Genomic DNA, 60,948 nt, shown 5'->3' with positions numbered 1-60,948 from the left:
CGGTGTAGGTGTTGTGGGGCATAGATACTCCCCTGCACATATTTTAATCTCCTCTGCAGAGGGGTTTACGTTGTTGGTGGCTTTGATGGGCCCCACATGTGTTTTATTTTTATTTCCCTTACAGTCATCATTTCCCCATTCCCATGTCCAGGGCATCCCTTACTTGACATTCTTCTGGCACTGCAATACTCCCAGACTGTTACAGTAGAAATGCAGCTGGCCAGGGAGAAAGTTATTGTGGAGGGGGTGTGGCTGTTCAACCTAGCATGCCAGCTGGGCAGCAGTTATTGTGGAGAGGGTGTGGCTGTTCAACCTAGCATGCCAGCTGGGCGGGGTGCACATGGCAAGGCCACTCAGTCTGACGTCAATTTGGTTTATATATATATATATATATATATATATATATATATATATATATATATATATATATATATATATATATATATAAAGAGGTGCCTGTTTCTTTAAGAACACTGTTAATTCACTTAAATGACAGAAGTGGAAATACCTTTTTAAAAGCATGTATGTGCCTGTGTCTTATTCACAGCAGGTTATTTTTTTTTTAATCCCAATGTTTCAATTGCACATAACATACGCAACAAACAAATTAAAGTTCACTCTTCTGAAACTAAACTGACTGTCCCTTTAGCAGTGTGCATACATAGGAAGCCAACATTTCTGATTGTGTCTCTGCCACTATTAGGGCCATCTATTCAATAAAATTATATTTAACTCTCTCTTTAACTTGCTCCTCAGTTGCAATGTGCGGGTCGACTAAACTGCCAGCTCCCAGCCCAAACCCTACCTGACCCGGCAAGTCCCCTCTATTTATAGACTCACACCTGACCCACCCGATGATATCACAAAAGGGACGGGCATGCCTAGAAATCAGAGAGCTGGAAGCTGACAGTGTAAGGTTGGAAATGTTGTACCAAAGTGGGCCCAAACCAGCCCGACGTGCACATCACTACTCCTTAGCTATCTCTCACCTACCCATTTCCCCCTGGTCATGACTCATTAATTCCAGCACCTGTACTGGCTTCTTCAGTCTTAGTAAACACAACCTCCACATCTGTAGATTCTCACAGATCACTCAGGGAGAAATATACTGTACCTTCCCTAATATACCACTAATAAATAAATACAGGGTCAGACTGGCCCAGTGGGTTCTGGCAATGTGCTAAGCACATTGCACTTTTTGGGGTCCCAAGCTTCACTTTTGCCTTAGACCCCATATTTTGCTAAGACTGCCCTGATCATTGCATACACAGTGGAAGTGGGGGTTTGTGGCAGCAAGTACTAAAAATTAAGAAAAGATGAAAGTACAATAATATGTATACTTATAAAATGGTTTATTTTTTCCATGCAGCACAAAAACATGCAGTTTCTATTTACAACTCCTTATGGCAAACCAAATATTGTCATATATATTTCCTGAGTTTCTTAGCACCAATGGCAAACTGAATTGGGTCCCACAAATCAATAGGTACAGAGGCAGCGGCTGTGAGAGCAGTGAAAACAAAGTGATTTTTCCCCACAGGAGATGAATGGACCTCCCTTAGCTAACCTCTTATGTGCAATTCCCCATGTTAAAGGAACAGTAACACCAAAAAATGAAATTGTTTTAAAGTAATTATATCATAATGTATAGATGCCCTGCACTGTTAAAAGTTGTGTATTTGGTTCAGGAACACTACCATAGTTTATATAAATAAGTTGCTCTATAGCCATGGGGGCAGCCATTCAAGATGGAAAAAGGAGAAAAGGCACAGGTTACATAGCAGATAACAGATAAAACACCATTATAGTCTACAGAGCTTATCTGTTATCTGCTAAGTACACAACAGCTTTGTTTATATAAACCACAGTAGTATTTCAGGCAAACACACAATTTTTACCAGTAGAGGGCAACAGTACATTATATTGTAATTACTTTTATACATTTTCATTTTTTGGTGTTACTGTTCCTTTAAAGTAGGAACAGCAGTTCAGGTTTTAGCCATTGGTATCATATACCATCTCCACATAAAGCAAAACACTCCTTAGACCCAAACACATTTCTTTGGATTTATGAGGCAGAACTATCACAGATTACAAATGCATTAGTAGAAAGAAATGTACAGAGTCTTGCCAAAGGAGCTGTTACAATAAGGAATGAATTACATGGCACAACAAACAATGTCATTTCAGAAGAAATGGCTGTTACTCACATCTGCATGTTTCAATTTACAAAGCAAAGTCAGATTTCGGTCACAGAAAACAACGTTTGGCTCAAAATGCATCAGTCCAAGCTTGACACATTGCATCCTTACCTATCCACCAGTCAAGCAGTTTTTGGAATGTATGTGGGTTCAGATGAACTCTGTGTAAAACGGGACTGTCTATATAAAATAGCAGGGAGGAAAGGTTTGTTCTTGCCCTTTACAAAGCACTAATAAGGGCCCTTCTAGAATATATACGGCACAGCTTTGGTCTCCACTGCTCCGAAGGGACATTATTGAAATTGGGGGACCATATAAAAACCAGAGTAGCAAGTTGCAAGTCATATATTGCTGGTTGGAACTTACAAACAATAGACTAGTCTCATTAGAAAGATCCAGCCAACCCATTTCAGGAGCAACTGATGATGATGTATGGATCCATAAGGTAATTTAGGCACATTTTAGGCATGTAACTTTACAGAGAAGTGAGCATGACTTGTTTCCCAGTGACATTTTACAGTTACATTATAACCCCATTTTTTTCAACATTGGTATAAAGAACTGGGCCTGTGCTGAGTATACGTTTTTGCCTGATGCTTTAGTTAGGAAATATCTATATGGTGCACTCTGATACATCAACAGAAGGCAAAGCAAACTACAATATTCCTGGTCCTGCATTGTAGTGACAACAAAGGACAATTCTAATTATAGATAAAAGATAAAGCCTATAGAAAGTTGAGCTCATGGAGTTTCTTACAGTTTGGCTAATGGAACACTATAAAGGGTAACTGAGCTCCATCACAGAATAAGAGGAGAGCACCTTCACGCAGGTTAACTGCTTTAGCATTTATTCAAACCACGGAGCTCCATGTCAGACTCTAGTGATTCCCATGACACTTGTCAGCGTCTCTTGGTTGTCTCTGCTATAAAAAATGCATTTCCAAATAAACACAAAAAACAGTGAGCTGTAAAAAGGAAAGGGCCCTGTATAACCCAATCACCACAGCATTAAACTAAACCGCACAGAAAACAACTTTTGGCAGAGCAGAGTTCGAAACAGTCCTTAACATAGGAAATATTTATATTTTATTTGAAATAGCTACTGATTTTCAGTTCATACTGTTTAATTTAGGATCTACATATAAGCTGGCTATACATTGGCCAACATTAGCTGCCAACTCAGTCATGCATATTGTATGTTGGCAAAAACAAATGCTTGCCTAACCAATCCCCAGACAGGTATCTATTAAATAGGTTTACAAATCCTGCTGTTTAATGACCGCTTGAAGCTGCTTCTCCAAAAGGGGCTGCACTGGCCCCTATTATGGATCCAGTTGTTGGCCTGTAGGCCAAATAAACTCTTCCGCCATGAGGGCAGCTCTTTCTGTGTTTTGGAATAGAGGATCCTTACCTGTGCAATAAGTGACATGGCTTACAACCTCAGATTACATTATGTTTGACCCCAAATAAATACAGTTACTTCTTCCAAAACCCAGGTTTTTTGGCAAATGGAAGTAACAATCACAACTACTGTGTAACGGTTATGTACTTCCTATTTAACAGCAAGAAGTTGTAATTTTAGCCATGGGGCGACAACTGTGTAGGGTGGAACAAACTTATGTCTTGCTGGAAAGTCTGTGGCACTGGCTCAAGATGTGCAGAAACTCCATAGAGGTGGAGATTTTCAGTAGATAAAAAAATGATATATTACTCTATCACAGTGATGGGCAAGTGGAAATCCTCCAAATGTTTGTGAACTACAAATCTGAGCATGTCCCTACAGTTGCTGGAGGCTGTAGTTCAAACAATATCTGAAAGGTTGCTGAAAGCCCATGCCTGGTCTATCACATACCAACAGATCAAGTATTAACACACAGTCAAAAAAAGGAATGATTTTGTCCACTACCATCCATCCTGTTACATGAAAATCGCCAGTTGTGAATCCTTGCTAGTAGTTGTACACATGCAGAACATGTTGTGTTGTTTCTGGTGCAGGATATTCAGGCATAAGTTTAGTTCCATTAAAAAAAAAAGAGTTAATGGTATGAAACTGAGCCCAGTCTATTTTACGAACAGAGCTAAATAATAAAACAGGAGGCACTGACATCGAACAGGTAATGTTACCTGATATTTTTCAACTCATCTTCACCCTACCCCCCCTCCCTTCCAAGGCATGAGTGATGAAGTGACATAGCATATTTCATTTATGTAAGAGGTAGTGTTTCCATACAGGTTCTTCTTAAAATGTATTTTTTTTGCTCCTTTCATTTGTTGGCTTGGTATGGCAAGATCTTTCTTTTTACAAGAGCCAACTACAACTGGGCAAATGTTATGTGGTCCATTGAGTTGCTACGTGAACATGATAAGACTTGACTTATAAGCCCCCCCAGCTCACCATGTGATAGAAGAGATGTACAATTACATGCAAATGGTCAGCTAGCTTTGCAATGAGAAAAACACAAGGCAAGGCAGAGAAAGCCTAAAACATGATCTGTCACGTACAGAAAAAACACAAAGAAATATCTGAGAAAATAGCAGATTTCATTTTAAGACTTCTTCTCTATAGTTTAAATTCAATTTCTTTTAGCTAAATCTCTACATTTCATATATTTTGGTCACTATATATTTGCTAATTAATCTAGCACAGCCTGTTCCTGGTTTATTTTTTTTGCAGTGATCTTGCAGAGTCAGTTTAGGAGACATCCCATCTTAATTTGCCTTTATGCTTTCAAATCCTTACTCTCAAGCCTGACTCTGAAACTCCTATAAAATACAGTTTATAAATAGCTGGATATTGTCATTTCACTGTTAACTGTTCTACTATTCTCACAGAGAACATGGTCAAGAGGTATGCACCTGGAAACACATTTTACTTGCAGTGAGTGATATTAATGAGACATTAGCAGTGAGATTGCACATGACAGAAATGCTGGGGCCAGAGTGGAGCTGAGGCAAAGAATAGAGGCATGTCTGTGCAAAGCAGGGTTTTTTATATGCAATGAGAATGGGAGAAGGGGATTTCAACTGACAGGTATATCATAATTTTTTTTTAAAGAACCAAGTCTAGGGGAAGAACCTGTATTGATGTGATTCCTGATTGCATACATTGTTTGTAGGGGCTATTTTACTTTAGTGCTATGTGAGCTCTAACAGAGAATTATGTTAATGTAAAAGTGAAGCAGATGATAAACCACTGCACCAAAATATTTAAACAAATTATGTGAATCTGAAATGGCCACTTAATATAGGGTGGCTAACAACAATGGCAATATATGTGTGTCCATATGTGAAATATTAGCTGTTAAGGTTTTATGCAACATTTCTATTCCAAATGTGGGGCTTTAAGCTGTACTTCATACTGGAACAATATCGGCAAGAGAAATAGAAAGAGTACGACCCTAACCAAAATAAGCATTTTAGGCAGAATAAGCTCACATCTACCTAGTGCTAAGGTTTGTGGAAATATATATTGTGGTAGGCAAAGGCAGCACAGTCAGACCACTCATACAAAGGCAAAAGCAAAATTCTACACTTACACTGAATCTTCACAATGGAATTAAATCATGTCATTTTGAACACCATTTCTTCACAATAACAGCACATTATCTGCAGCAGTAAGAGAACATACTGGCAAATCAAACACCCCTACACGAAGGATATACAAAAAGGCACTAGATCCTTGTTGGGGGAGCAACACAAATGGTTCCTACGATATAGACCATACACTTTACATCCAATTTATAGTCCAGTTTTGAAAAGTTACGGCTCACATTTGCAGTTTTGCGACATGTTATACCGATGTTTCCTTTGAATCAGCCACCAATGGCTTATAGCTAGTAAGCTCCTTGTGTGTGAGACCTACAGAGAAAGAAAGAACACACATTAAAAGTCACATTAAGAAAAATGACCACTATGTCACGTAATTTTTGATGAGATGCTATACTTTCTCTAGTGCAGGCTTTGGAGGATAGGTGCACGCTCTTTAATCAGTCTGCAAAGCTCAAGTAAAAGTGGTGCTTAGGGCAATACAGTACTTTAGAGAAAAGAGAGAAAGTTGTCCAACAGGCCCTAATAATATTTTTCTGCAAATATGCCTATAACATATTATCTATTAACTCAATCTTTTCTCACGGCACTATATGTCTACATACTAAACCAGTAGTTCAATCTACCTATGACCAGGCCCGGACTGGCAATGTTAGATGCCATAGACAGTCACTATTTAGTGGGCTGGTGGGGGGCTGCTTGGGCCTCTGTGTACTTACAGTGGTGGATGGAGCAAGAAAGCTAGGCACATTTGATTACATTTATGCAAAGGAAAACCTATTGTATATACAGCTTTTCCCTTTTTGGTCTGTAAGAAAGTAAAAAGTAGCTGATAGTGTAGTACTATTAAGTAAAGTTTATGTAATAGTCCTATACCATTGGTTACTTTTTACTTTCTTGCAGATCTATAAGGGAAAAGATGTACACACAAGCACATCAAAATTTGGACTTTACATTTAATTACATTGTTATTTTTGCATAATACAACTAATCCTGTTTTGACAATTTTTAGCAATAGGATTCAAGGATAATTTAATTAGTGTCTGTTTTTTTATGCCGGCAAATTATATGGAAAACCCCAGGCATTCCCAATAACACAGCCTATATTGGTCCAGATTTAAATTAATGAAAAAATGTCAATTTATGGCTTATCACGTGAAAACTTATGGGCGAGATTCAACTTGTGGAGAAAAAACTAATTCAGTTTCAGTTTTTTCCCCCATAGACATCAATAGAGTTTTCATGTGATTAACAGTAAGATACGTTTTTCCCATTGAATTGCATTGGTTCTATTGGAAAATCTGTTATTCAATCAGGGAATAAGTCTTTCTCATCAAATTGAATCTGGCCTATCACCTGGAATGTTTGGGGTCTGGCATTTTCTGTACAGGTATGGGACCCGTTATCCATAATGCGTGGCACCTGGGGTATTCCGGAAAAGGGGTCTTTCTGTAATTCGGATCTCCTAACTTAGGTCTGCTAAAAAAATTATTTAAACAGTAATTAAATCCAGTAGAATTGTTTTGGTTCCAATAAGGATTAATTATATCTTAGTTGGGATCAAGTACAAGGTACTGTTTTATCATTACAGAGAAAAAGGAAACCATTTTTAAAAATGGTAATTATTTAATTAATATGGAGTCTATGGGAGATGGCCTTTCTGTAATTCCGAACTTTCTGGATACTGGGTTTTTCTGTAAACTTGGATTACCATACTTTAAGGCTACTCAAAACATTAAAACTTAGCAGTGTTTTTGCCGCTAGGGTTGTCCTCTGGCTGGTATTTGACCGACCTAATTCCCTCACAGTTCTGTCCCTTCCCGTCAGTGCATTTCCTGGGCAAGCAATCGCATACTACATTACATCCATTTGTCAGTTCATTTTACACTAACTGCTTGGAGGTTTCCCCTTCCCACAAATTTGACAATACTTCACTAACAGAAGTTAAGAGAAACATTTGTCAAGTGGTCTGGGACACTACCTCCTAAATATGTCTGAACAGGCTGCAGATGCAAGACAAGGGGATGTTACCAAAGGATCTAATTGAGTTTCCAGTGTGTTTTTAGTGACAAATCAGGACTGAAAGACAATTTTTTTAGTGTCTATATTTTGAATAGTGTTTTTGCATCAATTTGTAGGAGCAGATATATGAAACATCCATTTGTTTTTCTGTTAAAAATTCAACAGAATTTTTTCAAGCCTTATTTCCAGAATTCCAAAATTGTTAATTGGGCTCATTTACTAATGCACTCCCCCTAGTGGGTTTAATTTTTCCAGGAAGAACTCTATGGATTCAGCAGTTTTAACTTTGGTTAAAATTCAGTGAACCAAGGTCAAAAGTCAGAAAACTTTTTCATGTCATGGTCTACATTTGGAGCCACAACCGTGTAGTTCTTAATGTTTGGCAGTTGCTCAGTTTTATATGCAATTTATACAGAATATGTACATTAAAACCAAACTATTGATTTTATTTGCACAGAAAATATTTTTATAGAATAGGTGCAAAGAAAATCACTTTATTAGTTTATAAGGAGTTAAAGAATTTGTAAGGATTTTTTTTTTTAAAGACCAGATGACAGGCCTTTTTTGGTGACAGCCCTGAAATAGTACCATGCTTACTGTTGTCTCCATTAGTGTTACTCAATGAATCTTTTTGTATAGCTGTATACTTACGCCTCCACTCCTCCAGAGGAAGATTTACATTGTCGAATGAATCATCATAGGGTTCAGCTTCTGTCTCATCATCAATATCATGGAACTGTTCAAAGTATGGATGTGCTAAAGCCTCTGTCGCAGTTATCCTCTTTTCTGCATCCAGTACCAACATCTTCTCAAGGATATTTACAGCTGAGCAACGAAAGCAAAAGATACACTGGAAATGAACTGGCTGCTGTATTTTCATTTAACGCCTGGAGATTTGCGACCAGGTGGCCATGATACAGGACTAAAAGCTAGAGAGCGAACACAGCAGAAACGAATACAAGTGTAATCTTTCCAAATTAAGTTTCAAAGTATATTTATAATAGGAAAACAGATTTAAATAAAAATGTGAAAAAAAATCTTCTGCAAAACAGCTATACTATTAGACACAGTGAGATATCAGCAGTGCTGACAAATACTAATAAAAATCAAGTCTCAGTGATAGAGTTCACAAAGGGGAATCTTTTACGAGATTAGGAGTCATAAGTACCCAGAACATATTGAAATAAATGTACTTCCCTTAGTACTCAATTCTTATCAAAATTCCATATTAATATTTAAGATGGTGGAATGAAAATGAAAAAGAGCTCACTCTAAACATGTAATTTATTCTGAATGTTTATATCTCCTTTAAAGGACAACACCAAAAAAAGAATTAAAAAAAAAAAAAAAAGCATGCAAATTTTTTGATAAACAGGATATACAGGGGATTACCAAGAGGGTTTGCATATCTTAGCAATGATCCAAAGTCTTTCTTCTGCACTTTAGGAAGGCTCTTGATATAGTTTTTAGCCTGGAATACAATATACATATTTTTATTATAGTCCCAGTAAATTTATCTGCACAAATCAGCAGTCTGCACATGCCCTCAGTGCCACGTACCCCATCTTCTCATAGGTTCAACTTACAAATGCTTTAGCAACTGAATATAAAACCATGCTTCATGTCTGCACTGCACTAAAGCTAAAGCTAGAAGCTAGATTGGAGTCTGCTTTGCATTCAAGAGAGCAGATGGGGCCTGGATGTCAAATATATTCCTCATTAATTTCAGGCTGGTCTGCAGCTCCCTAACATCCTGTCCTAGAAGTTGGTTGGGAAAGATCACAGGAGCAAAGCTATTTTCAAACATTAACCAATATCTTCCTTTGTTCCACACAGGGACTGTTAAAATATGCAAGATAAAAGATTTAAAAGGTGAAACAATACACAGACAAAGTAATAATGTAATGAGCAGCCCTAACATTGACACAGCTGCATGTACTATGTTGTGGATTGGGCATTAGTAAACAGCAGTTGCAGAGCAGTGGCTAAGAAGCAGCTAAAAGGAAGAAATAAATCATTTCAATCAGCATACGCACATCAGGACTCTGGAGCTTCTGGACAAAATCCTGAGTTGGTGTCCCAGTAATTTTCATTATTTCTGTTAGCTGGTCTAGATCTTTATCTCTAGTTAAAGCAATAACATTATGATATTCAACCTGTATTCATAAATGACTGCAGATAAGGAAGTGTCTCCTATTTGCCAAATAAAATCTGTTTTTATGACAGGACTGTCAATAAATATATGTTATTACAGGTATAGGAGCTGTTATCCAGAATGTTTGGGACCTTTGGTTTTCTGGATAAGGCTAATGTCCAAAGGAGTGACTTAGTTGCCTGCAATAGATCTCTGCTACAGCGGATGACTAACCACTACGAAATGCCTTTCCACCGGCAATACAAGTCGCCAGTGGAAAGGCCTACGCATCGCTTTGGCTTTCCAAAGCTGTAAGTATTCTCTTGTAGGCAACTTTGCACAACTTTAGAAAACCAAAGCGATGTGTAGGCCTTTCCACCAGCAACTCCTATTGTTTCCGGTGGAAAGGCATTTTGGAAAGGTTAGTCGCCTACAGTAGAAAAGATCTATAAGGAGCAACTAAATAGCTCTTTCGGACATTAGCCTAAGGGGTCTTTCCATAATTTGGATCTCCATGTATTAAGTCTACTGAAAAATCCTTTGAACAATAATTAAACCCAACAGGATTGTTTTGCTTCCAATAAGGATTAAATATATCTAAACTGGAATCAAGTACAAGGTACTGTTTTATTATTACAGAAAAAAGAAATCATTTTTACAAATTAGAATTGTTTGCTTAAAATGTAATCTATGGAAGATCTTTCTGCATAACAGGTTTCCGAATAAAAAATCCCAGACCTGTATTATAGTGGCCCTACACCATTTCTGGATTTATGCTCTCTTTTGTCATACTTGTAATGGAAATCCTTAACTTTACAGTTAAATTATTAATTTCTTTTCCATAATATTGGTATTCAAGGGGACCTGTTATCCTAAAAAAAATAATTCCAAATTATTTTCTATTGTGCTACTCAGGAAAAATAAACTTTGCTTACACTATATATATTATTTAAATCTTGCTTCCTTCAGACTTGGAATTTACAATCCCAGCAAGCAGGCACCATTTTGTTAACATGCTTATTAAGATAAGCTTTGCATCTTGCCAAAATCTTGGGTATGTGCCAGAATTGGGGGACCTGGTTCCGATGCACAGGCTATGCAGTTATAGACCACGAGGAGGGAAGGGACTGAGAGGAGGGACTCTAGGTGTAAAGGTGGCCATACATGGTAAGATTTGTTTGTTTGGAGGTCGCCAAATCTTTCTCCCTATATGCCCACCTTGGGTGGGCAATATCATGCTAATGCGATTGTTTAGCCATAGGACCACATTAATGAGCCGTTGTGGTCCACAATCTGATGAAACATCAAGCCTGTCCGATGGATATCTGCCCAATTTTTGGCCAGACAGCGGTCGGGGAGGCCTGTCGGAGGGCCCCATAAACAGGCAGATAAGCTGCTGAGTCAAACTTAAGAACCCAAATTTTATGTTTAATTTGAAAACTACTTTTATTATACAGCTTTTTATATTTGAGTCCCCTTTAAAGCATAAAGGTAGCACCAAACTATCTTTCTTTGGAAAGAAAACTGAAAGCAGGCCTTTCTCAAAAGTAGCCTTTTAAAGGGTTAGTTGATGTAGTAATTCTATGACTATGGTTCTCTGTGTATGGTTCTACGACTATGGATTTGAAGCCAGTCCTGCACTCTTACAATAAATGCTTTTAACGGACATGGGTGAAATTATTCCTCCAAAATATCAATGTCCACATTTTAAGCAATTACAAACCTCTATGCCATCAGCTTCAGGCCATTAGCAACAATCAGAAGTGTTTGTTATGCAGATACAATCACTATGATCTTTCCTAAAGCTGCTGACTGTAGTAATGTATAAAATGAATGATATCTTTCAGAGTGCTGCAGCTAATGTAATATGTCTCCTAAGAATTCAGGAACACGAAAATATGCCTGCATACATCCCAGCACTCTCCCGATTTACTGAGACCCCCAACCAACACTCCAGTAAGCTCTGCCCCCTTGGGATTCATGATTTGGGAGTGTACAGTATAAATTGGGACTGAAGGGAGATGCACCCATATACACCAGGATCAAGTTACCAAATGGCACCTTGTGTAACCATCTGACCAAAGCTACTACAGTACTGACAAACCATGCGGCCAACATAATTGTGGGCTTTATTAAATAAATTTAACATAATTGTGGGTATCCATCCTGCAAAGCTGGAAGCTCCCAGAAGACAGAATTCTTGTCAGTTCTATGGGAGTCCTACTGATATAGGAAATAAAAAACATTTAAAAGAACAAGGAATGTGTAAATGGGGTAGTATCTTGTAGCTCACCCCCATATGATCCAAGTTTGCTCTGCTGTTCTTTGAAAATTACTTTTGTCCCACAGAGCTCTCTATCATGAGCAGGGTGCCATGCTGGCAAGTCAGGAGCTAAAAAACAAAACAAAAAAACCTGTCTGTCCTTAATAGATATTCAGAGGCACTAGGTACTAATGCACATGCATTACCTCTCCAATCTGTGACAGACATGCTTGCTATCCAGGAAGAGAAGACTACAGAAAAAAAGCAACTTGGATCACTTGAGGGTGAGCTACAAAATACGACCGCCATACCATTTACACTTATCCTTTAACGCCTGGTGAACTGTTCATTATTAGCACTGCTAAAATACAAAGACAGGGTTCTCTTAATAAAACTAAATTAAAGGAGAAGGGAAGTCATTTTGGCATTTTACTGCCAATAGATCCACCACATTAGTGCCACCTAGAACACTATAGTTATTCAGCAGAAAGCTTTACTATACCTGATTTAAGAGCCCTAGGAGCTCCCTCTGATAGCAGCTACCATTTTAGCTTGGTCTTGGTAGCTTCCTGCTGCAGTTATAGCCATTGGAAGCTCAGATCACACATTCCTAAGGGTGGGGGAAGTGAATTCTTATGCATTCTTATGGGGGGGGGAGCAAGAGAAAGGCAGGGAGAGGGAGAGAGGAGAGAGCTAACCAGACTCAAGCGCCAAACATGAAGGAGCCCTAAAAGAGAGGAAGTCTGATACCGAAGAACATGTTTCCAAAAAAGGAGTCAAGAAATCCAGTGATTCTTTTGATAGAGGACTCAGTGCAGCGTTTCTGTGAGTGCTTATGGCTGTATTTAAATAGACCTTTCTGATAAAGCTTACTTAGCTTTTACCTTTCCTTCTCCTTTAAATATAAGGTAAATGGTGTTGGCAGCTTATTGACTCAAAAGTTGAGTCAAAAGTATGGGTTAACCCAAGCAATATCAACTGCAGAGGTTGGAAAAACCTGCAGGCCCAAAAGAGGCATGGGACCCCTATGTGTTTAGACTTTTGGCCGAAGTAACAAATATACAGGGCTGTGCAGAGCTGTCTGCATAACACAGTGGCTCTCAACCATCCTAATGCCGCAACCCTTTAATACAGTTCCTCATGTTGTGGTGACCCCCAACCATAAAATTATTCCTAAGACCATCGGAAATATGTGTTTTCCGATGGTCTTTGGCGATCCCTGTAAAGGTGTCATTCGACCCCCAAAGGGGTCCCAACCCACAGGTTGAGAACCGCTGGCATAACAGAATTATTAAATTACCTGCTTCTTTGGGGACTTTGCCATATTAGTATATCCTTCAATGTATTGCCACCTTGATATATAAACAAATTAAAATGTGCAGCAAAGATCAAACAAGATAAGCTTAATCTACAGATTGGTGTTGAATATAAGTCGATAACATGTCTAGTATTATTACATTGTGAACACTGTGAATTTTAACCACTCTATCCCCTCCTTATTAGGTTTAAGCTGGCCATACACGTGGCGATCTGACGATGTTGGTCGCACGAAACATCGTCAGATCCGTCACACACCGTCAGGGCTGAGTCGTCCGATATCAGTAGCTTCCTGCGATATCGGTCGACTCGCCGACATGCCATACACGCACCGAATCGGTGCGTGTATGGCCAGCTTAAGAGAGACCTAATTGGGACCTTTGAACATACTATTGTCTTGTGATCAACAAGATTTTAAGATTAAAAAAAAAAAACAAACAAAAAACAACAAAATGTAAGATTTAGTTCCACAGGGTACTGGTGCTGTATTTAAATCTGAGAGATAGAAACAAATGCTTCTTTATTTGAAAATGTTTGTTGTTATAAAAAATACTTGATAATCACATGACAGGTCTGGATCAGTAGCAGATCAAAAGCACTTAGAACAAAAGGATACGGTCATTTCCCTTGAAAAGTGGCCTCCCAGTGTACATCTCTGCCATGATACATCCAACAGACCAGATATCCACTAGGCAGAAAAAAAAGATGGTGATATAAAATATGCATCGCTGCCAAACACGGACAATATAGATTAAACATTGCAACCATTACAATTATCTGATTCTTCCAGGATAAATAAGATTCATTCTATGTTGAGTCAAACCTTCATTTGGAAGGATTAATTAGGAATAATAGTGTAAAAAGTAGTATAATGAAACATAATAAAAGCAGAATCAATAACACACATATACAGGTATGGGATCTGTTATATGGAAACCTGCTATCCAGAAAATTCCGAATTATGGGAAGGCCATCTCCCATAAACTCAATTTTAGTGAAATAATTCAGATTTTTTTTCTGTAATAATAAAAAGTACCTTGTATTTGATCCCAACTAAGATATAATTAATTCTTGTAGGAGGTAAAACACCCTATTGGGTTTATTTAATGTTTAAATTATTTTTTAGTAGGCTTAAGGTATGAAGATCCACATTACGGAAAGATTCCCAGGTCCCGAGCATTCTGAATAATAGGTCCCATACCTGTCTTATAATAACACTGGTGTTTGATTCCATGAAATGAATCACCTGTACAGTGTTTTTCTCACATATTCACAAAGAAACATAAATGAATGGGGAATATGCTGGCAGAACCGTCTATGCAGGGGTGTAGCTATCCCATAACCACACAGTGTTCCCAGGCAGGTTGGGAACAATGATTTACAATGTAGTAACTGAGCAAAAAACTAAATTAGCTGTGAAGCTGTTGTAGAAGAGTTTTCATAATTATTAAAATACTAGTGAATGTTTTCATTATCTGTTTTGTGTGATTTATTGTTCTTTTGAAATATTAATACCTCTGAACACTGCAGATCTATATAAAAATATATCACAGCCCATATTCACACACTTATTCGAAAAATAAAGCAATACAGGAACACTGCCATTTTAAGTCCTAAATTCAGCCCCTGGCTAATATAAGGCACTGTGCTCACACACAAACCAAGGGCGGGCACACACACACACACGCTAGGGTACATCATCTAATGAATGGACAGAGCTCTGTCTTTTACTCCCACACTTCTTCCTGTTACAATTAAAAGATGTTTATTTTCAGTGAGTGACACACAGAACATCACAAATTGATGGCTCAAGGTAAAAGGCCAATATTTTCTGATATATATTCCATTTTAAAAAAAACTTAATACGACACTTATCATCTGTTGGTTAAATACTGGTTTTGAAGGTAAAATCTTCCTTAAATGCAGTTTCATCCACAGATACATTAGTTAAGTTGTTTTTTAAGAGCTCTTACTAAAAACTTTTTTTTCCCGGGCAATCAGTGGAAACATGCTATGTTAGTGACTACATGAGCCAATAATTTGAATGCTACTGGGCACTTAGATACCTAAACCTACAGGTCACTGAAGAATTGCTCCATCAGCCTGCAAGACTTTCCTGGCACATTAAAAGGCATTGGACATTAAAACTGAACATTAAATGACAGTCTCTTGTACAGCTTCCTTTTGAGATACAAAGAGTTTGCATGACCAAACAATGTTCCATTGTGATGCCAATGGCTCTATATATGAACATTGCATACCAGTTCAGTTCATGCCCCCCCCCATATATATATATATATATATATATATATATATATATATATATATATATATATATAAATATATAAAAATAAAATTATTAAAACAGCTATTAAAAAGTTCCAGAAATTCAATTGTGTTTGGGAGTTTCTAGTCATTTACTTTCTTTTAACATTCTTCAGCACCCTCACCATATTTATTTGTATTTTTTTGAAATTTAAAGAAAGCAAAGCATAACTGGAAATGGAACAAAATCCTGCAGTTTCACATATTGTCCTTCTGTGCAGATGATAAAAGCTATTTGATAACATTTCAATAACCACTCATTGTGGGAGTGAAATTACTAGTATTTGTATGCCTACACTTCAGCTATATACTTTTTATTGTGTACTATGTTAGTAATGCGCCTACAGATGTGATCTAAATGCAGGTGACAAAATGCCTGAGAAAAGCTTCCTAGCTATTAACATAAAACTTGCTGTAGAAAGCCTGGCTCCTCACTGAGACATGCATTTATCTAGCAATGCACACATCTTAGCTAAACATTACATGCACAAAAGGACTGCCACTTGCCATAAATGAATGCCAAACAAACTTTTCGGCTGCATTGCCCCAGAATTTCATCACAGATTATTCTATAAAAATATATGCACAAAGGGACTGTCACTTACTTCTGTGCTTAAATCAATGCTAAACAAAAAACTTTTCAACTGAATTTTCACAAAAATTATATTTTAGATATTGTGGAAATACAGTCATCTAATGCATATTGTTTAACTCTGCTTTTTAGTGAAGATAAAAGGTTTGCTAAAAAAAATGGAAATAATAAATATAGCTTTGTTAGGAACCAATACATAACAAAAATATATGTCATGTGCATTTTATTTAAACCAAAAGATAAATTTTATGACTTGCTTACAAATCATTAGTATATTTAATATGATACGTGCAGCAATATGGCTCTAAATCAGTACTTATCTATTGCTTTAATTATGTGGCTTTTAGCCAGTGTGATGAAAAGCATAGCAGATAAGGAGTAATGCGCCCACGGAGTCACACACAGTTCCAGCTGCAGTAAATACCCATGTCATGCCTGATTCATACAAATGTCAAGAGAACCCTGCAGTTAACCATTTTAATATTCCCAATAAGAGCATGGAAAGAGGTGCATGAGGATACTTACGTAGATCAGTCATAGTCTGTCACATTTAATTAAAAGCTGAGTGAAGCATTACCTGTCTGAGTGTAGTGCATCCAATTGAGTATAACCTCTGGGGCTCTGTACCATCTGGTCACCACGTAACCAGTCATTTCACTATCTGTGTGCCTTGCCAGGCCAAAATCCAGAATCTGTAGAAAGAACAAAACCCACGTGCCTCTGTATGACTAGGTTAAACATTTCTAATCAGTAGACAGTCGTGTACTGAATGAAATCATCATATACCCAATATATCAGCAGGACTTTACTAAATCATCAGTAAGTCACTGACTTAGGTTAGTCTAAAAGAAGATCCTCAGATACTGGCATCTGTGTTTATTGAATAAGTGAAAACAGCCACAATGGTCTTTCTAATGAAGATAAGTATGATAATTAAAAGGGGTGGTTCACCTTCAAGTAAACTTTTAGTATATTACAGTATGGACAGTTCTAAGCAATGTTTCAATTGGTGTTCATTATTTTTTTTTATATTTTTATAATTATTTACCTTCTTCTTCTGGCTCTTTCCAACTTTCAATGGGGGTCATTGACCACAACAGCCAAAATACTATTGCTCTGTGAGGCAACAATTTTATTGTTAGTATTACTTTTTATTACTTATTTTTCTTTTCAGACCCTCTCCTATTCATTTTCGAGTCTCTCATTCAAACCACTCCCTGGTTGCTAAGATAATTTGAACCAGAAAACTGCTGAAATTCCAAATTGGAATACTAATGAAGACCAATTGCAATTTGCCTTAAATAACAGCACAGCCACCATGCACAAGGGTTTCATTTTTTATTGATTTTTACAGTGAGAGCTGTAAAGTTGTGGAATTCTCTCCCTCAAGAGGTTGTACTGGTACATTAGACAGCTTAACAAAAGAGATGATGGCTTTTAAGCAAGGAAGAAAATACAGGGATACTGAAATTAATTTTTAGTACAAAGTTGGTCCAGGGACTGGTCTGATTGCTGACTAGGGAGTTTTTTCCCCCTATAAGGCAAACTAGAGAGACTTCAGATGGTTGTTTCTGCACATTCCTTTGGACTAACTAGAAGTCGGGCAGGTTCCAATTAGACAAAAACCTGTATCATCTACTACAGTTAATGAAAACCTAATGTAGCAAATGCTGACAGCTGAAAGATGAATGATGCTGTTCTTTATTATCATTGAGACTGGAAAGTTAGGAGGCTTCCCCTTTGCCCTTGGCATCTCAGGCTAAATAATACAAAAAATACATGAAGGCTTTGGGAAACAAATTTGACAGCTAGTGAAGAAACTTAAAGGAACAGTAACACAAAAAAATGAAAGTGTATAAAAGTAATAACAATATAATGTACTGTTGCCCTGCATTGCTACAACTGGTGTTTGCCTCAGAAAGACTACTATAGTTTATATAAGTTAGCTGCTGTGTAGCCATGGGGGCAGCCATTCAAAGGAGAAAAGGCACAGGTTACTTAGCAGATAACAGATAAACCCCCATTATATGGGGCTTATCTACTAGTTATCTGCTATGTAACCTGTGCCTTTTCTCCTTTTTTCCAGCTTGAATGGCTGCCCCCGTAGCTACACAGCAGCTGATTTATATAGTAGCTTTTCTGTAGCAAAAACACCAGTTTTTTGCAGAGCAACAGCACATTATATTCTAATTACTTTAAAACACTTTAATTTTTTGATGTTACTGTTCCTTTAAAGGGAAACTATTGTGAAAATGAAAATGTAGTGGAAGCTTCATGATACGGCAATAAGAAACTTTTAAAATATAATCTATTAAAAATTCAACACCGTTTTTGAAATAATTACATTTATCTTCGCTATCACTCTCTCAGCATCTGTTTCTCTTCACTCTTTCTTAATGCAGGAGATGGGTGTCAGATTTTCATTGAATGATCCAATATAACTTTGGGGGGCTTCCCTTTTGAAGCAGATGTAATAAAGCTCAAATAACTGATTCCAGCAAAAACAAAATCTAACAAAATAACTGACTTTGGCACAAACCCTACATGTAGAGAGAAAGGTTATCTGGTGATTTAAAAAAAAAATGATTAAAAAAAATATATAGATATATATGTTTTAGGCCCCCCCCCCCTGCAGAGAAGGACATTCCCCACCTCATTGGTTTTTAACTTCACCTACGGGTGGGAGATATCGGGTGATTTTAGGCTAATTTGGATCAAATTAGAACGCCGGTAATAGGTGCAGTCGGTTCGGGGACCGCATCAACGAGCCAATGTGGTCCCCGATCTGACTAAATTTTTTAACCTGCCCGATATTTGGCCAGATGTCAGTTGGGCAAGCCCGTCGTTTGTGTGTATGGCCACCTTAATATAGATGGCCAAAGCCCCATGTACAATAAACTGCACTCATGTGAGGACACCTATCCAAGACACAGCACCTCTCTCTGAAAAGATTTTCAATAAAGTTAGATCACATCAAGAATGACCAGACTGCCTATCCATGGATAACATTTTATGGGGATAAGACAGCCATAAAGATAAATAAATAAATGCTGCTACAAATGCAAAATTACTGAAATGATTTATACATTTAGTTACATATTTTATCATTTTTTTTGGACAAATGTTACTACATGACTGCATTTAACCCCAATTTTAAAAATAATTAAAAAAGACTGTTAGCAGATACTTTTAGTGCTAAATAACATGCAGTTCCTATAGCAGGAGACATAATATAAAAGGTGGTAAATCACATTTAAATAGACAACAAAACCTCAACCCACAAACAAGAGTCTGCCAAGTCTGGGTTAACGTTACAGCAAATCTACATTAGTACTGAAACTGAGAGAAACGGTCAGAGCCAGCTGTGCCCTGTGGGTTACACCTGGCGCAGAAGGATTTCTACTACTGAATGATGTTATTCTAGTTGAAAAAAAAGCTATTTCCAGTTTAAGGTTAAAATTGAACTTAAATCCAATATGTTTTTATATCACAGAAATCTGAATTGGTTTAATCCTAAAGATTATGTAATTGAATGTGTTAACAGGAGCTAGAGAACATGTGTGGGACAAACAGCACTGTGCCATTCAAATAAATAACTGAGCAGATGCCTGACAACGTATAAAGACATTTTGACTATAATAAAGTTGGTTAAATGCCAGATCATTAGCCAGTGGAAAATAAAAACACAGTGTAGTGCTGCAGACTGGATAAACTGAACCCTGGGGTCTCAGATTGACCCTTTATTTCATTGACACCTACTGATTACTTAAAGGTCTTCCTGCACATTAAGTCCATAAAGCACCTTGGTACAGACAGAAAGCAAGTGTTAGAACAAAAATACATTTTTACAAAAGGCACACCGGAGAGAGAGCCATGAGGAAAAAATGGCCCATGGGCTCCTCTGCAATTTTTCTATCTCTCCATAACCTCCCCAAAGGGCAGAAGGAATGTTCCAGCTGTATTTCAGTGGGACATAATGAATGAACTATGAAGAAAATACCTGCATCTAACTAGAGAATAGGTTCACCCCTTCTATATTCAATTGCTGGCAGCCTGGGTCAGCTGTATTATGTAAACTAATCCGAGTATCTATGTCTGCAACTATAGATTAATGATTTCAAAATTCCTACATATCTGTCCACAGAATGGTAAAACAAGCTGGGCAAAACAAAGGGGATATACCAAACGTTTTAGCTTGCTAGGTTTAGCCAATAAGTTCATTTGACTTGTATCTTACAGTGCCATCTCCAGGATTTATAAAGAGTTACGATTAAAGAAAATAAAAAGAGGCTCCCTCTATGTATGAAAATATTGCACAAGATAAACATGATGCAAATGATGTGCTGTTAGGGTATTGTATATTTATTGTATAATGCTTTGACAATGGTGCAATGTTTCATTTTGTTATAGATTTGATATATGGCATTACTGAATGCGCACCTCATGGAATGTAGGAATCCCAGAAATGTTGTGTGGAGCACGGTGATGTGGAAATAAATAATGTGTTATTGTTAGTTTTGGATTATGGAATTTTCCACTGTTTGTTGCAATTACACCTCTGTTTATTTTGCCAACTGGCAACTGGCTAAGGATGACTGGAGATGTAGGATATAATTATAAAGCCCCCTGGAAGCTTGGGCTCTGTGTAATAAATGGCAACTGATAAAGCCCCCTCTCTGATCCTACCAATAAAACTACTGGGGGCACTAGGCAGAAAACATGCACCACTTGAGGTAAGATGTTTTATCAATCAGCTGCCTTGTTGACAGAGAACTCAGTATTCCTCAGAAGTCTGGAGTGTTTTCACTAGCACATATCCAAACACATTCTGCATTTTCACTGGAAAGTAGATAATTGTAGTTTACATTTTCACTGTTTCAAGGAATAAACTTGAAAACTGAATTCAGGGTGTACCTAACATATGGGCACCCCCAGTGAGTTGAACGTCCCTTGTATTTTAAAGGACATATTTATTATGCTGTGTAATACAAATTCGCCAAAAAAAATGGCGTAAAAAGCTGTATAAACTAAACGGAGAAGATCGCCGTCCAAACGCAAGATTTTACACAAGTTCTGGTGGAAGAAAAAATGTGTAAAAAATTATGCAAATTTTTTTTTACAAAGGCATTTTTTTTTATAAGGTTTTACATGGCAAAGCCTGGCCATGTGTGGTGAATCTTCTCGCCAGTTTTTACACAGCATAATAATAATAATAATAAGTCTTATGTAATAAAAGTTTGCCTAGGTGCAGTAACCCATAGAAACCAATCAGCAGGTAAAAATTACTGGTTACCTGTTTAAAAGCAAAAATCTTGTTGGTTGGCTACCGGTTACTGCAACTGGGCAAAATTAGTGCCTTTTATTACATATGGTGTCTAGCATTTTAATCTCCTCAATAAGCTGCAGCTCTGTTATGCTTTATGGCTGAGATGCAAACTAACTGCAACAGCTAATTCTCAGTATGATATTGGCCTCAGGTTATATACCCAGCAAGAAGTGTCTGCAATGCAATCACATGGCAACATAAATGTTATTTTCATGCTGCTCTGTGGGGCTTTGCAGGTGTGCCTCTGCCATGAAACAAGGCAAGAGGCATATTTACCAAGGTTGGCAAAAGAATCTGATAACTTTAAAGCTTTACTTTTTTTCACAGGGGATCACTGGGCAAAAACTGTTTTTGAATAATTGAGCAGAGCCCTCTTTACCTCCTACATCAATTATTTGTTGAATAATTGTTTATAATGTTTAATGTATATGACATTTTTTGTACAGTACTGCAGAATAAGTTAGTGCTTCATAAAGATTTGCCAGTAATAAAATGAAATTGTAAAAAAAAAAATATAAATGTACATTGAATATACAATATACATTTCAGTTATTTTAAAGCTATTTGTAATTGTTATTAACATTTATAGCAGTATTTGTTTATCTATTTCTATTCTCTGGCTTTCACTCTTAAAACAGTATAGCAGTTTATCCTCCAGATATGTTATTTCTGTTGGTTTCGGCTACATTGTTCCAGAAGTAAGCAGTCAGAACTAGAAGTGTACAAATTTGTCCTTTTTGATCTTTTATGTGACAAAAAGTGACATGATTTTAAGGATTTGGTTTGGCCAGGATTATGGATTCAGTATGAATCCTGTTGACAAAGGTTGAATCTTGCCCGAATCCTGAACCAAATCCTGCATTTGTTACATTCATTTTATGAAAACTAGATATATTTATTACCAAAAGAGATGCAGTACTAAATACATACCTTTAACTCACAGTCTTCATTTACTGCAAGATTTCCAGGCTTTAAATCCTAAAGGCAGAAAAATAATCCATTGCTGTTTAGCTCTAATGACCAGAAGCAATTAAACTAATTAAGTAGTTTTTTTTAATGTATCCATAGTAACACTTGTTTTTTTTCTGTGTATTATTCCAACTTTGTCCCTCTAGATGACATACTTCCAAATAAGCAAAAAGAACTATACAGTAACACAAACTACAAATATTAACTCAAATATTAATGTAGAGCCAAATTTAAGCTGATAAAAAAGCACAGAGGAGGAAGCCTATTAGCACATTTTTCTATTTGCACTTTCAGATGTCTGTAGCTTGTTTTGACTTGCATACAAATTGTTCCAATGGAAGTGACTTTTACACTATGTAACATAGTGGTGGTGGTATCATTCAGTGGCATGGCACAGGCTGGAAGTGAGCTCTAGGTTAGATGAATGCACAAATCAAAAGGGTGCAAAAATAGTGAAACTATGCCACAATTGAGATGTATTTTGCAGAATATTGCTCCACTATAGTCATGCTTACTATACAATGCATTAAGCATTTTCTACATGTGCAAAGCAGTTCCAAAAGCAAGTGTTTTGTACGCAGGCGGAGAGAAGTGAACCTCACTCCTAGCCAACTACAAGGAGCGGAGACTGGCATTTTTGCCCAACTGCTGCTCCAGGTAGCTGCACTTAGGCCGACAGTGACTGTCAGAAAAACTACACACAAAGCAGGAAGGGATTTCTTATTATAAAATCAAAGCTTACATTAAAGAGAACTGCAGGTCTTCAGTAGATCTACCACTATTCTCAATTCAGTTTAGAGACTGAAACACTAGCATGAGTTTGGCTAATGGCTCTTTAAACACCCACTTTTTTATTGAAGTAGATATGAGCCACAGAAAAAGATTAAGTCTCATTTATAGGTCTATGAATTTACTATATTCTTGCAAGTCGCCATGAAACACTGCAAATGCTTCAGTAATGAAGCTCTGCTTATCATATAGGCACAGAAATAAACTCATGAGATTAGGCTAAAAAACATGAGCACCTAATTAGTACTAAGCCTCAGTGTATAAATTCAGTTCCCTGTAATGCACATCTTGGGGAGTTTCTTAATCTTTAAAATGATAAGAAAAATTAATATTACACTCAGCACATTAAAAGCAAATTAACAAATGCATTTCAGTAATATACAACATATTAAAGATGTTCTCAGTTAAAGCAGCTATTTACTTACCCTGTGGATGATTCCAGCTGAATGAATGTACTATAGAAATGAAACATAAAAAAAGATTTTAAATCACAGCTTTAACTTGTGTCAAGAAATGATATAAATGCCTGGCATGTTACCAACAAACCAAGGGCTTGCAACATGTAGGAAAATTATTTTTAAAAACATAAAAGGAAATCAGTCGGAAATTTTTTTCCGAGTACAAATGTTAAAATTATAAAAACATGATACACAAGTCTAAATGTATTTCTAGTTTTCACTGCAATTAAATCAGCCTTGTGGGGGTATCTTTGAGCTGGTCTACACCTGGGCCTCTATGCCTGATAGTCATTCCACTACCTATTTTCATATAGGTTGCTGTTACTAGGCAAGTAGCAAACTTAGATGTTTGTTTTAAACAGCTGACCAGTGAATGCTAGTTGCTGATAAGTTGCTATGCATTACTAGATAAGTAATAAATATAAAGGAATACTGCCATGGGAAAACATGTTTTTTCAAAAACATCAGTTAATAGAGCTTCTCCAGCAGAATGCTGCATTGTGATCTGTTTTTTAAAAACACAAACAGATTTTATTATATTTAATTTTGAAATTTCACATGGGGCTAGCCATATTCTTCATTTCTCAGGGTGCCACAGCCGTGTGACCTGTGCTCTGATAAACCTCAATCACACTTTACTGCTGCATTGCAATTTGGGGTGATATCACCCCCCTGCCTTTCCCCTCCAGCAGCTGATCAGCAGAACAATGGGAAGGTAGCAAGATAGCAGCTCCCAGTAGGTATCAGAATAGCACTCAATAGTAAGAAAGCAAAGTCCGGGTTGGGACTCCTCTAGTTACATGGAAGTAGGAGAAACAATAGGTTATCTGAAAGCAGTTCTAATGTGTAGCGCTGGCTTTAAAAGCTCAGAATCAGGCGCAAGGCACTAATGGCTGCATGCGCAGATTTTCATTAAGGCTAGGGTTGGCTAAACCTACCCAAACGGTCTGGCACCCAATTAAAAAAATAATCCTTACTGATTAGCTTGTACTTTAAACAGCTCCGTGGTGGAAAGGTCTTTCCATTTCTGCAGGGTCTGATGCTGTTGTAACCAGTTGCACTCTGATTGGATCTTTCTGCTTGTAGCTTCTCCAATCAGAGTGCAGCTCTTTTTACAGACTGTACATTCTACCAATCAAAAGGTAGGTGGGGCTGGAGAGATTTCAGGCACTAAGGGCTGTGGCACACAGGGAGATTAGTCGCGGGCAACTAATCTCCCTAAAATGCCATCCTACAGGCGAAAATGTAAATCTCTGGTGGGATGGCATACGCGTCCAGCGCAATTTCCCAAAATTGCAGAAGTTTCCTCGCAAGATAACTTCGGGAAATTGCGGCGCCGCGTATGCCATCCCACCGGCGATTTACATTTTCACCCGTGGGATAGCATTTTGGGGAGATTATTCGCCCCCGCGAAAAGGGAGATTTGTCACGGGCGACTAATCTCCTCATGTGCCGCAGCCCTAAAGGCACTTGGGAGAGAAGATTTAAAAAAGATATGTAAGGTTTAACATGAACTGCTCACTAATTGAAGCTTTGCTGCAAATTTTATTCCCTCTTCCACAGTCACTATATAGGTTCTGGAGTCAAAGTAAATTGTTCTTTCATTTTGCATATCTCGTGGCATGGGTTAACACAGGGCTGAAGGAGACATAAATAAATAGGAAAGCAGGATAATAGAGTGAGAGTAAAAAGTGATGTGTGGGTGAAAAATGTATTGCCTTCCTCTGTCACTGACCCCAGCAGCCAAAACTATTGCTCTGTGAGGCTACAATTTTATTGTTATTGCTACTTTTTATTATTTATCTTTCTATTCAACCACCCTACTATTCATATATCAGTCACTCTCTCAAACCACTCCCTGGTTACTAAGGTAAATTGGACCCTAGCAACCACATGCTGAAATTCTAACTGGAGAGCTGCAGAACAAAAAGTTAAACAATGAGAAAACTACGGGTATGGGACCTGTTATCTGGAAACCTACTATCCAGAAAGTTCCAAATTATAGAAAGGCCATCACTCATACACTCCATTTTAAGGAAATAATTCAGATTGTTACAAAATACTTCATTTTTCATTTTCTCTGTTATAATAAAACAGTACCTTGTACTTGATCCCAGCTATGATAAAATGAATCCTTATTGGAGTCAAAACAATTCTATTGGGTTTATTTAATGCTTAAATGATTTTTTAGCAGACTTAAGGTAGGGAGATCCAAATTATGGAAAGACCCCTTATCTGGAAAATCCCAGGTCCCGAGCATTCTGGATAACATGTACCAATAATAAAAAATGAAGACCAACTGAAAATTGTCTCAGAATAATACTCTCTACATCAGTGATCCCCAACAAGTGGCTCGTGAGCAACATGTTGCTCCCCAACCCCTTGGATGTTGCTTCCAGTGGCCTCAAAGCAGCTGCTTATTTTTGAATTTTTGGTAAGGAGGCAAGTTTTGGTGCCATAAAAACCAAGTATAATGCCAAACAGATCCTTCTATAGGCTGCCAGTCCACATTGGGGCTATTAAGTAGCCAATTATAGCTCTTATTTGCACCCCCGTGAACCTTTTTCATGCTTGTGTTGCTCCCCAACACTTTTTCCATTTGAATGTGGCTCACGGGTATAAAAGGTTGGGGATCCCTGCTCTACATCATACTAAAAGTTAACTCAAAAGTAAACAACCCCTTTAAGCTGCAAAGTGTGTTTTAGAGGAGTGTTGTCTAAAGCTTTTTCCATGTGATGGCTTAGTTCTTTACCACACACCATGTGCGCAAGCAAAATATGATAAAATCATATGGGAATCATAATGATGTTCTAAATTGCTATAATTACCGCACAGGCCTTTACCACAGCACTCTTTAAGAGTAAAAAGGAATCTCCCTCAGAAACGGATAAAGCTCAGCAGTAAAATATATAAGATGTTGATACAGGCAGGTCCACAAAAACAGAAGAGATAAACATGGTTAGTATTGTTAATTTATTCACATGCTGAATGTTGATCCAGCAAGAAATTTCTCTGCTTGCCTTGAACTCACAGAAAATATTTAGTTGCTACAGAACAAGAAACCAATTACTATATCAGTTTATCTACAGCAAAATGTTTTTCAGAACCATAAAACGTATGTAACTATGTTAGTCATATCCTTCTGGAATTAATGTGATGGATCATAAAAATATGGCGGGGAGAAATGATTCTAAAAATACACTGCTAGCTATCCAATGCTACAGATACACATCACGTCAGTGATTCCTTTTTTCACCTACTTTTGATAATCACAGGGGGGACTTGCACTTCCTGTATTACAATTTTAGCACACTGAGTTTCATTAAAAATATGTGTATGTGTGTATATTTATGTGTATCTATCTATATACAAACAAAAGTAAGGGATCCAAAAACCCGATATCCAGAAAGCTCCATAGAGTTCATTCTGTGCAAATATTTCACATTTTTTTAAATTATTCCCTTTCTTTCTGTATTAAGCATCAAAGCAATTTTATTGGGTGGTGACTCAATGGTCTTTACCCAATAAAATAATTTTAAAGATTTATAAGACCTGTGAGCGTGGACCCCTGTTTAAGATTGTGGATATGCATATAGTGAGTGTACTGCACCTTGGTGCATTTGTATATGTATGTATGTATGTATGTATGTATGTATGTATGTATGTATACATATATAAGAGAATCATATCTGCCTGGATACATTCCAAAGTGCATCCAAACACACATAAATCAAGGGTCCACACTCACAAGTATAGAAAAGCAAAGTAAACTTTATTGTGGACAAACGTTTTGGCTACCTCTCAAGCCTTTAAGTTCATATCTTTTGTTGGTTTTGGTGCTTTTTTTCCCCACTTGTAATGACTCCATTCACCTCCCGTTCCAGCCACAGTGCATGTAAATAGGCTGGTTGTTCACCCTGCATTTACTTTAAAAACGGCTAGGGAGCTGGCCAAAACATTAGTCTCTGCAATAAAGCTCACTTTCTTGCTCCACAGCCAGGTGTGTATAAATGCACAGGCTGCGTTATGTGTGGTACCCTTATGTTGGGCACATCTTTTGTGCACTCGTACACTGGCAAGAGATCCACCATTAGTTAGACATAGAATTAAGCGCACCATGTCTGTATTATTAAATGCCCATGTGGCTACCTCTATTGTGGTAAGACAAAAAAGTTATTAAAAGAATGAATCAGCATGCTCCAAACCAGCATAATGGCTGCTTAAGATCCAGATAGGGCCACCAAGAGTAAGCATAGAAAACAAGAGTCTGGCTGCTCTTGATAAAGCAGTTAATAGACAGACTCATAGGAAAAGCAATCATGATTGTTTGCCTGAGCCCTTGAATCAGGCACCCATTTTAATTGTGAAGGAAGCAGTAGAGTACATTTATCTCAACAATTAAGAAAACCTTAGCAGACCTTGAAACGTCTCGCTTGCAAGAGTAGGAATGTAACGTGTAGAAACACGAGACTGAACAGAGTGTCAGGGAGAAATAATTTTAAAGAATGCAAGGCTTGTCTTGACAATGCCTGACTGTACACATTACCATTCATCTAAGAAGCAATGAACAACCATAAATCTAAAAGTGGACACATTTTCAAGGCCTTTACATGGACCAAGAATAAGGAAAGATATTGGGTGGGTATATCTGAATTCAAGGAACAGTAACTATAAAATATATATATTTTGTATTTTTTTTTTTTTAATTTGCATGCTATTAGACAACATAAGGCCATATACAAAATGTATTTGGCTATACTATAATACCAGAAATTTATGCACAAACAAAATGAAAAAAGAACAGGGAAAGGAGGACATAGTACACCCAGCGTTGTACACTGGGGTTGCCACCTCAGGGCCCCCCACCCCAGTCACTCCTGCACATGGCCATCCCCATGCCAGTCCCTCACCACCACCATACGCAGTCTACCTGCTTCCTTCCAAATTGGGGATGGCAGCGCCCACAGGTAATGGCAGTGAGTGGGCCCATCCCATTTACAGCACTACACTCAAAGAATATATAAATGCTCCCTAGTCTACAAAAAGAATGTCCTGTCTGTGATGCAACATGGACTTGTTACTTCCACTAACCTGCAAAGCAGTATGCATAGTTTTGTCTGTACAAAATGTTAGTAGCCTTAGTTAAGATAAACAAATGACAAATCACCTCAAATAACATCAGGATTTTGACGTGGGATTCTCCTAACCCACAACTACAGCTTCCACCTAAGTGCAGGCACACAGTAGAGCACAGCATAAGTCGGCCTGAAAAGGCAAAAGCAGGCGTCTTCAGGCTGACCTACACTCCACTCAGCTGTGTGTGCCTGCAATGAGGCAGAAACTGTAGTTTTCAGTGCAAGCACAAAAAGCAGTGTAGGCAAGCAGATCCACTTCTTTCAGCCTGACAGAAAAGTGCAGGGCTGAGAGAGTTGAACAAACCGCTCCATGTGCCCAGGGCCTAAAATGCATTTTTATATAGAATACAGAGTGCATTAAGTGCCAGGTAACTATGCCAGTGTCTCAAAAATTACATGAATCACCAACTGAATGTTTGCTCTCGCTGTTCTTCCTGCAGCTAAATAGACAATACTAACCTCCTATTGATTGCCATGGGTTACTTCCCAGGTGCAAATTCGTTCAGTGTTGGTAAATGAGGCTGACTGTGTTACGCAACACTGATGCCACTGAAAACTATATTGCTGGGGACACCAATATAGGGTGGGTGCCACTATATTATGAAATGCTGGGGCCACTGTACTATGAATTTCTGGGGTTACCTCAGCTTCTGCAAGAATGTTAATAAGCACACGTTTACTCGTGTGGTTATTTAAAATCACTTTAATTTCAGATTGAATCAGTGTGTTGGTCTTGATACGTGTCACGGAAGCTTACAGGGTGATGCAGATACAGGTTTCAAAAACTGGTTTTCTGAAAATCAAAGCACACTAATATACTAGTCCTTGTCAAATAGAAGAAATGTTACTACAGGTTTAGTTCTGCTTTAAACAAAGTTTTTAACACACAAAAAACATAGTGTAGTTGCCCACAGCAACCAATGATATATTTTTCCCCATTTTCAGCTGTATTGTAAAATGTAAATAAAAAGACAATGAGATTATTTGTATTCTGTCTTTACAGGTATAGGATCTGTTATCTGGATACCCATTATTCAGAATGCTCTGAATTATGGGAAGGCCATCTCCCATAGACTACATTTTAAGCTAATAATTCTGATTTGTAAAAGTGATTTCCATTTCTTCTGTGATTCTAACAGAACTGCATGAATCTCTATTGATGGCAAAACAACCCTATTGGGTCTATATGTTTAAATGATTTTTACCAGACTTAGGGGTGGATTTACTAATGTTCAAGCATTTGGTTCCTAAAACTATGTGTGTGTTTTTTTTTTTTTAAAGCAGGCTTTTAAAAAAATAAAAATATTGGCACCTGAAATTCGAATTCCAGTGGCTTGTGCCAAAGTAATCATTGCTGATTGGTTGTTATGGGTAATTAAACTATTGCAATTTATTATTATATTTGCATTTATTTTCTGCATTTTTAGATGCACTGTTCCTCTTTTTAGTGCTTATTCAATATACCTAACCCCAATAAAGATATTAATATTTTTGTTTCTTTTGGAGTTTAAATATATTTTTAGAAAGAAAAAATAAGGAATCATATATGACCTTGAAATGCACAAAGACCAGATAAGCCAGCCTTCGCAGTAAATCACGAATTTAGCGGTATTCATAGCAGATACAATAGTAACATTGAGTGATTCAACAAAAGATGTCCTTGTAGCCTTCAACTAAATATAAATTGATTTCTTTAGCACTGCACATTGCCAACAACTAAAGCATGTACGAGGCTGAAAGATAACGGATACCTACAGGTTATCATTGCCACCTGACTAGTATTTTCCTATCTGAGCACTACACTGTATGAGGGAGGGGTGGGCAGGGCTACATACATACATAGGCAGGAGGTACAGCCTGCATCAGGGCCCTGTCTTTACCACCTGCCCTAATGGTGCCATGTGGTAAGGACTTGGTTTCTGACACTGCTCTCTTCACTGAGCACTGGATTCTTTATTTTATGATGCCCTTGGCCCAAGTGCTCTGTATGTGAGCACTAAGGAAAACTCTCTTACACCCTTTAGTACGCTTATGCTCCCAGAGATTGTAAATGCCCTCTTAAATGTTACCTTCTGTACTTTATATAAAAGAACTTTGCATGTTCCATAATTAAAAAACCTCCATAGCTGTTTTGGCAGACCTGATGTTCTATACAAGATTTAATAGACATGGAAATGTTTTATGAAATTGTGTGTCTCTTTAAAAGTATCAGTTTCAGCAATCAGTTTCTAGTAAACAGTAATTCTGCCGAAACAAAAACCACACCAATCAGTGTCATCCCAGCTAAGATTGTAAGGGAAGGCATGGGCATGGGTTTACCTTCAAACTGGCATTTAAAAAGCTATACACACTGGGTAGAATAGAACAAATTTTTGAAAAACAGAAAAAAAAAAAAAAAAAGAATATTGGCTGCAAATTGTATCAGAATATCAGTTTCTACATTACTTCCAAATTAAACAAATGTAATGTAATATACTAATGTAAATGTGTACTTCCCATTTAAACATCAGTTTCTAGGATTTGCTTCTGTGGAAAATAAAGACTTGAGGAGTGGATGAACAGCATATAAGCCTAAGGTTTCTAGCTAAGCAACTAATTGCTCAACACAAGAAGTGCTTTGTAAGGTCATATGTTACAATGCATACTGAGATATATGGATGCTAGATCAGGACAGGTGAGAGTCACTGAGCCAAGCCATAAGGTGGCTCATAAGCAAACAAACTGTGTGCCTTAGGGCAGGGGTACAAGGGGAGATTAGTCACGCCACGACAAATATCCGTTGTCGCGGGCGACTAATCTCCCCACTGTGTCACTGCCCTTACACCACTGAGAGGTGTTGCGTATGGCATAAGTCTAAAACATTCAAAAATACAAACCAATTCTCAAATGTAACACATGCCAAAGCTGCTAAATCAGATGTGTCAAAACAGCATACAGATAGGTCACAAGTGGCTAATAATAAACATACTTGAAAATAAAATCAATTACAGAATTTATAGGATAAGCATTGCTTACCTCACTCCTAAAATAAGCACTTACCAGTACATGCAAGTGTCCTTTTGCAGCCTAATAAGCCATACATGTTATCAAGAGTTTTCCATATCACAACCTTGTATGCATTATCAGTACTGGCTTGGTGTGATATAGGTATGTTTGTAGGTAAGAGACATGAATATCTTATATTATTATGAATATATTATATTTACAGTATAAGTAGCCAACATTTTTCATAGTCTATAAGAAGAAAAAATGTGTTGGCTGAAATATTATCTGCCACAAGACAATTTTCTTTACTGATATAAAATCTGCAAAGAAGTTAACAGGATTAATTTAATTACCTTTAGCCCCCTGAGGATCTGATAAACCAGGAACTGGATTCGGTCTTCAGATAGCTTTTCATGTTTCATTATCTTGCCAAGGTCCGTACCCATGAATGGCATCACCAAATAACTGCATAAAGGCAATTGGGGTATTTAGGAGGCAAGGAAGTACAGCACAAGCACAAAAATAGACAAATCATATAAGTAGAAGGAAGGTCACTCTGCAGCATCCCAAATAACCTTCAAAGAGCAACATTATTAAGTTTCAAGTTTATGGTCATATACAAATAACAATGAAGCATCATTACTGTAATGAAATTAAAAGGATTCTCACAGCAGTTATTAAGAAAAAACATATCAGAGGAAAAAAACCAAGAAAAAAAGTCAGTCTTCAATGTGTTTTTTCTATTAGTAGTAGTAGTATAGTAGTCACTCACTGCAATAATGTTACCAAATGAATTTTATTGTGTGACATTAGCTAATAACCTAACTGAACCTAACTGCATGGCTCATCTGTGTATGTAGACTCAGTGACAGTGGCAGCTTAGCGTCTCTCCAACAAGCCGGTATATATAGCCTTCAAAAGCCATTGACTAAGCTGACAATCACTTGTGTGGTAGCAGGCTGCTTTCAGGAATGGGGCACCTTGTAGTAAAATGTATTCCAATTCACATATTTTGACAATATGTCCCTTTTATAAGTGAACTAACTTGGTTCATATCATACATGATGTCAGTGTTCTTAATACTAAAGAAAGATTACAGTGATGGGAAAACCAACATATTTTTCCCCAGGGAAACCCTAACTACAAACTGAAGGCTGAGATACAAGTTTCCAGCTCTCATGGACAATGATATGATTGATGTGGCACAGTACGGTTATACATGAATTACGCAACAGGGAAAAGGAAAAGGTCTTATAACAGAGATGAACCCCCAAATTGGGTGTAGTTCAACTTCAAAAATATAGATATTATACTTATTAAGATGGTACACTATCCGTCTATCTTTTTGAAGTATGGTTATACATGGCAGCAGTAGCACACCATGTAGGCACTCCAAAACTTCCAGTTTACAGTGCAGCTTTGGGATCCATTATCCAGAAAAGTTCAAAATGAAGGAAATTTGTTTCTTATAGTGTCCCATTTAAACAAACAGCTGTGCTTCCTTGCAGCAAATGACTGAATCATGTCTAACTAAATCCATAATATATTTTGTTCTTGGATAGACAAACAAAGTAGAACCAATATTACATAAACTGCCTCTACACTATTTAGGAAACTCCTGAGAAAAGCATGCAGTTAAATTTACCCTAATAACAAAAAAATTACAGAAAAATGTGGATTGGGCAATAAAGTTTAATTAAAAGACTGTGCTTACTCCTAAATTATCATGAGAAATGAAAAGATTTATAAGTGCCTCTCTTTTTCACGGTTTAGTAATAACAACTAGCCCTATGGGAACTTTACAAAATATACAAAATATCTGGCAATGACTTTTAGAGTAATACAGCTCTCTGGCCTGCTTGTGAGTGATTAAGGTCCACAGCAAGCTTGCTGTTGAACAACAATTTCATACTGAAAAAGGCACAACATACAGTAGCAATGAGGGGCATAGAATAAATGCAGATTTGCTCTCTGGCTCAGCACTCAATTTGTGGAGGAGTATACATTGACCATACAAACATAGATTTGTTGCATAATTTGAACAAATTCTGACCAACTAATATGGTCAACCAAACTCTGGTGAGCAATGCAGGTCATGTATAGTTCCATAGTTAATTTGGGTTGAAAAAAGACAAAAGTTTAACACCTCCAAATAAACCACTGTACACATATATACACATACGTATACCAATTTATCTGCAAACTTATATAAACTATATATACCAATATCTATACTAACTAACTGTAGATATTAAAGGGATTCTGTCATGATATTTATGGTGTACTTTTTCTTTTTTGACACTGTTTACATTTCAAATAATTCACTCTAACACTTAAATAATTCAGTCTACCATTTCAAAATTTACTCAAGCCAACAAATGTATTTTTAGCTGTAATACTGGTGTGTAGGCAGCCATCTCAGTGCATTGTGCCAGATTCTGAGCTTTCAAAAGCACTACACAATAGAACTGCTTTTAGATAAGCTTCTGTTTCTCCTACTCACTGTACTGTCAATATGACCCGAGTCATATAATAGCAAAACAGGGTTTCACCTGCTTGGATGCTATTCTCACGTCTAGCACTAGGCACAGGAACACATTAAGCAATGCAAACAATTTCTGAACTCCTTTGGAACTCTACAATACTTAAATCTTCTCCAGCCTTCAGGAAACCTGTTTTTTTAAAAGGGTAAGGGGGTCTGAGGTTTCAGCACAATACCAGCAGTGCTTTTAACTCATGAAGGCACTATCAATTCAGGCAGGTAAAACCTTTAGGAGAGGTGTCAGGGAACTGCAATCTGGTTACCTGCCGGCTGCTGGGAGGGAAAGGGAGTGGGGACTGATATCACTCCAACTTGCAGCGCAGCAGTTAAATGTGACCAAAGTTTATCAGAGTAGAAGTCTTAAAGGACCAGTAACATCAAAAAATTAAAGTGTTTTAAAGTAATTAAAATATAATGTGCTGTTGCTCTGCAAAAAAACTGGTGTTTTTGCTACAGAAAAACTACTATATAAATAAGCTGCTGTGTAGCCATGGGTCTTTCTGAAGCAAACACACCAGTTGTAGCAATGCAGGGCAACAGTACATTATATTGTAATTACTTTTATACACTTGAATTTTTTGGTGTTACTGTTCCTTTAAGGCTGGGGGCACCTTGGAAAGTGATGCAATGATTGGCCGCATGTGAAATTTCAAAATTAAATACAAAAAAAATAACAGATTTCAAAATATCCCCCAATATCTGTCTACAATGTTTTCTAATGTACTTGTAATCATGTCCCCTCGCAAGGTCAGATCAGTATAATCGGAACAAATTTCCCAATCTTCTGTTCCATGTTCCCTTTCTTTGTTCCATGGGTAACCTCTAGTGGCCCAATAATATTAACATTAATACTTATCACACTTCAAAATATTGTAATAACCATTTTGGGAGATACACAGTACAATTATTCTCTAAAGTGAAAAGCAGTCTCTGAGAATGTAATTAATTTAATTAATAAGGACATACATGTGTTCTAGAACTTTTTCTCTCCAAAGTAGGCCTCCAAAGCTTTATTATAGAAGCAATGAAATTACCGGTATTCAAAGAGAAAACACTCTTACCAGTTCTAGTTTAGTCATCGTATGAATATTGGGATTACTGTGCAATTTTACTTGCAAATATAAAACCCTAATAAAACATCATAAGAGTATATACAGTATAGTTTATGTTTTCAGAGCTAAAAAATATTATTAAATTATTCATGTATTAATTCCTACAGTAACTATCAAGAATAGATAGTATAAACAGCAGGTAGGACTCTCATAGAAGGATCCTTTTGCATTATTTGGGCAACTGATTAGAGGACTTGTGCAATGTTCCTTTAAGGATCTATGGTTGCTGGATTATAGCTCCCATTATGCTTGTATGCTTTCTCATTGTGTTGTAATGTAACTTTACATATTAAGGCAGATGATAATTAATGCTTATCAGGTGGCATCTGGCAGTAGATCACATCCAGATAGGGTCAGGCATTGAGAGAAAGAATTAGGACAAATAGGGCTAGGGGCTTTACAACCAGGGATTTCAACTTTCCCAAAAAATACATTGCCAGAGAGGCAAAGGTACCCATTGAATGTCTCTCAAGCCCACAACTTTATTCAGGGAAGGACCCCATATTTTCATAAATCTCCATTAACAGTTCTTTTCTGAGGTAACAAATAGTAAAGGTCTACTTATTAGTTGCAATGCAACTTGAAGCAAAATTCATTACATTATCCTCCTTATGGGGGATCCCACTAATCAAAGGTACACATCAAAAGTATACCTGTGTACTTTTATTCATATATATCTAAAGAAAATGTTTCTCTTATAGACCAACAATGTATTTGTGCTTCAACACAGACTGCATGACAATAGGGCATTTTCTGGTTGTTTTAGTTTCATAAGTACAAGTATAAAATGCAGGCACAGATTAGTTCTAACAATAAAAATGTGGAAAAGTTTACTTACAAATCATTGAAATTTTCCAAAGTTGAGTCTGGAGTAAACACGTCCAATAGACCAATTACCTGCAAAAATGTAGAATATTATTGACCTGACTCTTTTTTGTGTGTGTGCATTTGTGTGGGCAAATGCCTATTGCCTGCTTAGATTTGTTAAAAAGGAAAGTTTTACTTAAGTGAGACAAACAAGTAAAATAGATATTTTTGACATAAATATTAATACAGATGCACTGAAAGACAAATATGGCCACAAATGAAGTTCCTCAATATTCCTTAGTAATTAGAATACAGTTAATCCAGAAAATACTTAAAGGGGCAATATTACTGCATGGGGGGATGCTACACTTTAGTGCAAGGCATCGGGCATACAGGCTTCTGTTCTCTCACCAGATTCTGTTTTTCTTTTTCACTTAAAGGAGACATTGTGTAAAAAACAGGAATGTGCCAGTGCATTATACTCTCAACTATAGAAGGAATGATTATAAAAAGAAATGTTCCGAGCTAATTTATTAAATATTTCTCCAAAAACTCCACTTGTCCCACTCATTTGTTCCACTTCCTGCTGCCTTCTTTCCCAGGCTGTTCAGGGTTGCCAGCAGCACTAAGCACTGTAGAATAGGAACCTATCAGCAGCTAGGCGGACCTGACAGGGTGTTAAGTCTGTCTTTGCTTGTGTGACTGCGGAGCTCCCTCCAACTGTGCTTCTGACAGGGACCATAAAAACATGCCCACCCTTCATTTAAATATTCTCTATAGTACTAAGTTACTGTCACGGTAAAAACATTTTTAACAGATGTCTCATGACACTTGGTAAGTTTATTGGTTGTTTTCAGTCAAATGACCAAACTATGCTTTATATTTGAAATATGATTATATTAAGGCCAAAGTCACATGAATCTCAAAGCCAAAACCATTCACCCCATTGTCTGCCCTAATAAGCACTGGGTCAGCCTATGTGCATGCATACAGGATGGATTTCGGCACAAAAAATACACTGACAGATTTCTGTGCCGAAGCTTGCTCTATCTGCACACAGTTAGTGCAGGCACCAGAGCAGACTACAAGAAACAGCTGGATGTGACCATACATTTAAGCTGGCCATACACGTTAAGATTTTTCTCTCCCCAACAACCAATTTCAGTACAATCCAACAAATCTGTCAAATTATCGTAAGATTAGTGGGCACTGAGCAATCGTACATCTAGCAGTTTTTCATTCGACAAATGGAGGAGGCTTCAAAACTGGGTCAAGTTGTTATTATGGGGGACTTTATGGGGGACTAGGAATGACTCTATTTTGGACCTGGTGATATCTAATAATAATGAACTCATCTCTAATATTTGTGTGGGTGAGCATTTGGGGAACAGTGATCACAACATGGTCTCCTTTGAGATAATGCTGCAGAGACAGCTCTATAAGGGAGTAACTAAAACGCTCAATTTTAGACGTGCAGACTTTGCCAGTATAAATTATTTTTTAATTATGTGAATAGTAAAAAAATGAAGCAAGAAGGGGTGGGAACCTTATTATCACGGGGGGGGGGGGGGGGGGGTAAGTTGGTTGATGAGAACGGGGAAAAAGCAGAAATTTTGAACTCTTATTTTTCATCTGTCTATACATCTGAGGAGCCAGCTAATGAAGGCTTCCCTTTTAATATGCCCAGTTCTAGTAATTTAGCTACTGACGCATGGGTCACTCGGGAGGAGATTCAAAAGAGACTTAAACATGTAAAGGTAAACAAAGGTCCAGGACCGGATGGGATTCATCCTAGGGTATTAAATGAGCTGAGCGCTGTGATTGCCAAACCTCTTCACTTAATTTTTCAGGATTCGTTGAGGTCTGGCATGGTGCCGAGAGACTGGCGGATTGCTAATGTGGTGCCGTTATTTAAAAAGGGATCCCGTTCTCAGCCTGAAAACTATAGGCCTGTTAGTCCGACATCAGTAGTAGGAAAACTTTTGGAAGGGGTAATAAGGTATAGGGTACTTGAATACATTGCAGTTCACAATACTATTAGTTTGTGCCAGCATGATTTTATGCGTAACAGATCTTGCCAGACTAATTTAGTCGCCTTTTATGAGGAGGTGAGCAGGAACCTTGATGCTGGAATGGCAGTTGATGTCATCTACTTGGACTTTGCTGAAGCGTTTGATACAGTACCTCACAGAAGGTTAATGATCAAATTAAGGAATATTGGCCTAGAACATAATATTTGTAACTGGATAGAGAACTGGCTGAAGGATAGAGTACAAAGAGTGGTGGTAAATGGAACATTTTCTAATTGGACCAGTGTGGTTAGTGGAGTACCGCAGGGGTCAGTCCTTGGTCCTTTGCTTTTTAACTTGTTTATTAATGACCTGGAGGTGGGCATAGAGAGTACTGTTTCTATTTTTGCTGATGACACAAAATTGTGCAAAACTATAAGTTCCATGCAGGATGCTGCCACTTTGCAGAGCGATTTGACAAAATTGGAAAACTAGGCAGCAAACTGGAAAATGAGGTTCAAGGTTGATAAGTGCAAAGTTATGCATTTTGGTAGAAATAATATAAACGCAAACTATCTACTGAATGGTAGTGTGTTGGGGGTATCCTTAATGGAGAAGGATCTAGGGGTTTTTGTTGATAACAAGTTGTCTAATTCCAGGCAGTGTCATTCTGTGGCTACTAAAGCAAATAAAGTGCTGTCTTGTATAAAAAAGGGCATTGACTCAAGGGATGAGAACATAATTTTGCCCCTTTATAGGTCCCTGGTAAGGCCTCACCTTGAGTATGCAGTGCAGTTTTGGGCTCCAGTCCTTAAGAAGGATATTAATGAGCTGGAGAGAGTGCAGAGACCTGCAACTAGACTGGTTAAGGGGATGGAAGATTTAAACTATGAGGTGAGACTGTCGAGGTTGAGGTTGTTTTCTCTGGAAAAGAGGCGCTTGCGAGGGGACATGATTACTCTGTACAAGTACATTAGAGGGGATTATAGGCAGATGGGGGATGTTCTTTTTTCCCATAAAAACAATCAACACACCAGAGGTCACCCCTTTAGATTAGAGGAACGGAGCTTCCATTTGAAGCAGCGTAGGTGGTTTTTCACGGTGAGGGCAGTGAGGTTGTGGAATGCCCTTCCTAGTGATGTGGTAATGGCAGATTCTGTTAATGCCTTTAAGAGGGGCCTAGATGAGTTCTTGAACAATCAGAATATCCAAGGCTATTGTGATACTAATATCTACAGTTAGTACTAGTGGTTGTATTTATAGTTTATGTATGTGAGTGTATAGATTGGTAGGTGTGGGTTAGGTGTGCTGGGTTTACTTGGATGGGTTGAACTTGATGGACACTGGTCTTTTTTCAACCCTATGTAACTATGACATCAGTCATAAAATCAATCAGGCAGATTTAAAACATTTAACAATAAAATCTGCCCATTGTCCAATTGTTTGGAGGACCAAGCAGGTAATTTGTCCTAGCTTCAGTTAGATGATGTTGCTTGAAATGGTCATTTTCATTGATGGACAAATCTTACTTTTAAATTATCATAATTTTAGGATAAGATTGGTCCTACGATAACAAAAATATCTTTTAAAAATCTCAATGTGTATGGCCAGCTTTTAACAGCTCTACTTTGAAAGAAGAGTGAATAGAAGATACAGCAGTAATTAGTCAGGAGTTAGGGTGGCCATACAGGGGCCCATTGTAGCTGCTGATATTCGGCAGCTTATCGGCCCATGTAGGGGAAACAATGACTGGCCTGCCAGACCGATATTTGCCAGATATATATTTATCAGATATGGATTGGGCAGGTTAAAAAATTGTTATAATTCGCCCTGGGGCCAAACGACTGAATTAGCCTAAATTCCCCCGATATCGCACACCCGTAGGTGGGGATATCGGGGGAAGATCCGCTCCCTATGGTTATACAAACCACAAGACTTTTTCACAAATGCAAAAAATGAATATAGTTTTTAATATCTTGCCCCCCTATTTTTGTTATATATAGTCAAATGTCATATAAAGCTAAATGTTAAAAAAAAGATTGTGTTTGTTTAGTTTTGCTGGAATATTGCTTTCTGAAACCAGAAAATGAACCGTGCTGGGTAAAACCTGGGTCTAATACACCCTTGACTCATCACAAAAGGTAGCTTTGTAGCATTCTCTCTTTACCTTCTGATTGGCCACTGGAAAACCATCATAAAAAGGATGTTACTCATACTTAAAGAAGAAGGAAAGTTACAATCACTGACAAAATGTTAGGTCCCCCAGTGATTGTAATTGCTTACCTAAAACCTCTGCCTGTGCTCCTTTTAAGAGAAAACTGCACCAGCCAGGGTGTATGGAAGCTAGCAATACTGCTTTCTGCTTTGGTCTCCGCACATGGCCAGAGAAGAAAGCCAACTTTAACAAAAAAAAAAAACCCAGCTTTTTTGCTCAACTCAGCATGCTTCGGCCCGAGATTCTGAAGATGACAGGAGGAAGAGGAACACTTGCTTGCATACTCCAGGTCGGTGCAGTTTTCTCCTAACAGGACCACCAGCCATGGGTATCAGGTAAGTGATTACTATCACTGGGGGTGCCTAACATTTGGCACCCCCCAAGTGATTTAGCCTTTCCTTCTCCTTTAACTATCAGTTAAACTTAAATATAAATCTATAGTATATTATATTTTACAAAATGCATTAAAATAGTAACTTTTTTTATTAAAAGTTACAAAACTCTATTTCACCTTGCAAACACAGTTAGAGCATGCTACTTTAGTTATAAAGTCTTTCTTGTTGGAACAGAAACAGGATATGGAATATTTCTTATATTTGGTTACTTGATTCTACTTACCATATGTTCTTTAAGATGTCACCGCCACATAAAACTAATCCTCACAAAGTGGAATTATTGATCTCATCTGCTAATTTCTATCCTACATTAATTATTTAAAGATAATCACTTTAATATTTTCAAGCTCAAAACATTCCAAAAGATGTCAGAGAGACTTTTTCACGTATACAATCATTTGATGCCTTAATAATTGCAGCTCCTTCAGCTCTATAGCATGTCTAGCCTTTACCTGTGTAATAAATCATGTTTTTTGACACAAACCCCTCAAAAAATGTTATTTCACTCTACACTGCAAATGCCTTCCTCATGTTTAACATAAAATCTCTAGTCTTCATCAAAGTAACCTCCTGCTCAAACCTTAGAACTAACTTTGAACTCTTGTCTTTGCCTTCATAACTTCCTCTCATTTGATTCACCAAGGTTTTTCCAGAGCTGAAATCCTACAATTTCAATGGGCAGCACTAATCTGCTCTAATAGCCAGAGAAAAAAAAATAACCATTCATGTCATAAAGACCTGTTTACACTGTGAAATCAGATCCCATGAGATTATAAGGACACAGCAGTTGGAATGTTTTTTCAGTATAGTACTGTGGCAATTTTCAGTATTGTCTGTGGCAATTTAATTCTACCTACCCAGGTAGAAAATGTATTTAAATAATAATTAGAAATGTTTATACTCTTATCCAAATCTAGCCTTGGGTTTATGGTACACAGGGCAGATATGATGGCCTGGGCCCACAACATTTTACCACAAAGGTTCAGTGCTTACCTATTGCATTCGACTGAGTTAAACATAAAACAAATAGAGGTGTCAAAAAGAAACATTAAAGGCCAAATGCCCAAAATTCGCTCCTTGCACCATAGGCTTAAAGCAGACAATAAAATACAAATATTTGTACAATTAGTAGTACATATATAGTTCCCCGCTATGCCCAACCAATATCCACGTACAACAGATATTAGTTCTGGAATTGGGCAGTTTAATGCTAATGTCCCATGAAGCGATTTCATCGCATTGGTTTGGTTTTCTGAAGTCGATTGAAGTTTCGTCCTGCAGGGAACTTTGTGCGACTTCAGAAAAACCAAAGTGATGCATAGACCTTTCCACCAGCGATTCCCTTTGTTGCTGGTGGAAAGGTATTTTGGAGCAATTAGTCAGCCCCACTCTGTGGGACATTAGCCTAAAACATTTGATCTACCACTGCACTATGTGGTCAAATTATGGTGCACGGGCAGATGAGGAAGTGAAAAGAAACCACCACTTCTCTTCACTTCCTGTTGCTTTAATTGTTCATGTGCTCTGCAAGAACGTTGATAACAACAGGAAGGTGACCACACTGAATGTGGCTCCTCATATGTTCTCTGGTTGTCTGACCCATGGGCCTAGAGGGTATGTGATTGACCTATGTTTGGTTGCCTTAAGGGACAACTGATGTTTAATTTTTACATCAAAATCAGTGTTAAAAATGTTCTGCAGTAATTCCGAAGCAGAGTTAACTGCTGAATGTACACCCACGCACTAACAACAGGCCAAGCTCTGCCGCGCATGTCTCATTCAGGTACTCACGTTTTCATGCTGCATGTGCTTCAAAAGCCTCAGCTCTCTATATGCTCGCTTTGCAAAGAGTTCAGATTGAAAAGGACGGTACAGTTTCTTGATAGCTACTTTTGTTCCAGTTCTAGTGTCTAGAGATGAGCTGTAACAGACAAACATGTAATTATTGTACACGTAGATTTTGTATAGCAATGCCACTGCCCTGACTCTAGGACTAGAATACTAATTTTATTTAAAAAAAAAAAAAAAAGAATATTCTACAGTCACAGTAACATTGCCTCATTGTGTTTCTCACAAAACTTGTAGCCACTGCGCATTGGAGATGTGGTTTTACTGTTGTACTGCCAAACTGTGCATTGCTAACACAAAATCTTAATTTGTCAAAATTGACTGATTTGATCTGCTTCTGGATTCAACAAAACAGAACAACAAATATAGGAAAGAAAATGGTTCCCGGTCTCTGTGGTTTTCCCTAGTACACAATGCAATGCAATTTAATTTTAACATTTACACCAATACTTATTGTTTTTAATGAGTGTAAATGAACAGGATTACCTGCCATCCCTTCAAAAAGGTTTCCTTTCTACTAATGCATGGTTTACTAGTCTATAATATGTGGGTTGTGATCCTGGATTGAAGTCTTGTGGCAGTGCCCTTGATAAAAAGAAAAGAAAAAAGCCATAGAAACAGTGGTATGCCTATTACAACTCTTAAGGGCTCTGGCACACGGGGAGATTAGTCATCTGCGACACATCTCCCTGTTCGCGGGCGACTAATCTCCCCGGATTGCCATCCCACCGGCGAAAATGTAAATCGCTGGTGGGATGGCATACGCGGCGGCGTGATTTCACTGAAATCGCGGAAGTTTCCTCTCAAGGCAACTTCTGCGATTTCACTGAAATCGCGCCGCCGCGTATGCCATCCCACTGGCGATTTACATTTTTGCCGGTGGGATGGCAATCTGGGGAGATTAGTCGCCAGGGAACAGGGAGATTTCTTGCGGGCGACTAATCCCCCCGTGTGCCAGAGCCCTTACATACACTTTGTTTACAGGCAGTGGCTGTTAGAAAGATTCTGCATTTAACATTAAAATATATGTATCTTTAAATGTATATATTATAGATGCCTGCATGGAAACTCTAGGCCAGGGGTCCCCAACCACTTGGCCGGGGACCGTTGCGGGACGCAGGCTGTGCTGAACTGGGCCACCTTTGGTCCCAATTACCTGTGATCCCAACTCCATGACAACAACTTTGTGAAGCCTAGGGTGCTTTCTACTGATAGCGAAAAGGACCAAAGTACTAAAGCTCCATACTAAGCATCAGGGGATGTCACCACTTAAGTGGGAGTAAGAAGAGCAAGGGGGACTGGGCGCATCTAGTTGCAGGGAAACAAGCTCAGGTCTCCCACTGATTTTGTATTATGATGAGCTGTATTATACCCACCACCCCTGGTCCACGGAAACATTGTCTTGCTTGAAACAGGTCCGTGGTGCAAAAAAGGTTGGAGAACATTGCTCTAGGCTACAGAACTGGGATATTATTTAAATAAGACTTCAACTCTTTCAGCTTCTGTTTTATTACAATTTACTAATTAGCCTTACAAAAAGCTCTACTTCTTACTTGCAATTTTCTCACAAGGTCCTAGTTGTATCTGGCACACACTGCTAGCAAAGAGCTCTAGCCCATGACAAAAAGTCTTTAAAGGGGGGTTCAGCATCATATACACTGCACCAAAAATAATGACTTTTCTCAACAACTTTTTATTCTCTGTCACTCTTCAAAATTTAAATAAAATTAATTTTATCGCTTCCCAGTACTAGTTAGTAAGCCAGATCTCTGACTTTTTAAATTATTACAATTTAAAAATTTGTTGAGATTTTGCATAAAGGGCAACTATCATACAAAAATGGTTTCCTTGCCACATGTATGGGCGAATAGAGAGTGATGTGGGATCGGACAATGCATCCCCAGATCCTATGTAACACACACTTAATAAGTGAACTTGGGCACTACCTTATTACGTGTACAGGTATGACTAAACATACCCTCCATGTTTGGGCAGCATATCTCTCAAGGGTGATTTCTTTGACAAATTACTATTGTTTCCCCCAATCAGAGTGTGGGCTCATTGGCCTGCACCTTCGGTGGGGGATACAATCTTTGTATGATAGGTGCCCTGTAGGGAGGTGGCAGATGGGAAGATTAGTTGCCCGCAATACTTCTTCGCTACTATGGCCGGCTAATGTCCTGAAAATGTCATTCCACTGGTAAGAATGTAAATCGCTGGTGGGATGGCATACGCGTTGCTTCAGTTTTCCAAAGTCTCCTTTTGTAAGGCAGCAAAAAATGATCACAGGTGACTAATGCTTCTATCTGCCACCTCCTTTAGCTTCTACTAAGCATGCAACCTTTGACTGATTTACTAAAGTTAACAGACCTACTCTTACATTTGCTACTAGTAACTAGTGGTTCAAATTTCTCTGATGCTGCTAAGAAATTTATCAACTAACTTTAACAGTTTAGATTAGATTGTGAATGCCTAGTTTACAAACTTTTTATGAAAGGGAGGAAAACTAATTCATATTTAAAATCTAAATGGGAAAATGGTAAAGTTTTTTGAAAATGTTGAGTTCTGTTAATGTGAACTGCCCCTTTATTTGAGGACTATGATTACGCCTCTCCATGCAAACTGTGGGCCCTGGGTGGCCTACAGGATCGCCCTTCTAGTAATCTGCCACTGCTTATGATTGCTTGCCTCAATCTAACTGGACCAATAACACACGTGCTGAGGGGGTCAGTTTCAGATGTCCACAGGAATTTTTCTTAAATCAATAAGATCCTTTTATCTTGTTTTTTTTTTTTTTTTCAATTAGAAATTTCTAATTGTTTCACTGTGACAAGAACAAGATCTGCTTTGGCACTTTTCTTTATAATTCACATGCAATTACACCTAAATGGCAATTAATGAAATACAAAGCTTACAGCCTCCGTTTTTAGAGAGTTTATTCTGCTGAAAATAGATGTCTAATTGTAGGCATAAGTGCATACAGTCTGCCATAATGGTACTTTCTTTTCCTTTCTGCTGCAGGGGCAAACTAGTAACAACACATAGCAGAAGTTGTTTCCTTGCGCAAAAATATAATGCAATAAAGGTAGCTTTCAATGATACTGATAATAAAATTAAACAAATCAAATAAGTGAGCGCTTTGACTCTCCACTATAGATGTGGAGTATCAGGTTAATGCAAAGAACAATAGTGATCATACAAAAGCAAACCTAGCTATCAACACACGACCACATGGGTGTCTCTTGTAGATGTGCACAAGTCTGCAGTATTCCATTGTAAAATGAAAACAGTTGACTAGAAATACACTTTAGAAATGCATTTTTTAGTCAGCCGTGATAGCAGAGATCGAGCAACTAACATGCTCCATGGGACATCAGCCTAAGGGCGAAGACACACAGAGCTACTTGTCATGGCTACAAAAATAGGCAATGCTGATCATGTACAGGTATAGGACCCGTTATCCAAAATGCTCGGGACCAAGGGTATTCCGGATAAGGTGTCTTCCCATAATTTGGATCTCCATACCTTAAGTCTATTAAACAAACAATAAAACATTAATTAAACCCAATAGGATTGTTTTGCATCCAATAAGGATTATTTATATCTTAGTTGGGATCAATTACAAGGTACTGTTTTATTATTTCAGAGAAAAAGGAAATCAGTTTTAAAATTCTAAATTATTTGATTAAATTTGAGTCTATAGGAGACGGGCTTTCCGTAATTCTGAGCTTTCTGGATAATGGATCCCATACCTGTACTGATAATTGTCTCTAGATGGGTTTTAGCTGAGGCAATTCTCTGTGTTGTCTATGGCAGGGTATTTTCTGGCATTTTGTAGCCAGAAAATAAATCTCTATAAATCTCTCAATAAAGGAAATCTCTGTGGAAAGGCCTATGCATCGCTTCGGGTTTTCCGAAGTCGCATGAAGTTTCCTCCTGCAGGCAACTTGGCAGCACTTCAGAAAACTGAAGCAATGTGTAGGCCTTTTCACCAGCTATTCCCTTTAATGCTAATGGAAAGGCTTTTCAGGGAGTCACTCACTGTAGCAGAGATTTATTGTGGGTGACTGATCTCCTCATGGGACATTAGCCGACAGATAAAATTCAGCTCCGCTATTCAAGTAATTCTTTCTCCTGTCTCCCTAAGCACTTCAGTAAAAAAAAACTTCAAGTTCTACAGGCCTCTATATAAACTACCATATGTTTTTCCACAGGTTATTTACATAAAGGGGTTAACACTGGAGACAAACTACGATCGACTGATCGATCTTAGCCTGCCTTCTGTATAGGAGGCTAGGACCGATCAATTGATCGTCGCATAGTGGATTCTGCCCTGCATCGCTGTATCACCCTATTTCAAATGACCGGAAGCCAAGTTTTAGCAGGTATTTTCTAATAAAGCATTCAAAATAATAAATGGTGTTCAGGATAGGGCAATTATTGGGGCAGGGTAGAACAGATTTTTTACTTGAAAACTTTTAGTGTTACTTTTCCTTTAAATGCCAGTGACAAACTGTTTCATCATCAGCCTAAAGCAAAGATTAACTTCTGAGTTCCTTCTCAGTTCATGCTGATTAAAAGAATTAGAAAAGAACTGACTTCTGTTAGATTGTGATTGAGTTGGACCCAGAGAACAGAATGATTGTAAAAAAATGTATATATACTTAAAGGCAAAGTAAAACAAAAAAACAAGAATGTGCTGAGAAAATGTGTGTTTCGGGATAATATTTCTCAAAAAAAACCTTACTAGTTCCGCCCATCTGTTCTACTTCCTGCTGCCTCCTTTTCCAGGCTGTGCAGGGGAGCCAGAACTCTATACTAGGATAGAAACTATTTAAAGGAACAGTAACACCAAAAAATGAAAGTGTATAAAAGTAACTAAAATATAATGTGCTGCTGCCCTGCACTGGTAAAAGTTGTGTGTTTACTTCAGAAAGTCTACTATAATTTATATAAATAAGCTGCTATGTAGCCATGGAGGCAGCCATTCAAAGGAGAAAAGGCACAAGCACTTAGCAAATAACAGATAAAACACTATTGTATTCTACATAATTTATCTGTTATCTGCTTTGTAACCTGTGCCTTTTCTCCTTTTTTCCAGCTTGAATGGCTGCCCCCATGGCTACACAGCAGCTTATTATATAAACTATAGTACTATACTGAGTTACTGTAGCAAACACATCAGTTTTACCAGTGCAGGGCAACAGTGCATTATATTTTTATTACTTTAAAGCTCTTTCATTTTTTGGTGTTACTGTAACAAGTAGGAGGACCCGATAAGGAACTGAAGCTTGTCTTTGTTTGAAAGCATGAGGGTTGTGGGTGGCTATCCCCTTCTTCCTCCTGCCAGGGGCAGTAAGGACACACCCACCCTTACATGGACAGGAACCATAGCGGATCTATAGGGAGCTCCAATAAAGGGGCCATTTTTAAAGATAATGGTAATTTTTAGCTCAGAGTGAAACCAGGCCACATAGTATTCACTATTGCCTAAAAGTCCATGGGGGGGTGGTGTGGTTCACTAATTTTACATGTCTCATGAGATGGAAAGTTGCTTAGAATGATATTTTCTTTCCTTGGGCCAAAAAAAATGGTTTTGGGTGGCAGACTTCTTTAATTTCGAAGCAATCATCTTTTTTCTGAGTTATAACCATTGTTGCTGCTGAGAAAAAAAATAGAAACATTTAAAAATCTGCCACTAAGTCTTTTGCAAACACACTTGCAGTACAACTGCTCCCCTATGGGCAGATAATCAGTTTTTTCCATAACAGAACAATGCTACAATGCTATAAGTATTAAAGAACTCTTGAATAAAGAAAAATCCTATAAGGTGATTATTCTGCACTCAAAACACAAAAAATAGAAATACTAATATACATTTAGCCCAATAGATTTTATAAAGAGGAAAGCTGGACTGCAGTGCCATAATCTCAAATTTACTGAAAATTCAGTTAGTTTTTTATCTGACATTTATTTATTTGATGTTTATTTTTTATCTGACCTCTGTATTTGGAGTTCCACAACAGTGAAACCAAAAATCAGCAATACCAAGCAGTCCCACCATACTACCCATCTAAGCATGATTATGAAATCAGAAGTAAACTGTAGGAGACGGTTATAGGAAAAAAAATTTTACACTACATGTTTTGGGCTTCACTTGACAACCTGCAAGATTTTCTTGTGTCCTCTCAACCACACCTTATTAGATTTGTACAAATCGGGGGTTCCACTAACCCCACGATGTTTGCACACAGAGGCCATGCAGTAACTCACACTGGCATGTGGCCATCCAGTAACTCACATCTAGCCATATGGCCTCCAGTAAGACTTCACCGTTGACTCACATACATCTGCACCAACATATTTTCACAGTCATCATTGTTACATTTATTTATAAAGCACCAATTTATTGCACAGCAGTCAAGGTTAAGGGCACAATATAACTGACAAACAAACTGATACATTATTACAATCTACAAGAAAATCATGGATACTACCACACTTACATCTCTATAAAAACAAAAACATTTAAAACAATAATCTTAACTTATTATCACTTGTTTGATCTCCCACTCTCATTTTAAAAAAGGACAATGGGTTCCAAATAAATCAAATCCTGTAATGGCTGGATTCCTCTTAATAGGTTAGAAAGCTTGTGCCCTTAAACCAAAGCATTGTAATTACTCCCATGCGTAAACACAAGCAGATCTAATCTGCATGGCATTTTCTTCTAACCTTCCCAAACATCATTGTGATTATCAGTAACTTCTTGTTTCCCATGATGCACTCTGTCATTATGCTGGCATAATTACAAACCGGATTCCAAAAGAGTTGGGACACTAAACAAATTGTGAATAAAAACTGAACGCAATGATGTGGAGGTGCCAACTTCTAATATTTTATTCAGAATAGAACATAAATCACGGAACAAAAGTTTAAACTGAGAAAATGTACCATTTTAAGGGAAAAATATGTTGATTCAGAATTTCATGGTGTCAACAAGTCCCAAAAAAGTTGGGACAAGGCCATTTTCACCACTGTGTGGCATCTCCCCTTCTTCTTACAACACTCAACAGAAGTCTGGGGACCGAGGAGACCAGTTTCTCAAGTTTAGGAATAGGAATGCTCTCCCATTCTTGTCTAATACAGGCCTCTAACTGTTCAATCGTCTTGGGCCTTCTTTGTCGCACCTTCCTCTTTATGATGCGCCAAATGTTCTCTATAGGTGAAAGATCTGGACTGCAGACTGGCCATTTCAGTACCCGGATCCTTCTCCTACCCAGCCATGATGTTGTGATTGATGCAGAATGTGGTCTGGCATTATCTTGTTGAAAAATGCAGGGTCTTCCCTGAAAGAGATGATGTCTGGATGGGAGCATATGTTGTTCTAGAACCTGAATATATTTTTCTGCATTGATGCTGCCTTTCCAGACATGCAAGCTGCCCATGCCACACGCACTCATGCAACCCCATACCATCAGAGATGCAGGCTTCTGAACTGAGCGTTGATAACAACTTCGGTTGTCCTTGTCCTCTTTGGTCCGGATGACATTGTGTCCCAGATTTCCAAAAAGAACTTCGAATCGTGACTCGTCTGACCACAGAACAGTCTTCCATTTTGCCACACTCCATTTTAAATGATCCCTGGCCCAGTGAAAACGCCTGAGCTTGTGGATCTTGCTTAGAAATGGCTTCTTCTTTGCACTGTAGAGTTTCAGCTGGCAACGGCGGATGGCACGGTGGATTGTGTTCACTGACAATGGTTTCTGGAAGTATTCCTGAGCCCATTCTGTGATTTCCTTTACAGTAGCATTCCTGTTTGTGGTGCAGTGTCGTTTAAGGGCCCAGAGATCACAGGCATCCAGTATGGTTTTACGGCCTTGACCCTTACGCACAGAGATTGTTCCAGATTCTCTGAATCTTTGGATGATGTTATGCACAGTTGATGATGATAGATGCAAAATCTTTGCAATTTTTCGCTGGGTAACACCTTTCTGATATTGCTCCACTATCTTTCTGTGCAACATTGTGGGAATTGGTGATCCTCTACCCATCTTGGCTTCTGAGAGACACTGCAACTCTGAGAAGCTCTTTTTATACCCAATCATGTTGCCAATTGACCTAATTAGTGTTATTTGGTCTTCCAGCTCTTCGTTATGCTCATATTTACTTTTTCCAGCCTCTTATTGCTACTTGTCCCAACTTTTTTGGGATTTGTTGACACTATGAAATTCTGAATCAACATATTTTTCCCTTAAAATGGTACATTTTCTCAGTTTAAACTTTTGTTCCGTGATTTATGTTCTATTCTGAATAAAATATTAGAAGTTGGCACCTCCACATCATTGCGTTCAGTTTTTATTCACAATTTGTTTAGTGTCCCAACTTTTTTGGAATCCGGTTTGTACGTAAATGTAATGACACAAAGGCACCACCAATAGAAGGAACCATGTCCCAATCTAGAAAACAGAATATTTCAGCCATGTGCAGTAGTTACCTTTGTGTTTGTATTGCATCATGGAACATTAATGGCACTTTTCAGTCAATGGCAAAAAGTGTAGTGTTCTGTATTGTTTGGCCCCACCAGAAATGCAAGCTATTGCCATTTGGCTGGTCCAATGAATGGTTTCGAAGAGAATGCATTATTGGCGCTATTATACAGCCAAGGGCAATCTTACAAAGGCAACTATAATACCCATCACCATGCAACAGTTTTCAGCTCTTTGGAGATAGTGACAGCGGCATCTTAAAGGGGTAGTTCACCTTTAAGTTAACTTTAAGTGTGTTATAGAATGGCCAATCATTCTAATCAATTTTTCAATTGGTCTTTATACATTGATTTTTTTATAGTTTTTAAATTATTTGCCTTCTTTTTCTAACGCTTTGCCGATTTCTAATGGGGGTCACTGACCCCAGCAGCCAAAAAACTCTGTGAGGCTGCAGTTTTATTGTTATATTGTATATCTTAATTTTCTATTCTGGTCCTTCCCTATTCATATATCAGTCTCTCATTCAAACCACTCCCTGGTTGCTAAAGTAATTTGGACCATACCAACCAAATAGCTGCGGAAACTATAAACTAGAGAGCTGCTGAACAAAAAGTTCAATAACAAACAAACTACAAATAATAAAAAATGAACATCAGTTGCAAATTGCCTCAGAATATTACGCTCTACTGTCATACAAAAGTTAACTTATAGTTGAACAATCCCTTTAACAACAGCTGGAGAAGCACAGAAAACACAAGCACTGGCACTTGTCACGATGCCAAGCACGCATGCTGATTCTTGTGTAATCCTAATTGTACATCCCGGAAGATAAATTACTTGACCATATACAATTTGGCCTAATCAAGTTATCAGTAATAAGGAAACTGTATGCAGGGGGCAGATTTTTCCAAGAACCTATTTTGTTCTGGCTAACCCAATCTTACATAGTTACATAGGGTTGAAAAAAGACCATTGTCCATCAAGTTCAACCCATCCGAGCAAACCCAGCACACAACCCACACTAACCAATCTATACACTCACATACATAAACCATACACACAACCAGTAATACTAACTGTAGATATTAGTATCACAATAGCCTTGGATATTCTGCTTGTTCAAAAACTCATCCAGGCACCTCTTAAAGGCATTAACAGAGTCTGCCATTACCACATCACTAGGAAGGGCATTCCACAGCCTCACTGCCCTCAACGTGAAAAACCACCTACGCTGCTTCAAATGGAAGCTCCATTCCTCTAATCTAAAGGGGTGACCTCTGGTGCGTTGATTGTTTTTATGGGAAAAAAGAACATCCCCCAACTGCCTATAATCCCCTCTAATTTTGATTATTATATGATTTGAGGAGGGTATACGGCAGGGGGTCTGTTAGCCTTGCTGAAAAACACCCAAACTTGGTTAGCCATTTCCCAATAAGTGCAGCCTGTTTAACTAGGTACAGGATCCAGTCAACAAAATCTGTGGAAATAACCTAAAAATAAAAATCCTTTAAAGACATTACACATTAAAAGATACAGTTTAATAGGGGCAATGTCTGCCAGTTATTTTGAAGTAATAATGTCTCACAGACTGATCTATGCAGACCTTGAGCAGGCTAGAGTGGGTCATAAAAATCACTTGGAGACAGTGGGCCTCCAGTTGGTCTGTCCAGAGCTAGAAAATATGCATAGATATTTAGTAATAAGCCACTTGAAAGTGCCGTGTAATAAATAGCCATCATCCATTGCTGCTTTTTCCTTTACACTCTAGCTCTGCCAGAAGTTTCCCATTGACCTAAATGGGAAATTCCATAAAAATAATGGTGGTGTTAATTATGAACAGGCAGTGTAAAATAAAATTAAAGCCTTTATAAATGTGTCAGTTATTTTACACTGCTTTTTAAAGTGTTTTCAGAAGTAAATAAACAGTCCCTTTGTGTTGCTTTTTTATAGAATGCTAAATATGGTTCTAGCTGCCCAATTCTGTCAGCCAGGGGACATTTGAATGTTACCTGGACCTGACCCTGCTCGGTTGCAACAACAGTTTGGCTTGTTCTAAATATGTGAAATAATTAATTCTGTAAAAGCAGAAAATCAGTTTTTCAACAGACTTAAGCAAAGGGAAATTGTGAACAATACAGTACCTTATCCTTGGTAGCATTGCGGTGGCTGTAAAATGTTACAACTCTCTACATCTGCAGTAAGGGCATTAGTAACTGAACAAAGAGAACTACATTTTAGCTTTAAATTAATGTTTATGTACTAAATTATAAAGATAAAATACCCAGGGAACATACTATTTATTGCTAATCCCCACGGTTTTATAGACAATTACTCATTTCAAACATTTGATTAAACTACAAAATGCTCTATGATGATACTCTCACATAATTCAGTGCGACAGGGCTTAGATTGTAAATGGTATAGAGGCATATTTCATCTGCACCATTTTACAGTACTAAACCCGCATAAAACATGTAAAGTTTGTGGATATTTACCTTAGTGATATAGGAATCATGCAGGAATCATATAAACAAGGTAATATGCCTAGAATTCTCTATGCAGCAAGGAAATGTTATATAGCAAAAATGGAACACAAAGCTATGCCAAGTGCAACACAATACAACCATCTGGTGGCTCATAACCCTTTGGTAGTTGGTCAAGGGGTAGTGAGGTGAACATTTAAGACATGACAGACATGCAAATAAAACCCCAGAATTGTAAAAGGGATGTCTTTACCTGCATGTTCACTGCACAAATGTCACATGGGTGCCATAATCATGGGGTATAGCTATGGGTCTATACACACGGGGGTTTGTACCAGAGCCAGCAGCATTATTGAAATCATGTCTGAAAAGACAGAAAAACAGGGAACAATTTCCCTATGGAGCAATCTACACTGCCACTAGACAATTAGTGCCAAAAAATATAATTTACTTGTACTGAAATGCTCTATAGAAATGTGACCTATTTTTTAGCAATGCTGTGCATGTATAGAATACCCAGCTTGTACACAAGCTATTTTTGAGCTTGGCAATTTGTGTTTGTTCTTGTGTTTGTTCCATTTGCCAATAGAGACATAATACAGCATTTTAGGTCCAGCAAGCATTTTTGCAAGCTGAAGGCAATATAGCTGGCAGGTATAGAAACTTATGTAGAGTACTATGGCAATATCATTTGTTTGTGCCAGTTGAAATCGAATACACTGCATTATACAAAACCCTAACTCACAGTACTACAATGATATAGGACTCCAATGCAGTCTGCAGGGGCTGGCACACATATGGCTCCGCTCCTGTGATTCCTGGCACAGATTACACAAACCCACAGGTGTTGGTCCAATGAATGATAACTTTCATGAATATTTGGAGCATTGCAACTTACCAAACAGTGCCATAGGCTCCTGATCCCACAGCCACCAGGTCTCTGTACCTCTCCTTCACCTCCCAGACGGTCTTATTGACGTCCTGCCTATAGTATCCCTTCTTGGGCAACGGGGAGGTGGACATGGCTACTAGTTGCCAGCAGGCTCCTGTTGCACTAGTACTATGTGAATGTGGGTCCCAGGCAGAGTCACCTGACTGCTGATACTGGGCGGCTCTCCTGAGAGGTACAGTAATGTCACGGTGAGCAGTACTGACTTGTCCTGCTCTTATTCACCATGAGGGACCGGCTGCCTTCTTTACGTAGAACAGTCTCTTCCGACCAGCCCCTCTTTCTGCGTCTTCGCTCTTCGGTCAGCTCTCGCCTTCCACTTTCGTTTTCCTTTTGTCCACTGTGCGTATTTCCCGCACCCTCAGCCTGCACAGTAGCTGCCCAGTGACGGGAAGTATTTCCCATATAGAGCCCGGAGCTTTGTGCCGTCACGTGACCCGGCCAGTCCTTCTCCCCTCCCTTCTCCAGTGCGCAGATTAGTACTTAACCCACTCACTGCTCTAGTCCGACACAGTCCTAAAGTGATTTGGGAAGTTATGTGGCCGGGAATTCGCTCACACGTTCATACGTGTTATGACCCTTCGCTACAAGAAGACGATCTTTGCATTATTTTTCAATGTGAAGCTTTATGACCTCTCTTGGCATGAAGTGCCATTATTCAATTATTATTCAATAACCCACTGCTACTACTAGGCAGTTCAACCTAACAAATTCATTCTTCCCCAATGGGTTTTTATCAGACTCGGTTTACATTATTACTAATGCTTATTTGTAATTATTATTTGTTCGTCTGTGAAATTAGATTACACAGTTGTAATATCTCAATGTGGCTGTAGTCCCAGTGTACCAAATCTAGAACAGGCTTTTGTACCTGTAAATTTAAATTGCCATTATTAAAGGCCCCTGCTGAGCTCCAAATAATCTTGGGGCAAAAGAGCCAACTCAGCCTATTGTTATGCTCCTATAAATGCAACAGACTCTTTTGACACAATTACAAGCTATAAAAGGTCCCATTGTAATATTAAGTAAGGGTGTAGCTTAGTAGCTAAAAGGGTTGTGACCATAATGCTGGCAGCAGGGGCCTAAGGGGACACAAATAATATATTTTCCCATAGAATAACCAAAAATGCAGATTAAATGAGATATTTAGTAACGCCACATGCAAGGGTCAAGGAATATTGGTGAAGGGGTTGGATTAATACTTCCTGGTCAGCAGGGTAATTAAACCATAGCAACCAAATAACAGTCAAAACTCTAAGCCTGACAGCTGCAGAAGAAACTATAGGTTTTAATGACCTATCATTTCCCATTAGGGACCAGGCCCAGCCCCAAGGGAGCATGATATTCTTGGATGCTGTAGTGTAGTTTATACATTATATTCATGTGCAGCACCCTGAACAGACAGGTCCTGCATGCAACTTACACTATTTATATAGTGTTTGAGATGCAAGATTAAGCACGCCTAAACTCATGTGCGATTTGATTCAGCTTTATTTTGCCTGATTGTACCCGCCTGCATCAGGATCTGCATTTTAGCACAGCTGCGTTACAATGTATTTCCTTAAACACAACATGCTGCATTTTTATGCCTTTAACATGCCTTATAATTCAATCAAACAGTTGTCAAAAAATATGTTTTTATTTATTCAAGAAGTTGTGTGTTTATCAAGCTGGGTTCAAATGTGTTCTGTAAAGTTTAGAACTGACAACTCCTATGAATGAATAAGAATCTTCCTATATACTGTTCTTCTTCAGTGACTGCTATGAGATGGAGCATCTATTTTGCATCTAGAGGGTAATTACACACTAGTATAAATTCACAGAGCAAAGAAAATGGAGATACACATACCCACCAGGATTCCACAGTTTTTGCCCAGTGGGTTGTGAAATGGCACCTTTCACTGACTTTTATTGTATGATAAAATATCTAACCAATTCTGTTTTGCATATGTGTTTAAATTGCCCATGAAATTTAGACATTACAATGCCTTGAATGCTACTGCCTCCCCCAGCAATGGGTCTGTTGTCTCTATTATCAGGTGCCTGAATGTGAGCATGGTTTCTTTTTCAGTGAGGAGAAAAACAAATAAAAGTTAATGCTCTTTGCTTGGATCTGGCCAAGATGGGGGCAATGCATGGGCAGATTTAAGCTTCTGATTTAGGTAATTCAAACTGATTTGGCAGTTTATCTGCCTGTGTATGGCGCACTCTGATGGGCATTCCCAACAAGTATCTGGCAGACTTGATTTTCCATTGTATCAGGGACCACATTGGCTTATTGATGTGGTCCTCATTCCAATGGCTGCTATTCGCGGTACTGTAATTAGATCATTTGGACCTATATCCCGATATTGGGCTATATTGGGAGAAAGACCAGCTAATTTGGCAACCTCACCAAATAAGCAAATCTTATGGTGTATGGTTTTACCATCACTTTCTAACCAGTGGAATTTACAAACTAATTTAACTCTCAAAGACATACATATGCACAAAGCATACAATTCAATCAGGAGGGAACCTTTGATCATTGTCCAATGGAAAGATACCTTTGCAATTGCAGAAAACCTTCTCAAATACAGGCAGAGCAAAAGTTTTTTTTTGTTTTACAATCCAATCATCTTTACTACTCATTTACTCAGCCTAAGCGTACAAAATATTTATTCTGGGCAGCAGGTTCACTTTTATAGTCAGCATGGAGGCCATATGCAATGCCCACACTGCCAAAAAAACTACAATGTATTGCACAGAATGAGGTTGTGTTACATAAAGCAAGGCATATCCCAGCAGCATGAGTCCATGCAATGTGCATTCAAATTAGTTCTCTGTCCCTTCATAAAAATTTAGCCCCATGCACATTTCAATTAGGAAAACATTATTTCAGCCTGGGCTTAGCCTATAAAACCCAGTAAATGGTTCCTATGGGTTGTGTTGGCTTCCAGTGGAGCCCTGCAGAATGGCTTTTGCATAGATAAAGTGTGGTTGGAAACATAATAACTGGATGTTCTACAATGACCCTCTATAAAGCCTTTGCAGAACAAAATGCTACCCAATAACTCTTCACTGCATATTTGTGTCAGTACTCCAACATTTCCCACAAAGTGCTAGCTGAGTTAATGGCTGTGTCCAAGTCATTACATGACCAACACCAGGATAAACTCAGCGCTAATGCACATTGCATGAAAGCCTCATCTGATTTCCATGGTGATAGCCATGACCTTTTCTATGATTTGCCATTAATTACATTGTATATTCAAGTTTGATGTACTTTATTATTAGTTTCATTCAAACTTGTAGCACCACTTCAAATGAGCACTGTATTTAGCACAGACAAACTTATAAACGCATTATATTTTAAAGGGAAGTGTTTTAGTTACTTCACTTTTCTTTTAATGCAACATCAATGAAGATTAACCTGAACAGTTCATACCCTTTCTTATGTAAAGTTTCTTTTGTCTATTTCAGGCTGATAACCAATATATACATAAAAAAACATTAATGGAATATTACCTGCATATCATGCAGCCAAAGTTCATATGAAGTTTTGTTGTTGTGGGGAGTATAATGCAAGACTTATCATGAATGTAAGACTGACCTAAATACTGTTTGTAAATAATCTTATAATATTTTAGTCTGCTGCCACCTAATGGACAATTGTCTTTGAATGCTGCTGGGAGGTCATGGTTGTATTGTTTAGAGTTTATAAAGCCTGACATTACAACAATTTACTATAAAGACAGCACTACTAACATACAAGTTGCTCATAATTAACATCTATGGTATAATACCCAAAATGAATTTATGAAAGAAACCAACCCTTAAATTTACCATTCTTAAAATTAAAATAGATTTTCATCTGTGTGTCCTAGGCAAGCATAAAAACTTCAGCCAATTAAAGCATTAGAATGCTTACAATTCATAAAAACAAATGCAGTTTAAATGGTTTAGATTAGTTGGAATTATGCAAACAAACTCCTAATAGGTTGCTACAGTTTATAGTACATAAACTATATACTTTTTTAGTACATACAGTAACTCTCTAAATGCATCTGACAGTGGAAAAGCCAGGATTTGTGAGACGGCTAAGTAGCCTAAGGCCCACCCTGGCTAATGGTGGCAGATCTGTAAATGTTATATGGTAATATTAGATTTAGTGAGGCCCAGAAGGAGGTATATGGGTTCCAACCACACCAGGATTCCCAGGGTACCATGGGTAAAGAGATGTTTTTAACAATAAAAAACAAAAGTGTAACTTGATCAGCTCCAAATTTAATAGGCTGCCTTGATGGTTGAAAGTGATGAGAAAGTGGACCAACAGTGCATTTTGCAGTGAATTGTCGATAAATCTCTAACTGTTTCCCTGGCTTTGTTAATATATATAGTGCTCTAAAAATATATATATATACATAAATACATACGCTAAGTTGCATAAGCTACTGTTATTGATTAGTTAATATTGTCATATACTGCCACTTTCTAATTATTGCTCGTTGATGTAGTTAATAGTACTGGCACATGACAATTTGTCATTTTTCTTATATCTGCAGTACTGTAAGCAACAACACCCTGAAGTTTTCTTACCACTGGCATGCATGTATATAGTATATTTGTAAAACATACAAGTTGCCTGGTGTTTCTGAAGTTGCCCGAAGTTGTCTCACAAGACATGTTTTTGTGATTTAAATTTATGCCGTTGGGAGGGAAACTTCAGATGTTTTATCATCCTGGTTAAACCGTACCAGCAACCATCCAAATAGTTTTCATGGGATCAGTGATTTTACTCCTATTGTCATTCCAGCTGGATTTAGTTCTTTGGACAATACTAGATGAAGATTTGTGCTAGCAAATATAGACATTGTTGCTTTAGCTGGAAAGGATATAAGTTAAACATCCTATGGAGTGTCAACGTGATTTGTTGAAAATTTTGGGTTGGCTGTGCTGAGACTTCCAGCAGGCAGCAGGTCTTTTATATAATGCTCCTATGACACATAATCATATGTACAGAAGAACATATTTCTCTGCTGCAGCCAGAACTACTTTTCATAGTTTCATCATTTCTCATAAAATATTCATATATATATATATATATATATATATATATATATATACAGTGGAGGAAATAATTATTTGACCCCTCACTGATTTTGTAAGTTTGTCCAATGACAAAGAAATGAAAAGTCTCAGAACAGTATCATTTCAATGGTAGGTTTATTTTAACAGTGGCAGATAGCACATCAAAAGGAAAATCGAAAAAATAACTTTAAATAAAAGATAGCAACTGATTTGCATTTCATTGAGTGAAATAAGTTTTTGAACCCCTACCAACCATTAAGAGTTCTGGCTCCCACAGAGTGGTTAGACACTTCTACTCAATTAGTCAACCTCATTAAGGACACCTGTCTTAACTAGTCACCTGTATAAAAGACACCTGTCCACAGAATCAATCAATCAAGCAGACTCCAAACTCTCCAACATGGTAAAGACCAAAGAGCTGTCCAAGGATGTCAGAGACAAAATTGTAGACCTGCACAAGGCTGGAATGGGCTACAAAACCATTAGCAAGAAGCTGGGAGAGAAGGTGACAACTGTTGGTGCGATTGTTCGAAAATGGAAGGAGCACAAAATGACCATCAATCGACCTCGCTCTGGGGCTCCACGCAAGATCTCACCTCGTGGGGTGTCAATGATTCTGAGAAAGGTGAAAAAGCATCCTAGAACTACACGGGAGGATTTAGTTAATGACCTCAAATTAGCAGGGACCACAGTCACCAAGAAAACCATTGGAAACACATTACACCGCAATGGATTAAAATCCTGCAGGGCTCGCAAGGTCCCCCTGCTCAAGAAGGCACATGTGCAGGCCCGTCTGAAGTTTGCCAATGAACACCTGAATGATTCTGTGAGTGACTGGGAGAAGGTGCTGTGGTCTGATGAGACCAAAATAGAGCTCTTTGGCATTAACTCAACTCGCTGTGTTTGGAGGAAGAAAAATGCTGCTTATGACCCCCAAAACACCGTCCCCACCGTCAAGCACGGGGGT

The 60,948-nt window shown here is 38.0% G+C and overlaps 1 protein-coding gene across 2 annotated transcripts; it reads right to left on the bottom strand.

Annotated features, from left to right (window-relative positions):
• Window positions 1-1,948: 1,948 nt before the first annotated feature.
• mapk12 (mitogen-activated protein kinase 12) lies at window positions 1,949-55,381 on the bottom strand. Of its 2 annotated transcripts, XM_018092105.2 has the most exons (13): window positions 54,861-55,381; window positions 54,216-54,326; window positions 42,934-43,063; window positions 36,555-36,613; window positions 32,416-32,527; window positions 23,910-23,939; window positions 22,657-22,704; window positions 16,978-17,092; window positions 14,100-14,171; window positions 9,806-9,885; window positions 9,162-9,240; window positions 8,421-8,594; window positions 1,949-6,059 (listed from the first exon to the last, which is right to left on the bottom strand). In XM_018092105.2, the coding sequence occupies exons 3-13, from the start codon at window positions 42,946-42,948 to the stop codon at window positions 5,992-5,994; spliced, it is 852 nt and encodes a 283-aa protein (XP_017947594.1). In that variant the 5' UTR covers window positions 42,949-43,063; window positions 54,216-54,326; window positions 54,861-55,381; the 3' UTR covers window positions 1,949-5,991.
• Window positions 55,382-60,948: the final 5,567 nt, after the last annotated feature.

Source organism: Xenopus tropicalis, chromosome 3 (genome assembly GCF_000004195.4).
Source record: "Xenopus tropicalis strain Nigerian chromosome 3, UCB_Xtro_10.0, whole genome shotgun sequence".
In the NCBI taxonomy this organism is placed as follows: domain Eukaryota; kingdom Metazoa; phylum Chordata; class Amphibia; order Anura; family Pipidae; genus Xenopus; species Xenopus tropicalis.
This window is presented reverse-complemented; position numbering and strand designations above follow the sequence as displayed.

Coding starts and splice junctions, on each gene's coding strand:
- mapk12 (XM_018092105.2), bottom strand. Junction 8,595..9,161: donor AAGATATGCAAACCCTCTTG/GTAATCCCCTGT, acceptor TTCGTTGCTCAG/CTGTAAATATCCTTGAGAAG. Junction 6,060..8,420: donor TCCTCTGGAGGAGTGGAGGC/GTAAGTATACAG, acceptor CTTTCTCTGTAG/GTCTCACACACAAGGAGCTT.